This window comes from Leuciscus leuciscus (assembly GCF_965113295.1).
Source record: "Leuciscus leuciscus genome assembly, chromosome: 20".
In the NCBI taxonomy this organism is placed as follows: Eukaryota; Metazoa; Chordata; class Actinopteri; order Cypriniformes; family Leuciscidae; genus Leuciscus; species Leuciscus leuciscus.
The window spans coordinates 9,042,085-9,093,521 of NC_138744.1; the positions used below are offsets into that span (position 1 = coordinate 9,042,085).

Here is a 51,437-nt window from a genome sequence, read left to right on the forward strand (position 1 = left end):
GGATTTTTACCAGTAACAATGGCAATTTTTGATATCAGGAATAATTTTTCCACTAGTAAAAATATTCATTCTTGATATCAACAATGACGTCATCACTCGCAGAAATACAAATTCTTGATATCAAGCCCTGACCCAAGCATTTAATTTTAAAAAGTTGTGGAGACACATCCTAGATTCAAATCCTCATAACATTGTTCTCAGGTCGGCTCAGCATCTTTCCAGGTGGGTTTATTCTTATCCCAAAACAACTTGTTATTCAAGCTCCCACGGCCAAATCAGAGTCAAAATGTGTAGTGTTTTTACACTGACCTCTACAAAGGCAGGGCTGTAGCATTTTTTATGGGATCACTCGTCATCCCTGCCCTGTCCTCGTGCCCTTCCATTTGTGTCCCATCTTCTGTGCCAATCATCTTTCCATTAGTATTCATTTAGCTCTTTATAGCTTACTCCCTCTTGGCCTCAGGGAGGTCTCGCTCCCTATTTTTCTCCCATTGTTTTTTATCTGCCCACATCGACATGCTTGGCAACCAGCCACTCCACCACATCCCTCTCTCACTAACACACACACACTAAAAGCCTATCAATTAATGGTCTGCTGGCACAGGGACGCACAAACACGGACAGATACACTCCCACCATATAAAGGAATATAATTGGCATGTGTCATCCATTTACTTTATTTATTTATTTTGCTGTGACTTCATTTTGCTAACTCGTGTTCACCAGCTTGATTCACTTTAATTGTTATTTGCCAAATGGCACAGATTATAGTATACCTTTGATTACACAGACAACGAGATTGTTCTTCAAATGATAGGTTTTTTTGTGGTTGCACCATGGCCTGTTGCAAAGCACGGTTTGATAAATAGAAATAACATGCCAAATTGAACCCTCATTTGATTAAATGATTGTAAAACATATTTTTCGTCCCTAAAAGCGCTGCCGTATGACAAAGATGCTTTCAATCATTATTCTTTGATTCTCTAAAGAAGAGAATAGAAGGACAATTAAACAGATCAGATTGAGTATACTATTACTTCACTAAAGTTGTTGTCTTGCTGCTTAATAGGAGGGAGTTTGTACAAGAAATTACGAGCCACTTGATATTCACAAGTGACAACACTTCACATAAATAGATTGGTTTATGCAAAATTAGGAATACGTGTGGTATGGCTGTGTATACCATTTCTTTAAGATTAAACTACTCATACCATAATATAAGATATTAGCCACACCACTCACCCCTAATTTGCCAGGTAGAAGATAATTCCTTAGATAAGTCTTAATTGGCACGTAGTGGCAGTAATAATTCACTTTCAATTTGTTTGCAAAATATTGTCAATTGGAACATATACTGTATGGCTTATTTAGTTATGTTAGGGGTTATACACGCAAGAAATTTTCTTGGGTTTATCAAACACAATCTCATGGCAAATTTGTTTACGCTTTGGCGAATTGGTGGCTAATTCATTTAAATTTGTACAATTTTATTTGTATCTTTTCACATGATCTACTTACTCCCCACCGAAGCTTTGGTTTAGGGTTGGACCTTTATGCTTTTTTTTTTCTAAAAATAGTTTTCGTACATATCACATTGTACAAATTCATGCGAAATCAACACCTGGCGAAATAGTTATGTTTTCTCATGAGATTGGGTTGGTTTATCTTTTTCCAATTTTGATCCATGTAAACATGCTAGACAGACTTTTCAGAAGTCTTTTCAGATGCTTAGATTAGAAAATCACACATCCGCTCTTCACAGTCACTGTATGGAAACAAATTCCTTCAGGTCTATTGATTGTCAGAAGCAAAGGCAGCATTAGATAGAACCTGACCAAAACCTGAAAATACTCAAATCAGAATATCAGAATGATTTCAGAAGTATAATGTGACACTGAAGACAAGAGTAATGGCTAAATAAATGGGATTGCTAACATATCTATCTTCACAAAATATAGACCTTCTTGACCTGAACCCAAGCTGAAACTCAACAAGTTTCTCCCCTACACTTACATATACATTCAAGACATGTAGCATACATATTATAAGCAGAATCACCTAAAACCACTCTCCCTCTGCAAAAGCAAGCACACATCAGACATGCAATATGATGATGCACTCCAGATTCCTTATATGTGACTACATGTAAGAGTGATTACACATATGGCTTCTGCTGTGGGTTTGATGGAGACCCGTTTCATTGGGGAGAAACACAGTGTAAATCGAGTGTGCAGAGCAATTTAAAAAGTGCCTTCTCGTGCAGGCTGACACTGCAGTGAGGGGATAAAATATAAAGCAGACCCTGGAGCGCTTGGCAGCACTGCGATAGAAGTGTCAAACACGCTTATGAGAGAGTTTTTACTGCCTCTCTAGCCCCCGCAGTCAATGCAGACAGACACTAAAAAATCCACCAGCTTGTGTTCCTATTGTGCCTCTGTGGGACTCGGCTGTCAATTCATCAGAGTTATAAATATATATACGTTCACAAAAGTGCAACAAGAAGTGGCTTCTACTCAGTCTTCAGTGGGTTCGTCAGATGAAGGCGTAGCTGGTTGGAAATACATTAGATGGCTGAGTGCACAACATACGTCTTCCTAATATCACTTCATTAGGGTTGCATCAAACTCTTCAACTCCATGGTGATCTAAACTAACTTTAATATTCCCTGCTAACTGAGTGCTAACCAGCTGTTTCAAATAATAGAGAAGCAATAACACCCACACCTTTTTTAAGTTTGAGCCTAAAAATAACATATCCAAAGTAAAATTGTTGCAGTTCTTGATTAACTAGTTAAAATGAATAAAAGTAGTGTACTATGCAGAAACATCTCATGGATGATGTATCCTGGGATCATTGGGTGTTTCGGGTCTCGCAACATCATACACCCTCACCCATCTGGGTTTGATCAAACCCCGATTTGCGTCCCAGTAGCAGTCCACGGATCAGCCCTCTTAATCCAAAGCCACCTTGTGGCCTTCTCTGCCGCTTCGCTTGTGGATTGAATGGGTGTTGTGTTAGAAATCAGGAATGGTGAGAGGACATTGTGCTTGGTACGTTTTTCGTCTTCAAATCGAACTTGGGTCTCCAGCCAACAAAGTTTAAATACCATATGGCTAGCGCTTCCCATAATGTTTACGCATTAGGTCAGTATAGGCGGAGAGAAGACGGTCTTTTGTGAAAAAAAAAAAAAAACCGCAACTCATCAATGCGTCTTCAACTACCTCTGGAAGTGGACGAAAGCGGACAAGCCCAAAACATTTTAGACCCCATTTACACCTGTATTTAGCATCGTCCACTTGTGATCCAATTGACCAAAACACATCTTAGGTGTAAAGAGGAACTAGGAGCTTTATACAGCGTTTGACAGGTGATGCCATTAAAAACACTGTTAGTCTATCCCTCACAGCCTCGCTTTCATACCTGTCATGGTGCTGCTCTGAATAAGTTATATTAAATGCATTTTGAAGAGCTAATTCAGTAGCAATAAAGTACACTAGATCAAAGTAGTCTGCTGCATCATCCACAACAAGCACAGCATGCAATGTTTTTTATCATTACTTTATTTCAATTATTTCATTAATGATTTGGCTACTTAAACAATGCACACAAATAAACAACTCTGTTGGTGGGAACGGTTCTTTTTTTTAGGAGAATTCGCCCCAGAGTTTGTATTCCAGCAAGTCGTTTCAGTAGGGCTCAGCTGGTTAACTTCAGGTCACACCCGGCATGAAATGGAAGAAACTGATCTTTATACTCAGTGCAGCTCTGGATGGCTTATAGCACCCAGAGGCAGGGGGAACTAATACGGTGTGACCCTAAAGTCGTGTATACATACACCAGAGGAATTAAAGAAACTACCCAAGAGCAAGAACGGCCACGTTGCCAGGGAGATTAGCCAAGCAAGCTTTTATGCGCGCATCAATGTAAGCAGGAAGATGGCAAAATAAATAAATAAATGCTGCAAAATGGAACATTATTTGGTGTTAAATCTGTAGAAATGAAATGCTAATGCCTGCTCTCACTCTCTCTTTGCTGTCTCTTTTTTATGCATACCTTCCTCTAAAAGCTGGGCTTGTTTGCCATGCTGGGATCATTTAAAAGTATAATCAATTTGTAATGAAGTTGGGAAGCTTTGATATGACACTGTGAGTTGCAATGAGCGAACAGTGAAGAGAAAAGCCACATTTCTGTTTTACATGAAATGTGTACAAGTAACTGTCACTTTCTCTGCCCACATCAAGGCATGTGCTAAACCAATTCATTTCTGGTCAAATATGGTGAAAGTGAAGGGAAAGAGTGGAATAATATGCTATTTATGTCATAAACATGGAATATATACGGCAAAATATTGTTGAAAATAACATTCTGCAATATAAAAGACACTCAACTTTTTTATTGTTTGCTTACTCAAAAATATAAAAAGCACATTAGCTGGACCTTCTTGGAAAAAAATTTGGTTTTGAGCTAAAATGTATGATGTCCGATTTTATAGCTAATTTGAAAAATGTTATTTAAAATATTATCTTGACAAAGTTATGGACATCTCACTCTTTTAAACAGATTTCAAGAGTTGCACTTAAATGCCTATTACCTACACAGAAAACAGCTGCCAGGGAGGAGGGGGTTTCCAAAACAGCCACGAGTGAACTGAATTGCCTTAAAGGGAGTTTAAACATGAACAGAAACTGGACTTTCCACCTGCAGATATTCTTTGAAAAAAATCTCAAAGCACAGATCCTGTAGGTTATCGCATTCCATTTGCTTTTCTCTAGGGAAGAAGAAATGTGTTTTTTCTCTTTTCAGTTACCACATTATGTGTTTTAATTTCACAGCTGTCATGTTTTGAATTGAATCAGAGCTGTTAGGATTAAGATGAATGCATTTTGATAATTCATAATCCGGAACTGAGACCGGGCAACAGGGCAGAACACATCTGTCATGTAGACTTTAACCACTTCCTCTTAGATAGGGCGAGAAAATAAGCCTGAAAAACGTAACTCTCAAACCAAGGGCCCACATACTCTGAAAAGATTCTATAAGAACGCATCAAGCCTTACAAAATATACACAGCCTCCTCAAGAAATTCCAAACCCACATTCTGCAGCATCATTCAGGTAAATTAAAATGACGTCTTAATAGAGTGTACGATTTTTGCTGTTATTCTTTGTTTAAAAAGCTCTGCACAGGCTCCAAAAACTGTTAATGAGATGCAAGAAACACTCCGGAATTTAAAAGTGTCTGTTCCTGTTAATTTAAACAAGTTTATGTCTAGATATATAACAATCTCAACAGGAAAAGCAGGTACAAGACATTCTTTTCATGCCAACATGATAAAAATATGTGATAGAATAGAAAGGGGGAAAAGGATTGTTGACAATACTCTTACTCAGATCAGTATCCTATGTATCAGTTTATAGAAAATAACTTTGAGGGAACCTTGCCAGAATGTTAGCCAAAGTTCTGAGAATGTTCCCTGCTAGTTGGGAATGTGCATTAAGAAAGTAAATAAGGTGAATTGTGATTTAATGTTGACTCTAAGACTTCAGTCATTTTTTCCAGCTGTTTTGATGTTAAATTAATATATCATTCTCCCTGCAAACTTCATACAGAAATGATAAAACATCTCAGCCTTTTGTTTGCCATCTTGGTCATCACCATTGAAACATTAAACACTGAAGAGGAGCTAAAGGAGACTGGATTTGGAACTCCACCACCCCGACACGGACTTGCTCTAATTAAGTGGTATGTGAAAAATTGCATTGACAATAACATGGTGGCTCTCTGCAATCCTGTGGCTGGAGAGTTTGGCTTCCATTTGTTTCAAAACAGCGAGTCCCTGCTCCCTCCACTGAAGGACAAACGGACATATTACTTCACCATAGGAAACCTTCACTACCCACACTCTGAGGATCTTCCCTACGAAGTAAGGAAGTACTTTGATCCACATAATAAACTGAGCAACATGGACAGAGTCGTTGTGAAACTCAACATAAACAAGAACAAAATCGAAGAGATCTACATATCAGAGCACTATAATCCTCCTAGAACTTTTCAATTAGGAACCTCTCTCATCGATGACTTACGATGGCATCAGAACTCAACGCAGAAGGTTTTCCCAATAATCTCTCAAAACATTTTTAGCTGAGATGTTCTATTACAAAATCACTGTATATTACCCCACTAGCTTCCACTATTTCCCCACAGCAGATGCCTTTTGCACTTTCAGTTTACTAGAGATTTATTTAAACAACTTTCACTTCTTCTTCTTTTTTCTTCTATACTTCTATACGTATACCACTTCTCAATTTCTTTCTCTCCATCACGTGCCATAAAACAATTTAGTAACTTCCTCCATGAAGTTGAACGTGGACTTTGAACCTGGGGTTACTGTTTACTGTAATTATTAACATTTGACTACCTTTGGTCATATATTATATTATAAATATAGGCTTTAAAGGTGAACTGTGCATTCTGTGCAATTTTTCTTTGTTAATAAGTTGTCTACTATCCAAGCTTAATGTAGCCTGATCTCATAGTGTTCATTGGTGTTCTTAGCACTTAAATGTAAATTTGTGTATGTTTAAATTATGTAAACACTGAAAAATACAATACAAATGTAACCCATCTACAGGTAAATACACAACTCTAGGTTCGTATACAAGAGGTACAGACACAAATGCATGGTTCACTGTAACAGTTTCAATGTAACTTTAGTAGGAAAATATTGTAGCCGGCGTTCAAATAAAATGTAATAAAACCCCTTTTTGAAACGAATATTGGTTTGTGCGTTTATCAGTGTATGTGTATTGTATACGACCAGTTTGCCAGTCTTACAAAGGTATAGCAAGCATCAACTATTTTCCAATGTCTGTTAGATTCCTTGTTCCTCGTAATGTTTCAGAATTTAAAGATCAAGTTTGCGGAGACTCCAGAATATCCAGTTGGGTGGCTCGCCATCGACGGTTTCACACTCCTTACAGATTAACAAACAGAATTCCTGATGAAAAGACCCGACCAAGATACACAGGAACCCGATCAATAATAGATAATTATTAAAGGATAAACAATCGATGCAATTTCACACGATCTTCCAAGTATATATATAACTTTTCCTAGATCAGCAGAAAGATGTGCTCTCTCTCTCTCTCTCTCTCTCTCTCTCTCTCTCTCTCTCTCTCTCTCTCTACTTGGTCCGATCTGTTTTGTATATGGATCGGCACGGAGCCGATTCAACCAATGAACAATGCAGTATGGCGGGACAAAGACAATGCATTTCAATTGGCTTAGAAAGAGAGAAAGTGAGTAATGAAAGTTTTTTTTTTTCTTTTTCTTTTGTTAAACATTATCTTATACACTATATTTGGCAACTGGGTTACACAAACAAATTGACGGCATCTTAAACATAAAAGTATTTACATGCTAACAGCTTAAAAAAAAAAAAAAATCTTTATTAGCTACTCCTTTACATTATATTTATATAATATGTGTATTATATATGGTTTGAATTTGGGGCAGGACTATCTGTATGACCAACCATCAGGAAACATTAAAATTTCTTTATGCATTTATAATTTCTGCAATTTTAGTTGATGATGTAGTGGTGGAAAAATTATACATTTCACCTTTAATTCTGATGTAATTCAAATGATTAAAATCACTGAAGAAGGGCTAATGGGTTGTATTCATTCATTCTATTTATTAATGCAAATGCAAGACAATTTCCCTTCTACAAATCAAAAAAAAAAAAAAAAAGGGGGGAAGACCTCTGACAATAAAACATTATATGGCATTTTTGCACAATGTAAACATCTGCCTATGTCCAGTAACAGTGACATATTACTGCAATGCTTACTAATAGACAAATAAATGTGTTTATTGTGACGTAATGTGATGGATGTAAACTGTCTAAGCCTCGCAAGAATTGCAACACATTCACTAAAGAGCTGGATAAGCTTTAAAATGTGAGTGGACAGTTAAAATTATGGGACAGAAGTAAGAGTGGACATTACAGAGTGGACAATAGTTTGCAAATCAAAGATTTGGATATCTGGATGAAACGAATGTTGTAAGAACATGAACAAAGCAGCACTGCCACCAAAAACCAGGAGTGCTTATAGACATATAGCTACTGAATAGCCAGAAATCAGAATCTATTTTCTGAAATGTCATTAGTGTAAATGATATCTCATTACTGTCTAATGTGCTTCTGCAATTTAAAATACATGGCCATTGGACAACAAACCTACAATAGTCGTCTTTTTCATTAGTCAAGAGATCTAATTTAAACAACTGTCATAAACACACACAGCCCATTTCTTTGGCAAACTCTTTACAGACTCTGAACAAATGACATGCATAATTGCCTTAGTATTCCATCGTGTTAAGATTAGACATTACACTGTATCAATGGCGTTATTTGAATAAATATATTTAAACTGGAGAAGACGCAATTCAGTGTGTGCGTCTAAACGGTGCTGGTTTATGTCTGAAGTACATCTAGTCAATTAAATGTCCAGAAAACAATTGAACACATCGCTCGGCTATGATTCCGCTGTGATTAATGTTCAATTTACTGTTGCAGTACACAGAAAACGCTGTTATTGTCCGCCGTAATTTCTGAATTCCTCGAATTTCGAATGATCTGCGTGCTTCTTAAGGCCCTTTCGATATGCGGAAAGCAGCAAAACGCGGGCGGTTTCACTAGTGTCACAGAGGCGATGCACAAGCGGTGCTCGTGCACCCAAAATCCTGCAAAAATATTTAATCTTTTTGTGAGTGGCAGCTGTGAATTTAAATGTGAATTGAATGTGAATTGAATTGAATGTGAATTCAATTAAATTGAATGTGAATTCAATGTGAATTGAATTGAATTGAATTGAATTGAATGTGAATTGAATTGAATTGAATTGAATTGAATTGAATTGAATTGAATTGAATTGAATTGAATGTGAATTGAAATTGAAATTGAAATTGATTTGAATTGTATTGAATTGAATTGAATCAAAATGAATTGAAAGATGAATTGAAATATTGAATGTGAATTGAACTGAAATGGGAATTGAATGTAAATTGAATGTGAATTGAATTGAATGTGAATTGAATTGAATTGAAATGGGAATTGATTGTAAATTGATTGTGAATTGAATTGAATTGAATTGAATCGAATGTGAATTGAATATGAATTGAATTGAATAGAATCGAATGTGAATTGAATGTTAACTGAATGTGAATTGAATTCAAATGTGAATCGAAAGTGTAAGGCCCGCTATATTTGGTCCAATCTCCGGTTCGCCAATACACGGGGAAGGTTATCACATGTTCTGTCCTCACTCATGCAAAGTATTGGTTGGTTAAATTTGCAATACATTAATCATGTACTCACTAGTTAATTCATCTGACTCCATAAATGAAAGGTTTTAATAATCTGCCTCACTAAAAGTGAACGAATGTTTGACTATTCCTTTAACCATTAAATGAACAATGTCAAAATCAGTTATAATAATCATGTGTAACAATTTAATATTTCAGATATCGGAGATCAGTTCCACAATCAATTCAAATATCTAAAACATGGTTATACATTGGTTACATCAAATAGTCTTACCCAGCTTGACCTGAGAGAGAGAGAGAGAGAGAAAGAGAGAGGGAGAGAGAGAGAGAGAGAGAGAGCGAAATCACCTATCCAATTCCACGTCCAGCCAAGAAGAAGAGACAGAGAGGGCCAGAACACCTTCCTTTATCCTCTGACCAGGTGACAAGGGGGATGGGGTGAGACCACCCTCAAATGGCTTCTATCCCACAGAAGGGGGGTTGCCTTATCTGGCATTATCTCTAAACCAGTTTCCTATGAACTTCTATAAACCTTATTTCCTTTTATGTTATCTATCTGGATATGCAACACATTCTCACCACAAATCGTCACTTTTTCGTCACTTTCAACCATGCTTCAATATCCGATGCACAAAGCACCCTTTAGCGTCCATATGTGACGCTTCGGTTATGGGTAGGTTTAGGCGTCATGTAACTGACGCTTTCGAAAGTTCGTCAATATCCGACGCACAAAGCACCCTTTAGCGTCCATATGTGACGCTTCGGTTATGGGTAGGTTTAGGTATGTGGTAGGGTTATGCGTCTCATATGGACGCTAAAGGGTGCTTTGTGCGTCGGATATTGAAGCATGGTTGAAAGTGACGAAAAAGTGACGATTTGGGTATGAGAACGGGCTGGGATATGAGATATCTGTACCACTCACTTTGAGACATTTCAAATGACACCAAAAGCATAACAGTCAATGATAAACATTCACATTAAACCATGTTCTTGTGTGAGTTCTTTGTTGTTAGTTCATGGGCTTCTGTGAGTTCAAATGTTAATTAGCCAGCCGGGCCCTTTTGTCCCATAAATCAGGCCTTAACCAGTATTTTCAGTCTTACAAAAGTGAATTGAAATGTGAATTGAATGTGAATCAAATTGAATGTGAATTGAATGTGTTTATATCTTTATTTACTTATTAGAAACATTTGTTTCCAAGAATAAACATAACTGCTTTAAAATGCGCTTTTTTCGGTATGGGTGTGTGTAATTTACATTGTAGAACAAAACGTTAAAGTATCGTGAAGTTATGTTTCCCTGCACAGACTTTATTTTATTCATAAATTGAAAAACCCCATAGGAAAATCTCAAGGAAACCAGAGGTGAATTAGTCTTCCGGGATCTGATGTAATCCCTGCACCACTATAGGGAAGAAAAGACTATTGCATACTTGCATTTCATGCCAACTTTAAATGCCCACTATACTGCCTGTCAATGACTCAAGTAAAATGAATTGGAATTTAATGAGATGTGAAGATCATAGACTTAAATGTAATGTTTCACTCAGTCTGACCATGACAAAGAGATGAGAATTTTTGGCTTTTTCCACCAGTTCTCGTCTTTCTTTTTCTTTTTACCATTTTTCTGTTCGGCAATAGGGGGGAAGTCAGGAGTGCTTTGACAGAATTCTAAAGCAGCAGAAAGAACAGATGTCTTGGGATGATTAATGTGCCTCTCCTCCTCTCCACTGAAGAGCAGTGAGTCTGTGCCTCTCCAGAGTTACTGTGCAGAGTCCCTCCCTCCCATCCCCCAGAGTCAGGGCCACCCTCCAGCTCTGCGTCTCGCTGCCCATCTCACTCTTAACCGAGGGATCATGAGAAGGTGAACTGCAAACTGCAAAGAGCCAGTCAACTGAGATGAAAATCCAATGCCCGTGAACGTTGAGGGCAGGATAGCTCACTGGAGACAGGGTTTTAAGTGAGGGGCCTCTGAGAGGTGAAGTGATTCTGTGAAGATAATGAGCTATATTAAACAGTGCAGTTTTGTTTTCTCATAGTGGGTTATATTTTGACACCTTTGTAGTGGTCTTAAGACAGATGCACTTGGTGATCAATGGGCTTTGGTCGGTTAAGGAGGAGTTTGGAGGGCAGGTTTGTATGCTCAGGGGATTACACCTAAATCCCACAGATTGAGATGGGCAGGAAGATGAACAGAAGCCAAGTGTGACTGTTTCTAGTGGTCAGGGATGTTACAGCTAATAACGCATCCACAGAGCAATCCTGCCCCCTTCTGGAAGATGGTGGATGTGCAATTTTCCCTCACTGGCAGACTAAACTACAGTAAACCTGCATCCGATATGTATACTTCTCTAGAATATAGTAGGTAAAAACAGAATACGAAAACAATAGTAGGCTACGTCCAAATTCACAGTATTCATTAAACAGAAGAATGATCTTGCAGAGCATCGCGCTAGCAACACCAAGGTCATGGGTTCGATTCCTAGCAAGTACACATACTAATATTGCAACTTTTAAATGCAGTGTTAAATTTTTCATTTTCTAGGGCAGGGTTTTAGGGCAGGGAAAATATTTTGTTTATATTAAGTTTATTACATTGTTTTTCTATTCATAGTGCTGTACTGTTTTATACATTTTATTAATATTAATTATTTATTTATTTATTTGCTCTTGTATTTACTAATTTATATTTAATTTAAATTGTATTTATTTATTATAAAATATTTTGTTAACATTTGTATGCTGTTTTTCTCCATTTCTCTTCTTCCCTGGGGGTTCTCATGCAGTTTGAAAACCTTTTCTCTAGAGAACTGCCTATTAAATTTTGACCATTTGACTATGGTATTAGGCTGGTATTAAATATTAATGCTTAAATTTTGTATTTTACATCTAATATTTTATATAAATCCAATAGTAAGTGCTTTTAAACATGAATTCAGATATCTCTGGATAATAAAAGATTCTCCCAGTCCAGCCCTCATAATCTTCCATTTATTCTATAATATATACCGATGTATATATCTCCCAAAACACTTGGTTTTCATCAACAGATGTTATGACAGGTCTACAAAACTGAACAAAAGGGCCTGAAACTTAGTAAAACGTAGGTCATGAATCACAATTATAGATAATGAGTCTGTTCAGAAAGGAATTACAGTGAAGAAGCCCTGTGCGTATATGTGCGTGTGTGTGTGCGTGCGTGCGTGCGTGCGTGCGTGCGTGCGTGTGTGTGTGTGTGTGTGTGTGTGTGTGTGTGTGTGTGTGTGTGTGTGTGTGTGTGTGTGTGTGTGTGTGTGTGTGTGTGTGTGTGTGTACTTGTACAACTATCTTTGTGAGGACCAGTTTGAGTTTTAGACCATTGGAGTGAGTACAAAGAGAGTAAAGTGAGGACATTTTGGCTGGTCCTCACTTTCTGAGACCCCTTTAAAGGCCTGTTTGAGGGTCAAGACTTGGTTATAGGGATTAGGTTATAATTAGGTTATAGGTAGGTTTAGGGTAAGGGTTCGGGTTAGGCACTTAGTTGTGATGGGTAAGGTTAGGGTAAGCGGCTAGAGATTGCATTGTGTCAATGAAAGTCCTCATAAAGATAGATGTACAAGAATGTGTGTGTGTGTGTGTGTGTGTGTGTGTGTGTGTGTGTGTGTGTGTGTGTGTGTGTGTCACAGTGTGTCACAGTGTGTGTGTCACATGTGTGTGGCCTCAGTGTCATGTCAGGAGCGGACACACACATCTCAATAGCCAAAATCCCCACTTATACCATCATAAACAGCTTCATCTCTTCCTCTATGTGGCAGAAATGGGCCTGAGGCAACAAGCCCAGAAAGCTGATGATGAAGCGGGCTGCCAGGCTTGAGTGTCCCCCGCCAAAGTGTTTCAGGAGGCAGTAGTAATTGATCGGCCAGGAGAAGAGCACGAGTGAAGGAGATTATGTCTGGAGAGACTACCAGCCTTAGTGTCTAATGGGCCTCATCTCTTCTCACATGTGCAGGCTCATTTTTCTTCACCACTTCTCAATCTATCTGAGCCACATTTAAAGAGGAATCTACATTTATATCCCTCTTTTCTTTAAATTCAAGACTGGAGAGTGGACTAGAAATGTATTATGAATGATTGTTTTTCACAACAATTTAAAATATATAAATCAATTATATATTACATTCAAAATATTTATAAATTAAAATATATTAATTAATACTATTATATTCACACTATGACTGAACAACAAAATAGACAGTGTTTTGGTTGACTTTACTTTGAATCCACTTGGACAAAATCATTTTTGGTTGAAATAATCTCCATAAAAACATTTAAATATATCGGTACGACAAAGTACATGTACCTTGGAAGGACAGCACTACATATCGCTATAGCATCTGAAAAACTGGTTATCAATCTGTTGGATTTATTCAAAGTTACCTGACAAATTAAACTCAGAGCCATTGCAATCTCCAAAAAAGCTGAGCCTGATGAAATGCATTCCATGTGGCTTTTAAATATATAAGTTTGCTAAAGGACGGTCAATGTCAGTGTACTGTATGATGCTGAAATACAACTGAAGGTCAGTCCAATTATCTGTAATGGAGCCCCTCCCTTTCAAGATGCACACCCCACCAAAATATTAACAGGGCCTTACATGAATATGAATTACAGTGAGGGTGGGGTGGACAGGGTGATCCTGTCCGGATCCTATCAGTGAGTACACCAGCATCCCAATGTCAAGTCGACGGGAGAGGACACTGCCTTCATTAAGGTATAGGGTGGGTTTGGTGGACGATAGGGGCGCATTTACATGAGAAATGAGGGACAAGGGAAGCATTTACATCCTAATCACTCATTCACTTATCTCATTCAGACAGAGTCAGATAGAGCTCTGATGACACAGGGTCACGATTAGAATGCATTAAGCATTCATTTAGAGAAATCGGAGACAAAGATGAGCGTGAACCACACTCTATAGATGTTCTTGTTTCTGTATTCCCGGTAGTGATTTGCTGATTGTCCCATTCAGGCATCCATCAGGGGGCTAATGCAACCGAAATGACAAGGCAAATGATGTGGAATGGATGGAGCTTTAAAAAAATTATTTAAAAAAAAGGTTTTTATGATCTCACTCACTTAAGGTTCAGATATTCATACTGCACATGCTTAATTACATTTCAGATTCAGATGGTGGCAGTAGCAGCAGTTGCAACAGTATGGTGTTGGAGAGACTGTTATTATTTGTTATCTGCAAATGTTGTAACCTACAAAATAATGTGTATTCTATGCAAAAAATTAACAGACAAGAGTGAGTAATCTGTGGAGCAATACTGCCCCTCGAGGTCACTCACAGTCAGTGCTGTATACACAATATCAGAAGAAGGCTTAAATAAGTAAAAGTGCATTTCGCGAAAATGTTTTTGTTGTTTGAACAAATATCACAGGGGATACATGTATCACACACAAACAAATAGTATAAGAATCAAGGTAAAGCAAGGCAGTAAAGTACGCATTTCTCCAACATGGCAACCCAACTAGACGGAACTGAACCGCCCAATCAAATTTCCGGACCGATGTGACGTCACATGGCCAATAAGCTGTCAGTAATCCACCGGTTATCGTAGCGGGAAACTTTATGATAAACTGTATAATTTCAAAAACAATGTGAACATTAAAGGATTTACTGTATTCATTTTCTATCTCATTCTGTATTGGTGAGTATTTTGCGTCCTGTGTTTTCTTCAGTTTAACATGTCGTCCGTTTCTCTCTGTTACCATGCCAAACGAGTTAGCGAGCCGTTTGTTTATAATGCATTCTCTCCCAGAATCTTTCTCTTTAGGTTTTTAATGTTTAACTTTGTTTAACGTTAACTTATATTAAGGAGTTGTTCTTATAATAACACGTTTATATAAAACGTATAGGCCTAGTTCTGATGTGAATTTTGATATGTTTGTCACACAGTGAATCATGGCTCATAGACTGACTAAAGAGGAGCTGGACCAACAGTTCGAGCAATTCATGAAAGAGGTAACGTTACTTTTGATAATCTTTTGTTTACTTCTTACAATTGTTTGTTTAATTACGTTTGTGAATGTTTTGATATGCTAGTTGCTATATGACATGCTGTACTCCATCTACAATTATTTTAAACATGTTTATTTTATAATATGCAGTCCAGTGTTGCATGTAAACTTTATGTTGTTGTGTAAATGTACTTATGCTTTTTTTCAGTCTGTCTCTGATGACTCTGTTGATTTGGGCTCCAGCACCAAGCACTCTAGTGTCCTTGACAACTTGGGAAAAGCACCTGTCAGGCCAGTGAAGAAGTCTTCTGTTTCTGTGCCGTGGTGGCAGGACGATGATGACAGTGAAGAGGGAACAGGTGAGTGCTGGTGTTACCTGAATTAAAAAGAGAGATTGGCTGAAATCTCCAGCCTGGGTTAAAGCTTTAGCATAATCTTAGTTCTGGGTTTGAAAGCCACAGGTTTTATGGTTCACATCCTGGAAAGTTTTTGAGATCCACAGAAAGACACTTTATCCCAGATTTCCAGGGATGCATACTGTTTTTTTGGGGGGAATAAGTGTATTATAAATACTTTTGAGAAAAGATGTTGTCGATCTTAGGCCATGTTCAGACTGCCAGCCAAAAATTATCAAGATGGGTTTTTAAAAGTCTGAGTCTCTGGACAGCAAAAAAAAAAAATTGGATTACGGTGTTCAGATGTTATGTCCACAGATTTTGTCATTTTCCTGTATGACAGAGGAGTTCTGCACTGCGATTAGACAGGGTGCTTATTTTCAATTCAATTCCATTCACATTTATTTGTATTGCGCTTTTCACAATACACATCGTTTTAAAGCAGCTTTACAGAAAATGCATGAGTCCACATTACAATTTAGAGTGATCTGTTATCAGATGTAACTGTATTTCAGAAATTTACATATACAAATCACACAGTTAGCTAAAAATGTATTATTTTAGCACAATCATTGCAGCACTCCATTATTTACTGACATTATCTTAGATTTTTCCCCGTTTAAATAGACAAAATGTCAGCGGTCTGATAGGGTACGATCTAAACCACCTTAATGCCTGTCCCTGAATACCAGTGTAATTTTGTAGTCGATCTAAGAGTATTTTATGATCTGTAGTGTCAAATGCAGCACTAAGATCAAGTAAAACTAGTATTGAGATACAGCCTTGGTCAGAAGCTAGAAGTAAGTCCTTATTTAGCAAAAAAGAGCACAATTGAGCGGACGTGACTTTTTCTAGCATTTTAGATATAAATGGAAGATTTGAAATGGGTCTTTAATTTGCTAATTCATTTGGATCTAATTGTGATTTCTTTATGAGAGGCTTAATAACTGCCAGCTTGAACGAACATGACCTAGAGATAAAGACGAGTTATTTGAAAATTGAGATGATGATGCACCTGCATTTTTCCTGCATCCGTTTTGATAGCCTCATCACATGCGTGGGTACGCTTATTACATCATTACCAAATCAGCCAATGCATATAGGTTTGTTATGTCTGGACACACAAATCTTATTTGATCAGTTGCTATTAATAGTGCAGAAAGTCTGCCTGAAAAATCTGCTTTGAGAAAAAATCTGATTTGCTTGCAGTTTGAACATAGTCTAACTGTCTTTGGGGTTTTTAAACAACAATATTGTAGTTTAGGTGTTTGTCCACTTGAGGGCAGCAAGCACAAAGCAGTAGACAAAATAAATTATGCAAAGTCAGTTTAAGTTTTATGAGGAATCCCCTAAATTGCAACTATGAATTGCACTTGCTTTGTTTCTAAATTGCTTGAATTATCCACATCTGTAACTTGAGTGATTTGTTTTTTTTTTAGCAAATTGATCAGCAAATTGTTTTTATTTTTCTGAATAGAATAAATTGAACAGGATAGCTGATTAAAGTTGTTGTTGTTGTCTTATGTTGTTGGCTTGCACATTATAACACAAACAAAGCTAGACTGGTGTTTTTTGTTCAAGACATCATTCTGGATATGAACTGATGCATGTTTGATTTGATATGATTAAACCTGATTTATTCTTCACCTGATGATGTTTATCTAGACAGCCTAATTACCTTCTCTTCTGCGGTTAAGGAGTTGCCATTTTCTCAGTATGCTCTGCTCTTAAAGTCTACTTATTTTTTGATTTTTTTTCTGTTCTGTACAGCACTTTGGTCAGCCTTGGTTGTTTTTAAATGTGCTTTATAAATAAATATTGTATTGTATTGTATTGCAATGATGATCCAATCATAGACTCTTAAGCATTTACTCTTAAGATTTGATTTAAATCCAAACAGCGACTTTTCTTTGGCCGGGCAGTGTATATCTATAATGAATTTGTTTCTTTAATCAAAAAGAGCTTCATTGTGAGAACAATGGAAGATTTTTGTTTTATATTTATAAATTCTACATGTCTAGTTTTCTATTAAGTGTGTTGTTTACTACTGATAACAGAACATTGTGAGTATAAGTATTGTGTCTGATAAATAGACACAATAGTTCCAAGAATGTTTTTTGTACGCTGTACCTTGAACATCTGAAGTGCTGTTCACAGAGATGTGTCGTTTACTGTTATTACTGTTCAGCATTTCAATGGATGAAAAGTCGGCACCGTAGGCACCACTTATTATGTAATTTGTCCTTATGTAATTTGTCCAATTTCCCATTTTATCCATCAAGCTGTTGTGTTTCTGTTTTTCTTTGTATTTGACATAATCATCTTGTTGGTTCTCTCTCTCTCTCTCTCTCTCTCTCTCTCTCTCTCTCTCTCTCTCTCTCTCTCTCTCTCTCTCTCTCTCTCTCTCTCTCTCTCTCTCTTCTCTCTCTCTCTCTCTCTCTCTCTCTCTCTATTCTGCTTTTCTCTTTGTCCATCAATTTTGCAGAAGAAAACACTAAACATTGTTTTGCTAAAATTCAAAAGTCCCAAGCTGTGGACCCTCAGGTGGGATCCAGACAGAAAGAAAGCCCCCCTCTGGGTACATCTCACTCAGTATTCAATTAAGTGTGTAATTTCTGCAACAGAGAATTGGCAAAAAAAAAAAAAAAAAGTCAAACAGGTTTCCTGAAAGTACTGTAACATTGCAAAACTACACACTTCATTCCACAGTATTACTTGGTTATTCCCTTATATTTTTTAATGTGTGTTAGACTTATACAGTTTCTAGATCTATCTTGTTTTGTTTTTGTTTTCGTTTCCTTGATTGAAAAAATAATCTAGTTTAGCTGTCTAAACTTCAAGGATCATCTTTCCTAAAGCTGAGCACTGTATGACTTTTTAGCCTCTTTAGTCAACCTGTTTAACTTTTTCGTGTTTCTTCTTTGTCTGTCGTCCTTATACACTGTAGTCCCTATTAAGCCCACCCCTAAACCTCGTAGCATAGCTCTTGATAGGGTGAGCCAGCTGTCCAATCAGAGGGCATCCCACTACGCAAGCCATCAGAAGAGTCCTGAATTTGATGCAGTAGAGAAGATGCCATCACCTGAACATAGTTACTGTTTAGAGGAACAGAGGGTCTCAGAGGAAGACTCTTGCTGTGTTCCAAGTCCAGCACCTGATAACTCCTCCAGTACATCAGGACAGAAGAGTCCCATTCACACTGATTCTAATGAGTTTTCTGTGGAAAGCAATGCTAGTGATTCAGTCGAGAGTGAAGATGGTAAAGTTTCAACACGTGAAGAATTACCGTAGTAGATTGTGTTATTTAGATTTTTAACATGATGTTTTGTGTATATTTACTCCCTGTTATTGACCTTATATCTATCTAGTTTTTGAGAATGAACACTCTGCGGGATTTTAGTTGTGAGCAAATCTTTTTGCTTTTTTCCCTCCTAATTTTACCGTAATATATAATTAAATGCATAATTTAACACAACAGACCAGATCTGTTGTTTTGGCTATATGTAATTGCAGTTGCAGTGTTTTTAGCACCAGTTTTTGCTGTAAACAAATTTCCTGGAATAGTGCATGTTTGAAGAACGTGCTGTGCCAGTTAGTCATTTCTCTAATGTCTAGTTAATTGACTATGTGCAGCTCAGAATGATAATGTGCCACACAGTGGGCCAATACATCAAACAGTGGATGTAAGGCCTTTTCACTCCAAGAACGCTAACTATATATATTAGCGTCCACACCAATGGATGAAAATGTTTTGTTTACTACAAGCACGCACTGCTGTTGTGGCTTATTACATGCTCAGCCTCTTTGAAGTCGGGTGGATTTGTATTGGCTGCCAATGGTTTTTAATCCTTCGTTAGCTGGAAAATATAGTTCTGAGAGTGATTCCAACGATATAATTCCTCAGTGTCGTTAACGTTATAGTTGTAGTTTGGACTTCCCAATTCTAAAATAATTTTTAATGATTATTAAAACTTGATTAAGTTATAGTAATAATCATTATAGTTATTATTCTTGATGTAAATGGGCCTTTAGTGAAAATAAGTATTTTACAATTTTTAAGGAAATCTGGGGAACGTTCTTTTTTTTATGTGCTATTTTGAAGTTCTCCGACATGCATATTTGCTGAATTGCTTCTATCCAGTGGCTAGTGAAATGAAAAATCTTTTCTAGATAGTTTGCTTTATTTGTGTTATATATATTTATATTAAGTGTAAAAAACAGACAATAACTTTTAATGTACATGTATATTGTACTTTTTAAAAAAGGTCTGGTGTAGGAAAATGACTTATTTAATACTTACAACATATTTGCTTGGTATATAGGGATGTCGTCAACCGGAAAGTCCTTCCTGAAGTCAATGAGAAAGACTCCATCCATTAAGGAGGTGGATGAAGAGCAGTCGAATGATCTATTCTTGGGGGATGGAAGGAATAGAGACCTAGTAATCTTTAGCAGAGACAGTCTTGAGCCTGAAGGTCAGTCTAACCGATTTTCCTTCAATCCAGCCTACCTCTGAATCCATAACATCCACCACTGCTCTGTTTGTTTGACCAGCATCATCTGTTTTTGCTTCTTTACAAATTATGTGATGGTTTCTGGAACAGTACCAACTACAGGTGCTCTTCAGCTGGACCAGTTGGATGAGGATGACAATACCAGGTTTTTATCTAATCTGAAGAAAGAGTCCTCATCCTCCATTGACTATTCCAGACTGAATCAAGAACAGGAGCCATCCACCCCCACCAGCCCACAAAGGTGCCTGAAAAAAGCTTTATGTGACTCAAAAGCATAATACATTTCAAGAATGCAGTTTATGAAAGAGCATTTGGTTATTGTCCTTCTTTAAATTTAGTTTCACTGTGTGCCTTTCAGGAGAGAAGAAATGAATTTAACAAATGAAGAAGAACAGAGGAAAAATAAAGACGCTGCTGGTAAGAGAAGAGCAGAGCAGAGAGAATAAGAATTTGAAATGGATGTGTTTTGTTGTTATTTCTTCCTGAAGCAATAAAACACTTGTATATTACTTCTCTCTCAGCATCTCCTGCATATAGTGAAGATTTTGAGGAAGAGGCAAGTGAGAAAAGTGACGAGGGGCTTCAAGAGAAGGTGAATATAAATGTTCAATGCGCTTTAAGCTTATAATATGATGCCTGTTATAAACTGGGGAATTGAGTAGTGAGTTATGTAGAGATGCATGGAAACAAATGAAGGTCGCGCTTGCGCTTGTCCATTTAATGGCAGTAAAAAGCAACCAGCATCAAGATTTTAACAAAAAGTTTGCAAAAGTATCACAAAACGATCCCTTGCGACTCGTGTCGTATATATTCCAGGTGTTCTTGGGGTATACGATAGGGTTTGGTAAAAAAAACTAAAAACTAAATTGAATATATTGTTTCATGAAAATTCCTTGGCTTCTGTGTTATTTGTAGAAGTATTTATTATTATGATGACTATTAATAATAATATTACTATTATGTACAGTATTAGGGAGAGATTATTGGCTGAAAAACTAAGAAATCGAAGATTATAGCATTATTGCATCGCAGGTCCCTAAGTATCTGGAGTCAAAATTTCTCTAAATGTTGTCTTTGCTGTTTTTTGTTTGTTTTTTTGCACATCCTACACCTCAGTCGCAATATGTGTCAAAATAAATATAATTGGATTTTATTCCTTGATCCTCTTTGTTTCAGAAACCTGAAAGACATGGGATGCTGGCCAAAGGTAAACAGCATCTCAATTTACAGTGTAGATGTTGTAAATTGTTCAGATCAGGGGGTGAAATGCTCTTCTTATGTCCCAGTGTCACTACATGACTCTCTAAATTCTACGGATGGAGCATTGCCTCCTGCAGTTCCCAGTTTGGCAACTGGAAAAGAAAAATGTCCAGACACCAAACAAGCAGTGAGGACAGCACTGGAACCTGCAGGTTTGGGAACCAGTTTATTTTCTTAAAGCTTGTATTGTTTAAGTAAACTTCCAACAGGTGATGTGACACATTCTCTCCTCCATATCTTTGCAGTCCAATCATACGGTCAGAGTGGAGGGAGTGAGATAGAGGCGCTGCAGGAGGCGTACAGGCAGATCAACAGCTCAGCAGGGGAGTGTGAGGACGGACGAGCCGAGGCCGGCAGGACTCCCCTCTCTCTCTCTTCACTCCAACCTGTCTCCACGGTGGAGTCAGGTCAGACTCAGCACCTAACTCATTTTTGCCTGTCACTGTGTGCATGCCTGCGCTTTAAACCTTTTGATTTGCAGCTTTCCCCCTCAAATGCTTCCAGTTATGCTTTAAACCAAATACGTGAGGTTTTTACCAGCCGCTTTGTTTGCGTCATCGGTTTTGGTGAAGTCCTGCTAGCTGACTCTAAACAGCTCGATTTTGCTTGAGGGTGTCACACCAACTGTTTTTCCTGGAATCTTGTTGTCTTCTGTTGGAGGTCTGTCACCCTGACTGAATAAGAATGGAAGGGGGTGATGGACTTAAACAGCTGTCTCTGACATTTCTTTCTCATTCCTTGTCACATATATTGCAGTGCCTCGTCTTGGCAAATCAGTTGAATATTGGAAATTTATCAGATAATATTTAATTGTTGACTCTTGTTTCCCTCTATTTTAAGATTTATATGACTTTTATAAATAGCAATAAATTATGGCTGATCTACCCTCTTTACTTTAAAAGCAAATATCAGAGCTCTGTGCATTTGTGCATTAAATGAGCTCCTTTGCTGTAAGTACAACAACCTTTATTAATGTTACTTACTTCATAAACTATTTACTACAGTTTTTTAATGCTTTTATTCTGCAAGGATGCATTTAATTGATCAAAAGTGACAATAAAGACATTTAAAATATTACAGAAAAGCTATTTAAAATAAATGCTCTTTTTAACTTTCTTTACAAATATTTACAAAAATATTAAGCATTTTCAACATTGATACCGGTAATAATATGAAATATTTCTTGAGCACTAAATCACCAAATATTAGAATGATTCTGAAGGATCATGTGACTCTGAAGACTGGAGTAATGGCTGATAAAATTCAGTTTTGATCACAGGAATAAATTACATTTTAAAATGTAAAAACAGTTATTTTAAATTGTGATAATATTTCACTACATTGCAGTTTGTTTGTTTGTTTGTTTATTTTTCCCTCCACGCTGTCTTCTATTGGTCTGATTTTTTAATCAAATAATGCAGTCTTGCTGAGCTTCTCAGACTCTGACATTTAAAAAAAACGAACTTTTGAACTGAAGTATATACAGGGTCCCCGCGGATCCTTAAAAAGTCTTAATAGGTCTTAAATTAGATTTTTTTTTATTTAAGGCCATAAAAAGTCTTAAAAATATATATTTTTTAAAAATGTCTTATTTTTACTTATGAAAGGTCTTACATTTTAGATGACACTTTGACTTAGACTTATCTAAATGCTTTCGAAATTAAAACTATCTAATTAGCGTAGGCCTACTTATTATTTTTTTAATTCTCTTTGTGGATTTGCTTGTTCACGTGACAATTCGCGTCACTTACGGCAGCATATTAGCCTACATCTGTCTCCTGCACGCGAGAGGAGAGAAGAAAACGAGTAAATGTCAGTTCAGTTGTAAGTTCATTCTTTACATGTGCTTAGGAGTGTGCGATATTGTCTATACATACAGTCGGCATCTAGTCATAGTTGGGGGCGTGGCGAGGGTGGAGTCGGCGTGGGGGAAAACACTGCGAACATCGTGTGTATTTGAATGACAAAAATGTGGTATTGCGAGTCATTGACGCCTGCCGACCGGCAACGGTACATTGTAAAATTAACTGCAATAGGTTATGATAGCCCTTATTTAATTAAAAACTGGGTCAATGACCCAACCAAATGGCCGGAGGTGTCGTTTCCAGACATATTTTGTTATCTGGTTGAATCACCAAGACATCGCGGTAGCTGTAGCGGTAACCTTAGCCTATAACTCAATCAACTTATGTTGCATATAACTCCATAAAACCTTGTCACTTACCAATTGTACTTATGCTTCACTCCAAACTATTAATCCTTTTGTAAAACGGTGATCAGTAGTACGAAGTTGCAGAGGGACTGTGCTGACAGTTATCCCTAAAGTCCTCTAGTAACTCACAGACTGCAGTCTACTCCATAGTTTCACGGCTCGCGTCATGAGCCTTCAGCTGATAACGCTAATGTGAATGAGACATCCCTTATGAAAAACAACTATAGGAATCTTGTAGTATTTTGGGACAAAATATTATAGTAATCCTATAGGAATACTATAGTATTTTGGGACATACTATAGAAGTACTATAGAGGTATTACAGAACATCACATAAGTATTATACACTACTATAGAAATCTTATAGGATTACTAGTTCTTTTTCGTAAGGGATGTAGACAAAACTAGCCACCACTGCCTAATACGAGTTTAACACCCACTACTATATCACACAGGGATCTACTCACACAGTAATCTCAAAAAAGAAAGCTCAAAAGCCATTTTGTCCTCTTTTCCGGTTCTGTGTGTTTATTAGGAAGGATGTAGAACATCAATTCATAATTTGTTTGTTTATTGGCGGTACAGAAAACGACACAACAACTCTTCGGCATGATTGCCCTGTGTATTTCAATGAGCGCCAAGGCAATGTTTTCCCCCACGGGCTAAATTCACATCACGTGACGGGGCGTTCCCGGGGGCGTTCCCAGACCAACCGTCTGTATCTATGAACTATCATGATATTGTAATCATTGTTTTAACTATGTATGAGGCACTGCGAGTGCGAGCTGACATCGCGTTTCTCTCATGCTTACTTTCATTGCGTGATGTGTCAGTGCAGTTATAGATGTGCCCAAATGAGTTTTTGTCTTATATTTATATCATATTATGTTGTCATATTAGAATATCACATGAGCAAGAGTGCCGTTTTCCTGTGCACAATTGCAAATGTGCTATTTATTTTATACAGCAGTTAAATTAACAATAAAGTTAACATTGTGAGTTACTTTTTGGACACAATATTGTCAATTTTCACTTTATATCGCCGACGAGAATTTCATAATGAAGCCGTGGTCCAACAGACAGCGATGATTTTTTGTTTTTGTTTCACTGAAATCCGCGTTTTGAACGAATCATTTTAACGATTCAATGAACAATCACTTGTTTTTCTGAATGAATCAGCCGTTTGAACAAATCGGTTGAATAAATGACTCCAACAACTCGCTTATTCTTGCCGCCACCTACTGGTGGTTTTAGTTTCATATTTAAAGTATCCTTTAATTAAAACGTTAAAATTATAAATCATTTCATATTTAAATATTGAATAGCTTTATTTATGCAATTGTAAATGAAGTGTAAATATAGTAGGCTAATGCCAGTTTTGATGCCGCTTCTGTGTCACCTCTGCACTGCAAGGATGGATTTTAATTTAATGATTTAATTTGACATTGATACTGTGTAATTCTAATATAATCTAATTTGAATGTTAGAATTTGACATAAAAGGTGATGCATACCTCTAAATACGTTTAGAAACAATGTCCATATATAGGTGAAAATGCCCCTGGAAATCAATTTAAGGTGGCAAATATTGCCCCTTAATAAAAAAAATTAATTTCGGTCACTACTGTGAACTGACCACTGCATAGAATATAAAAAATATGAATATCGTGGGTTTGCTGTCAACAACAGGCCTAAACCAGCCAGGGTACCAGTACAAAAACACAATCAGTAAAATATCATCTAATTATTATCAACAAAACTTTGAAAATGTCGAGACATATTTTTGTCAATATTGCACACCCCTAATGTACGGTATTAATTTTGATTTCTTCAGGTCTTAAAAAGGTCTTAAAAAGCCTTAAATTTGACTTTAAAAATTGTGCAGATACCCTGATATATGATTGAACTGATTCATCATACTATACACTATAATGCTGTGATGTCTGATATCACTTTTTTTCAGCATACAAAACTGTTTATTTGAGTTTTCCATGTGTTTTTAATTTCCTCTTTTGACACAGTAGGATGGATTTATATTATCATCCAATTACTGATTATGGGACAGAATCAGTTCATCCCCACAGTGACTCTTGCTCATTTTGTTAGTTATTTAAGTTTAAGTGAATCACAAACAAAACTTGGTTTCAAATTCGCCATGGATGACAATCAAAATCTGTGATAATTGGCTTTACATTGCTGAGGAAGTTTGTATCTGATCACACCAAATCTCTATAATAAAAAATAAAAAAATTAAGACTGTAAAACGGCTAGTGTGACTCCGGCCCTAGTGTTTGTTTTTTTGTCACCAGGGTCTCATTTATGTACCGTAGATTTACCCACTGCTGAGGAACTGATGCAGCCAATTGGACCAGACTCTGTTTTCACGCGTGGCTTCTCTCTCCAGCCTATAAGGTGAGTTCACTATTTGCCTTCACACACCATGAGTCATATATTCTCAGTACAGCAGCTTTAGTAGAAGTATTTGTCTTACAGTGAGGCTGTGCCTCGAGGCAGCAAAAATCATAGTCCATTAAGGATATCTTCAGATGACAACCCTTTCAGTTCCACTAATGAGGGCTGTGGAGAGGGTAATAAAGCTAGTTTTAAAGGAGAGGAACATCCAGCCTCCCTTCAGTACACTCAGAAGAGCATCGCTGAGGAGATCAAACGGCTGATGCAGGAACAGGACAGCTCCTCTGTGGAACCTCCTCCTGTTAAACCCAAGAAACGGCAGGTCAGAGACTCTGCTATTATGAGTCATTTGCCTCATGAATTTCCTCCGTAAATTAGATCCTGCAATTTCTGGGGTTTAGAGAAATGATAATTCAAAGATAGAGACGCGTACTCTGTGAAGTAAATGAGGTATAATAATTTTTGTGGGTAACTACGTGCCGCCTTCATTCACATGGTGATGATAGTCACATTTATGAAGATAATGATGGAATATTAACTTCTCTCTCTCTCTCAGGTTCCTGCCAGAACCAATGCATTTGCATCTGCAACCTTTAGAAAAACTCCTGTTCCATCAACAAGGGCCAAAAAACCTGAGTGCAGGCTGTTACCCAGAGGACCTGCAACCAGCAGAACCGGCCAAGCTGCTAAACCTCCATCTCCATTAACACAGAGAAAAGCTCAGAACCAGACCCCCAAAAAAACTCCCAACCTCAGTCAAACACAAACATTCAAAGGTACCTGTACCTGGGTTAACCTCACCAAAACTGTGTGAAAGAAATTAACAAAATTATATTTTGCATGAAGAAAATTTAGCTGATTTTCATACATTTTTTTTTATCATTTATTGATACATTTTTATTATTTTCATGAAATTTTAACATTTTCATGACAGTTGACATAACTTAAATATGGTCTACTGTAATGCAAAAAACTCATGATCATTAAATTAATGCAATGAATATATATAGAAGTAGGCAATTTTAATTGCATTAAATGTAGATAAATTAGCCAATTTGATTACAATTAATCACAAATATCACCCTTTATGGTAACACTTTATAATAACGTTCAGTTGTAAGTCATTTATAAGTGGTTAGTTAATGATGAACTAATCATTTACAAAACATTCATAAATAATTAGCAAGTGATATACTAACATTTTATGTATGTTTTGTAGATTCAGTTATAAGTCATTTACAGTTGATTAGTTAATGATTAACTAATCATTTACAAAACATGACTATGCGTTTCATAAATGATGTTACTTTTTTTTGTATGTTTTGCTCACATCAGGTGCACAGTGGTTAAAGACAGTGTTTCAGAGAAGACAGCTGTCTATACCCTCACCAGTCAGCACTTACACTGCAGTACACACTACAGTGTTCAACACCTGTTATAGATGATGTGTAAATGCATGAATAAATCATTTACAACCCTTTCTGCATCCCCTAAAGTGTAAACTATTCATCACTTGTAAATGTATTACACATCATTCGTAGATTACCACTTCAAGAATCAATAAGGCATAAGATCTGCGAATGTTATCTACGAATGATGTGTAACACATTTACAAGTGATGAATAGTTTACACTTTAGATTAGGGGATGCAGAAAGTGTTGTAAATGATTTATTCATGCATTTACACATCATTGTGTTGAACACTGTTACTTACCTGTTACAAATGATCTGTACGTGTATACAAGGCATTTACTACACTTTCTGCACCCTCTAATTGCTACATACATACAAAAAAAAACATAATTTATTCAACATTTATGAAACGCATATTCATGTTTTGTAAATGATTAGTCAATCAATTAATCAATTGTAAATGACTTATAACTGAATCTACAAAACATACCTAAAATAATTAACATATCACTTATGAATCATTTATGAACGCATTGTGATGTTTCGTAAATAATTAGTTAATCATTTACTAATCACTTGTAGGTGACTTGTAACAGAATTTACAAAACATACATAAAATGTTAGTATATCACTTGCTAATTATTTATGAATGTTTTGTAAATGATTAGTTAATCATTAACTAACCACTTATAAATGTCTTACAACTGAACGTTATTATAAAGTGTTACCTAATTATCTTAAATAGTCTTAATTGTTATGCAAATAATGTCACAATGCAAAAAAAGTCTAATAATAGTGGTCCTAAAAATATGCAAAATCTTTTCTTTTTTTAAATCTGACTATTCTTTGTAAATTCACAGCCATATTTGCTTGCTTGATAATAATTGGTCATCTGTCTTTTTTAATTTTTTGCATCCCTTACAGGTTTAGACACGAGTTTAAGGCTAAGCAGTGAACTGGTGACATCCGTGCAGTCCTTTGCTACATTTCTACAGCATCAGGTTGAAGCCAGCAGGATCACACCAGAAGCAGTGACAGGAGTGAGTTAACTGGGACTGAATCAGAGCATTGGATCAAATCCTCCAGCTCATTAACCACCTGTTCTGTGTGTCTGTCAGCGTGAGGTGATGCAAGAGAATACGGATGATGGTACGCGCTTTCAGCAGGAGCGCTCATCACTGGAGCGTTTCCGTCTTCAGCTCGCCCAAAAAGAGAGAGAGCTCCATCTGAGGGAAACCCAGTTACAAGAGGAGCACAAGCAAGAGCTGGCAGCACTCAGACAGGAGAACTATATGTTACAGAGCAAGGTAAGCTCTTGTGTAGTTGTAAAGCTTAGATTATGTTTTTAGAATATTTTAGAATATAAGGAAATTCCGTTGTTTGGTGGATAGTTTTACCATGGCTCTACATTACCAGTGGGTAATTTTGTGTGTTCTGTCTGTTCTACCTCTTCATAATTATGACTGAGGACTTAAAGGGATAGTCCACCCAAAAATGATAATTCTGTCATCAATTACTCACCCTCGTGGTGTTTCAAACCTATAAGACTTGCGTTCATCTTCGGAACACAAATGAAGATATTTGTAGTAAAATCTGAGATAATTCTGTCCCTCATTGAAAGGCTGTAAAGCTTAAAAACGTTCATAAAGAGATCGTAAAATAAATCCATATGAATTGAGTGGTATAATCCAAGAAACACAGATCGCTTTATGTAATGAACAGATTTCATTTATGTTTTTATTCACATATAAACATTGCTAAGCGAATGTACATAGAGCACTCAAATTTGGTAAACAGAAGCTCAAGCATGCTCGCTTTGTGCACAAGAGCAAAGCTCATTGTTTTAAGCAAGCATGTTTGAGCTTGCGTTAACCATATTTGAGTTCTCTATGTATGTTAGCTAATCATTGTTTATATGTGAATTTATATGTTGAATTTATGTATTTACTCTTTAAAAACCTTTTGAACTGTCAGAGCTTTGGGTGAACAGACTTTACTCTAAGATTTCGAAGATGAACGAAGATGAACGAAAGTCTAATGGGTTTGGAACAACATAAGAGTAACTGATGACAGGATTTTAATTTCTGGGTGAACAATCCATTAAAAATGTACTCAAGTTCATCTATTTTCATGGCCTATTTAACCAGCCTTGAAGCACATAGCAGCTTCTTGTTAAAGATCAATAGAAAACCTTCTGATGTAAGCTCTTCTTAAGAATGAATGAAGTTTAAATTGTATGTTTTGTAATATGCTATATAACTGTTTGGTAAAAAGGGCAGTCTTGCAGGTGAATGTTTTGGTAATGCAATCATAACGTCTATGGCAGTATATTTCAGTGGCTGCTCTGCCAACAGTATGAACATAGATTTCACTTGTATGCTGTTTAAGTAGCTGTTCTATACTCTCTTGGTGATGATGAATTTGTGCTTTTAGCACAAGTACATTATGTAAGGTTTATTCTAGTTATTTGTTTCAATACCCTCAAAGATTTATAGAAAGAAAAAAAAAATTGGATCAGGCATTACCATGCTGTGATTCAGTTTGGAAGTGCTTTTTGTTGTTCTGGCAAATAATGAGTCTCATTTTAAAAAATTAACTTTTCAACAGAAAATGAACATAAAACAGGGCACATGGGGGCACGCAGCTTTTTATCCACTCTGACCCTTCTGGTGAAGTATAAATATTGATAATTGACAGCAGATTACAGTAAGAAGAATTAATTACATTTGAACAAATTACCATAGAAAATGACCAAGGCTGAATTTGTTTTCATGATTTATACACAATGGAAACATAAATGTATTCCAGGGACAATTAACCTGGAGTTAAAGGTGCAATGGAGATGACTCACAGATCACTCCTTACAGGGTACCCTGAGCCATTAAACCACACCATTAGACCTTTCAAAATTGTTAAATAAACACCTAATCTTAATTATTTGATCTAGTCATGATCATTATGCACTTAATTTCCAATTACATAATTATAATTCAAAATAAACTAACTTTGTACTGCGTATGTACAAACACCATTTTTATGGCTTTCTATTTAGATTTATGTATTTGGCAAATGCTTTTATGGAAAGCATCTTACATTTTCAGTAGATACATTTTCTTAGTTCATACATTTCCTATGATCAGATACATTTTCACACAACCTGGCTCTGCTAGTGCATCACTCTACTGTTTGAGTTAAGTGCCCTATCCAGTGCAGTAGTGCGTTATGTGAATGCCCCATAATTGACTCTTGGATTTTTCAAATACGGTCTGGGAGCACAACAAGCTCTGTGTTCAGCACTAAATGTTTTTGCCAGGTTACCAACTTGAAATTGTTTTTCCACATTTGGAATAAAGGGAACCGCTAACTGACATGAAGAAAAAATGCAATTAAATAAATAATCACAATTACCTGTCATAGTGAAATCATTGTGATAAACAGCCATATTAACCTGCAACTAAAGATGTTATTTGCTACACAAATACATTATGATTCAAGTAAATTTGTTTTGTTTTGTAACCATTCATGTGAACCTGTCTAAATGAACCGGCTTATTGATTTGGACTTACCAAAGCTGTTTGAGATTGACTGAGAGGAAGAGACCGTACATCTCTGCCCACTCTGTTGAAAGGCTTATGCAATTGTTACATAACATTTTTTTAAAAAAACAATGTAGCAAAGTCACAAAAAGAAAAGCTTTAAATGTAAAAGCTACACTATTATAAAAAAAAAACATAACTATTTACATACTCCTGAAAATGCATTTAAGTTAGTAGCATCAATATTTTTTTACTTTAATAAACTGAACAGCCTCGGCCTAAAGTCTGAGCAAACAATTCCCTGCAATTTCTCAAGCATAGGTTGTAAGCTGTTACATTTATTATTCCATAGCTACACCATGCCGAGAAGGAAAGTAACAGACGAAAGTGGAGTTTGGGCGAAGCTTCAGACCCTGTGACTGAAGTGAAACTAAAGCTCATAGAGAAAGAGATGAAGGAACAGGAGACTCTGATTCAGGGTTACCATCAGGTGAGTCTCTCTGTCTCTCCAACTTTGCTAATTTTTAGGCATATATTAGAATAAGCCATCCTGAAACATGGCTCGCATGAAAGTGCATTTATTATAATTTATTTATAATTTATTATCCCTTGTCCTAGATCTCTTTTTTATGGTGCGATCTTACAAATGTCAATGAATGATACAACACAAGACTCTGTAGCCTCTCATTTTTTAGATCATTATACACCATTTCAGCATAATGAGGTGCATAATTAAACACAGTTATTTGAAATGACACTAATACTACTCAGAATTTAGAAAAACATTGGTAATTACTTCTCACATTTCCTGTAATTACAGAAGAACTTGTGGCCTTTCCAGAAACCAAATCCAATTAATTCTTATCTGGAACTATATTCAATGTAATACATGCGCTGAATATATTTGCATTTTGGTCATTAGTATTCATATGCTACAAATAGGTTCAGAATATGTGAAACTTCTTTCTGATGGTTTTAACAGGAGAATGAAAAGCTATATCTGCAAATGAAAGCACTCCAAGCTCAAAGCAAACAAAACGAGGAGGCTTTGTTCATGGAAAACCAGAGACTTCTCACTGAGCTTGCCCTTACCAGGTCAGTGCTCTAAAAGTGCGCTAGTAGTGTTATAATACATATCACAGCGGGTTTTTACTATTCATGCTGTTCTTTGCAGCAGCTGATATAAAAGCAAAGAATTTATTCCCCAGGGACCGTTTGAACATGAACAGCTTTCAAAGAACCATCGGAGGGAGAAGCATTGCTAACCAAAACTTTAGTATTGCAGAGTTGACAAGTCAGGTACAAGCTGCACAGGTAAGAGAAATACATAATATCAACAGATCTGTTCCAAAACCAGCTGCCTACCTAGACTGCATTTTACGTGCGCTTCTGATGCAAAGTCTTTCTGTTTAGAAAAAGGAGGAAAGACTGCAAGATGAGATCCACAGGTTAAAACAGGAGAAACAAGCCCTGCATGTAGATCTGGAGATGATGAGGAAAGAACGAGACCTTGCCAGAGTTCAGGCTGTCTGTACTTCAGGTAAGAGCCTCAGATATGGAAGTGTTATGGCAGCAGTCTATTTTTGGCGATGTAATTGTCATATTGACAGAAGTAAGTTTCTGGCAGGTGATAAAGGTTTCGAGCTAAAGATGCTCCAGGAAAAGCATCGGGATGAGGTTGCAGAGATGAAGAAAAGACTGCAGTGGTATGCTGAGAACCAGGAGCTACTGGACAAAGATGCATCCAGACTCCGAGCCGCCACGGCTGAGACTCAAAGACTCACTGAGCAGGTGGAAAAGCTAAAGATGGAGGTCAGCAAGAGGGAGCAACAGAGAAAGACAAAGGAAAGGGCGGGTGAAGCTAAAAGAATCCAGGACCTGGAACGACAGGTCAGAAACGGCTTTCTCCCTCTCCAGATATTCTTGTTGCCTTATTCTGCAGGTACATTTCATTCAGGGCACTTTCTTCTTTGCACTCTATTTCCTAAGAGCTGGAATTATTCAACCGTGTCCGTGAGTAGCTGACCATCCGGGTAGTCGGTTTTCCAACCACCTTCTCCTTAAGACCTCTTCTTTATGTTAAACTCCTTTCTTTGACTGATGTGCATCTGCAACTAAATTAACAACTTTGTATTGAATTGGCTCAGTGGTTAGCGCACTTTTTCTATTCAGTTTCAGGGCTCCAGACTGCGACCAATTTATTTAGGTCGCGCTGGCGCGACCACAACGTTGCCGAGCAGCGAATCCAAACAAAATGAAAGCGGAACGAAAATGCGCTACTCCTTTATGCTTCACGGACTGTTTATTAGTTCGGACCAATAATAGACAGCGCAGCGCTCCGAACTTGCCAGTCGCGGGCCGATCTCGATCACGCGACACTGTTACTAGGAGATCCAGAATCTGGAGATCCAGTGAAGAAATCCATTGAATTCGCCTCAGAATTAATAACATCATAGCTGCGAGATCCAGTGAGAAACATTCCGATTCGGTGCAGAGTTCTCTGTTCTAAACCATAGATATCAGATCAAACAGCGCAGACGTGGAAACCAGGAGAAACACTCATGTTGAATCAGCAACATTCACCATGGATTTAATGTAGTAACTGTAACCATAATGTGACAGAAATAGTCAAACGCTTACAAGTACTACTCCTCTTTTTCCAGCACTTCAAAACTATCATATATAAATGTTATTTTTTATGTGATGACCAACACATTTTTTGTTCATCCTTCAAAAATTGTCTTATTTAAACTCTTATTTAAACACTTATTTAAAAAATAATAAAATAAATAGATTACCATTGTAAACAGTAGGATGCTTATTGGCTATTTTCACTCCCTAATATAAAACATTTTTTCACTCGGTTTGCTTTTTAATTAATATTAAGACATTATGAATGATAATAATTAAAGTTAACTTCATCTACACCCTAAATTAAGCTTAGTGCTTTATTGTCAGCCCCAGTGCTACCAGATATGTTTTTGTAGAACTCGGTGCTGCTGCCCTCAGATGTTAGTCTGGAGCCTGTGAACTTAAAATAAAACTGCACATTGTAATATCTGTACGTTAAGTCTATTTATTATTAAATAATTTGTCAGTATTACAGTTATTTTGGGGAAAATGTGAATAATTGCATTCCAAGCTGACTTAAGGTGTGCCCCTAAATGTTCTGCTTGCGCTCCTAACATTTTCAGTCAGGGGCTCCAGCGCTCCTAGTAAAAAAAGTTAGTCTGGAGCCCTGAGTTTGAGTCGTGTTGGTTTGAGTTTGGCTTGCAACATTTCACAAACCCCTTAATAGTTTCATGTCACTGCTTCTGTATCTACCTAAAAATATAGAATGAATAATGCCCAAAAAAGTCATGAATGAATTTCGATTTCCACCTCCTGAGTGTCATGTAATATTTATTAATGGCTGCATCAGTAATAGAACTTCTTAGATTCTGTTCCATCTTTCACTCATGTTGCCATTTCCACTCTCAGCTCAAACAGATGGAAGAGCTCTTGAAACGGAGGCATCCAAACTCCCTGCCAGCCCTGATCTTGGCCGCTGCGTCTGCCAGTGCAGAAGTTGACGGATTGGACATCCATCCCCAAACTGCCCCTCAGTCCTCACAGACAGCGGCTCTTTTGGAGAGACGTGTACATCGACTGGAGGCGGAGCTAGAGGGCCGCGATGAAGCAGCCAAACGCAGTCTCAGAGCAATGGAACAACAGTATCACAGAATCAAGGTACTCATATCAGATTTAGATACAGTACTGAAGGTCACACGGAATTTTGTGTCAAAGCATTAAACGTTAAATCTAGAGAATCTAAAATTGAGACCATATGCGTAACAACTTTGAACTATTGGAACTAGGTGGCCCTGAACTCAATGATACCCCTTTTCCACCCAAAAAAGAACTGGTTCGGAACTGGTGCTGGTTCAAAGTTGGTTCAACTTGCGAACCTTCTCAGAACCTGTTTGTTTTTCCACTGACTAGAGAGCCCAGCGAACGACGTCGTTACGTCACTGTGTACGTTGCCATACGTCTTAGCTTTCCTAGAAACGCTTGCGCCAACTTCAAGCATAACAATTACAATGGCGGACTACATCGTCTTTCTGCAAATGTTTCTCCTGGCTTTGCGATCCTATATTGGGGTCAGAAGAAGATGTTTAGAACACATTTGTGCTGCTCGTCTGGATTACTATAGACGGAGGTTACGTTCGAGAAGAAGTTCGACAATAACCCCGCCCCCAGCCCCCGACGTAAGCATGACGTGGTAAAAGAACGGTTCTAGTCCAGCAAAGAGTTGGTGTCGCTTTGGAACCAATTTTCCTGGCCGAGAACCGGTTATTTGGCTGTCAAAACACAAAGAACTGGTTCGCGAGTAGGCACCGGCTCCGAACCGGCACCAGCACTGCCTTGGTGGAAAAGGGGTATGACTGAAGTGCTGTGTGTCCTTAATTAATATGGGGAAAAGCAACTCAAATACTTTTCTTTTTTCCAAGTCTGTTATTTACCAGAGCCCACAGCTGGATTGATCGATTTCCAGAAAAACAAGTTTGTCAAGAAAATTAGGTTTCTATTTTAAGTCTTAAGTGCACAGGACCTATAATATGCTTTCAGAGTGGCATTATTTCTCTCATTTCTAAACCCTGCTGTGTGCCCTCATAACTAGAAGTTTGGAAATAGAAATAGAAACCGAAGCAAAGTAAGGCTTGGTGATATATTGAAAATTCACTATATATTTGCTTATATACATAACCGTTCAAAAGTTCAGGGTCAGTACGATTTTTTTTTATATATATATTTTGAAAGGATCCTCTTATTCTCATCAAGACTACATTTATTTGGAAAAAAATACAGTACTCCAGTCTTGAGTGTCAGAAATCACTCTTACTGTATATGCTGATTTTCTGCTCAAGAAACATTTCATATTATTATCAATGCTGAAAATGGTTGTGCTGCTTAATATTTTTTGTGGAAACTGTCATGCATTTTTTCAGGATTCAATTTTTTCAGGATTCCTTGATGAATATAATTTAAAAAACAACTTTTATTTGAAATAGAAATATTTTGTAACAATGTAAAAGTCTTTACTGTCACTTTTCATAACTTCAATACATCTTTGCTGAATAAAATTATACATTTCTTGAAAAAAAGTTGACCCTAAACTTTCGAACAGTAATGTAAAATAATCAATATTGTGAAATGTGAAAATCGCAATTGTTTTAATGCATATTTTATTAGTCCATTAAGTTTGCTAAAGACTGTCATTAAGACTCTATATTATTATTATTATATAATTAATAAAATATAACAAATAAATATAAAAATAATAAATGTAATTTTTTCATTAAATATAATTTACTTTTTTTTTTAAGCGATATAACCCATCCCTGATGCAATTAGACTTAAAGGACTGATATATTTTAAGTAGGGCTGGGGGAATTAACGCGTTAATCTTTGCGATTAATTTGAGATGTTTAACGCATAAAAAAAAAAATAACGCAATTGACAATAACAGCACCTTTTTTTTTTGCCTCGTTTTAATGACTTCCTGTTGTGGCTGCTATTGAAAAGGCCGAAAATATGCCGTCCCGCCCCTCCGTGTTTGGCAATCAGGTTTCATTCTCGCACAGCTTGTTTAGTAACTTCACGAGCGTGTCTCTTCCGCTCCGTGTGTGCACCGCACTCTCCGTTCCGTGTGTCTGTGTGTATGTCGGCACGCTGCGCTCTCTGCTCAATATTCCGCTCCGTGTGTGCGCTGTGTGTTCTGCTCTGTCGTTAACGGCCCAAACGCTCCAATCATGTACCGATCACACACTGGAAAAGCAAAGTTCACTCAAATAACGTGAAATTTCTCAGTAGTAGACTTCTGTTTGCTGAGCTGGTAGCCATGCTGCTGGGTAACAATGGTAAAATTACCTGCTCTGATCACATGCTCTGGTAATAATGGCTTTGTATGACTATACTTTATTTTGATAATTAGTCAAAAAATAAATCTGTTAAGTCTGAGTATGTTGCATAGAACTGAATTTTATGTTGCATAGAAATTGATGTTTAATATATTAATATAGGGCTATTTTCTGTCCAATTTGTGTGGACATTTTTCTTTTTTTCCCCTTTTTTTGTGTGTTATTTAATTTAATTAGTGATTCTACGTTTAAATATTGATGATTACAAGTTTGGGGGAAATGCGATTAATTACGATTAATCACAGCAAATTGTGCGATTAATTAGTTAAAAAAAATGTATCGATTCCCAGCCCTAATTTAAATGCTATTTTATGCCAGCTCAAAAATGTTTGCTTTTTTTTTTTTTTTGCATTATATTCTTCTCTTCTTTTTCAGCTCCAATATGAACAGCAGATCACAGATCTGGAGCAGCGTTTGGCTGAGAAGAACCAAAACAATCAGGCCATCTCATCAGAATTGTCTGAATCACAAACTCAGAAGTTAAAGGCAGAGCTGGAGGAAGTGAAGATGGCCCATCAGAAGCAAGAGAGCACCCTGCAGGCAGAGGTGGCCTCTCTGCAAGAACAGCTCCACCAGGCCCAAGCTTTGACGCAAACAGACAAGCCTGCCCGCAGCCCCTCACGCCACCAACTCAATGCAGAGGCGGCACAAGCAACCCGCATCGAGAGACTAACCCAGGAGCTGAGCTCCAAGAGCCGCACCATTCAGGAGCTGAGTCGCACTGTAGAGCGTCTGCAGAGGGAGAGGAAAACCATGCTGACGGGTCCTGGCTTCGATCGTGATGAGCCCAAGCGACAATTGGGTTCAGCCAAAGAGCCCAAAAAAAATGCAGCCGAGACTTTCCCCCCTACCCAAGATGAGAAAGACTACCATCCTGGAGCGTTCTCGGGATCACACATCTCAGAGGTGCAACTGGAGAATGATAGTTTGAGGATGAGATTGGAACAACTAGAGATACATAGAGATCAGGAGAAGGTTTCTTTGCAGGCTGCAGTCACACATGCACAGAATCAGCTCCTCAGGTAAAGTCTTTTGGAGTGGTTCATGTTTTTATAAACCATTTGAAGCACCATGACAGCAGTCATACTACATGAAGTGAAACCTTCTCCCAGTCCCATAATTCTCTACACAGGATTTGAGCCTGTTAAACTGAAGAAGGACCCGGCTGCAGCCTGCAGAAAGGGGTGGGGCTACACGTGTCGCTCTGCCCCATACTTATTCTGACTGGCTTGGTCGTCTTTCACAGGCATACATGATAGGAAATGTGTTCGGAGTTGTCTTCACTATAATGCACAGACAATACAACATTAGCCTACGAGGAGAAGATCTTGATTTCTTCACTTTAAAATAATGAGCATGTTTTCCTGAAATGAAGTGGAGGAAAAAGTCTGATATTATGCTTTGCAGTGTTGTGAAGAAAAAGAAAGTTTCATAAAATCTAAATTAACAAGGCAGACACATTAGCCTAGTACAGTGTCTTTTAGTTTACATACAGCTGTACCCAACATGGCTTATAAAAACCAATAACACATTCTGTAAATACATCTTTTTCATTTTCTTTCTCATATTATAGGTTCATTAAGTAATCACATTTCATTAGTCATTTCATTCCTGTACCTGAAGACCTGACCCTCCTGCTGTGGAGAATCAACGAATACATTTTTGTTTAAATGTTGTGGGGTTGTTCGTGCGTTAGTCTAAAGACCAGCTTAATTTAGCAAAACAATTTCAGAGACATTTCTATGTATTATAATGAAGGCTTTGTGAAACTGCACAGCTTTTCCAGTTCATATAGATTTGAACAACAAATACTTCATCCTACACCGACTACGAACACATTTCCTATCATGTATGTCTATGAAAGACAATTGAGCCAATCAAGAGTAGGTATGGGGCGGAGCGACACGTGCAACCCCGTCCTGTTCTGCAGGCTGCAGCCAGGTGTACTTGGTAAAACCCACAATCAAAAAAAAGAAATGAGAAATTATATTTTAAACCCTTTTATTCTAGCTAAATGCATTCTTTTTTTATCAACACTTGAACGTGGGCAAGTTTCATTTAAAAAAAAGAAAATCGCGTTTTTGTCAAAGAATACGTCCGGATCGGATTCCGAATGATGATAAAAACATGCAATAGATCGAATCAGTCAACACCTTCAAAGCCTCACAGTCATATGCCTTCATTCGACCTTTCTTTCGGTAAAGTTAGCCAGTTTTGATTTATATGCCGTTTAGTGTTCGCATTATTTTACATGTGTATAACATAGCCTGTAAAAAAAGATGGACAGCGCAACTCCGCTTCCTTCCACTAGAAAAATAAAGCCAAAATATCCCAGTAACGTTCATTGCCGATTACTTCTTTCAGAGCCCGAGTATGCGCAGTAATGATCTTGAGGTGAAGCCACGGCATCAAGGTCCTGCCCACACTCCCGCTACTGCAGACTTAATCACAAACACAGCTGTCAATCATGACGTTACTCGCCATTTGTATAGCATCAGAAAACGAACTAAAACCAAACTTGTTGGGAAAACGAACACTTGAACATAGGCCTGTGTGATGAACTGCTTTAAATGCTTTGGGGGAAAAATTTACATTTAATTTTTTTTAGTTTGGCTCATGTCTCATTTGATTACATGGAGAGGGGGGGGGGTTTAAGACCTATACTGCAGCCAGCCACCAGGGGGAGATTAAAATGCTTTGGCTTCTCTTTTCAGGACTTGTGCGTCCCACTTGGGGCTTACTTGTTTCCTCACTCCTCAATCCTCCAGCCTGTGACCCGGAAACCGATCGAACTTGGCCATCTTGAAAGACATCTCAACTCTCTAATTGCACCGTGAGGAATGAGGAGCGAGGAAGCTTCTTGAGGAGTCATGAGCGAGGATACCAAGGGTGCTTCTCATTTCTTATTTGAGCATACTCGTTTCCTTCCCTCGCGTCTTAGCTCCACCCCCACCCCCTTAAGATACAAGGGAAGGAAACGAGGATGCTCAAATAAGAAATGAGAAGCACCCTTGGTGCTTCTATCGCTTGTTTCTGCTGCTTCTCTGCCTGTGTTTTGATCTAGAGATTCTGTACTCTTTCAGAAAATGCGTAATAGTGCCCCCTACCGTAAAACAGTGAAAACATGGATTTGCTGGACAATTCTGTCAATGGCTGGGAAAGAGTTAACATGATGATTCAGTGTTATCGAGTATCGTGTAACAATATTAAAATATCACTTTTTCAGGATTCAGGAGCAGAATTCTGAGCAACTTGCCTCGGTCAAGGCTGAGCATCAAAGAGAGATTGAACGCCTTCTAGCATGCCATGCCCTTGATCATTCCTCCTCCAAAGTGGCTGAACTCAGCAATCAAGTGAACACACAGGAGGTTGGTTCTTGAATGAATGAATTTGACTATTTATGTTTTGCCCACTAAATGTTTCTTTGGCGCACTAGAAACACTGAGGTTATGGGTAAAGAAAATGAAATGCTTTGCTTGCATTGTAAGTCGCTTTGGATAGAACGTTATGTATTTTGAATTCTGAATTCATGTAACTTTTCTATTCAGATCATAGTGCAGCATTTACAGGGGCAAGTAAAGGAGCTCAAGGCAACCAAAGATGCTCTGGCTGTGTCTAAAATCAGAGAGGAAACCCTGCAGAATCAGGTAGTTACTCAGTCATTTAATTTCCTTTCTTCTTTAAACTGGATTTAGAATTTGATCTCCATATTTCCTGTTATGTGTATGTAACAAGCTGTCTAAGCTTCTGGAAGAGCTGAAACAGGCCAAAGAAGCCCACAGTCCTCAACTAAGACACTTCACTAGCCTGGAGCAGAAGATTCAGTCCATGGAGCTCCGCTACCATCAGCGTGAGAAACAGCTTCAGCAGGTAACACACCCACACACAATACATCATCTACCATTCAAATGTTTTTAGCTTTAAAGAAATTAATACTTTTATTCACCAATGACACAATAAATTGATCAAATGTGACGTTAAAGTTAAATGTTACAAAATATTTCTTTTTTACTTTATATTCATCAAAGAAACCTGAACAAAATGTAACATGGTTTCCACAAAAAGCAGCACAACTTTGCAGATTTAATTTCTGAAGGATCATGTGACACTGAAGACTGGAGTAAAGATGCTGAAAATTCAGCTTTGCCATCACATGAGTAAACAAATAAATTATATTAGAACAGATTTTACTGTAGTTTTGACCAAATAAGTGCAGCCTTGGTGAGACTTAAAAAAAAGACATAAAAAAAACTTTTGAAAGGTGATGTACTACTAACACATATACTTAATTGCACAGTTTGACACATATACGAAGAGTAAACGATCAGCGCACGTCTTGTTTTCTGTTGCTGTACAGTATATACTGTATTTGTTCATAATGGATATCTGCAGCAGTCTGCTGTAGGACAACCTCAGCACTAAACTTAGTTTAATAGAATAGTGTCATAGTGACATGAATTTGTCCTCTGAATTTAACTCATCCAAGTTAGAGCACACACATTAAGCCTTGTTTATACTTTCGTCTGGCTCCACAGCGCGAGTCTCTGCAGACTGCGCGTGCACCTCCCCAAACGGACGAGGCATCTATACTTGACGCGCTCGCCATTGTACTATTCTTTGAAACGATAGGGGGCGAATCGAGTAATTGTCCTCTAAACCATCAGGAATCAGCGGTGAGAAGAAGAAAGCTATACACACGTGACAATGTTTATTTTAGTACACCACCAATACCACACTACAAAAAGAATTGTGTAAAACCCAGTAAACCCTGAGATTATTACTCGTGACAATAAAACAAAATATATGGATATGAGAATGTGTATACAACATAACTAAATGAACGATTTCTTACATATTTTCTAATTTCACTAAACATTTCATTATGTTTCGTGAACATTTTTATGAAACATGGACACCGCCAAGCGAAATGGGGTCTTGCGCACCCAACGCGCACGACTGCCCACACCGCAATGACGTCGTTTTTGCCGCGCGCACCTTCGCGCTCGTGCGGACACGTCGAGTATAAACCTAGCTTAAGGAGTAGTGAGTAGTGAACACACATTACAAACCATGGACACACACACACACACACACACACAGTAGGCAGCCATTTAGCTGTGGCGCCCAGGGAGTGATTGGGGGTTAGGTGCCTTGCTCAAAGAATCGAACCCGCAACTTTCGGGTTACCAGTCTGACTCTCTACCCATTAGCCCCTATATTGTGATTGAGGACACTGATGTTAGGTGTGTTGCAGGTGATTGCAGACACACGGCGGGTGGTGGAACAGGAGCAGCAGGATGAGGTGGAGCGCTGGAGGAGACTCGCTCACGGCAGGGCTAAAGAGCTGGATGCCTTCAGACTGGAGCTGGACTCCATACTGGATGTGCTCCGAGAACTCCAGAGACAGGGTGTAGTCATCCCCATCCCCGAACACACCTCCACCACTACCCACACATACCTGCCTCTCCGATCCTGAGCTGCCTTTGCACCACTCAAAACTTGAATTATTGTCAAGGAACATGCTGGGTATGTAACATCAAATACAAGATATTTGGTGTTAGTAATTGTAGCACAAATCCAAATGTTACTTTGTATTAAAGTTAATTATTATGTGCACAAATATTTGTCCTGTTTTGCTGCTCCATTGTTTTTACAACATTGAGCAGAATCCAAAACCCCTGAACAAACAGCAGTAAAATGTTTGTTGATACACCACCCACATAAGAGTTATAAAAAGGCTCATCTCAAAAGCTTAACCTAAAAGTATGTTTGCACATTATAAAATACTGTAGACGTCATGATTTATTACTCGCCTTAGAACTGGCCTCAGAGGACACAGTCTGAATGCTAATGAACTACTAAAAGAACATAAATTGCATAAAGTGACTGGAGATGGAGCTGCTGCATTGTGATGATTATTAAGAGCTGATCAGCATGCAGAACTGTTTATAAACACCAAGGGTCCTGACAGAATATAATTTAATTGGGTACATAGGATACATTTGTGAAGAGGTCATGAAGTATTAAGAAATTTGAATGGGAAATGTACTTGATGAAAGCAAAATCATTGACATTTGCATAATCGCAAAAATGATAAGTCTAGTGATTGAGTCAAAATAAGTACTGATAACCTGCTAAGGTTCAGCTAGTGTCACATTTGATCTCTGTTCAAAGTTGTCCTTGGCTGTCTAAATTATGAGTTATTTGTATGCAAGTTTGAATGTGTAAATGTTTCTAAGTAGATTGTGAGAGTCGTTTCATTTATAATTATTCCTCAGGCAAAGTGTTCATCAGTGCTCGTTTTTATCTTAGCTAATGATAGATACTGTAATAATAATAATCATATTTTTTTAAAGGTTAAAACATTGTATGTTATCCCATAATTCTACACTGTAAACTACTACAGTATTTCCAGAATGTTTTTAGTGGTTGCCAGGACATTGCTGTATGGTTGCTATGGTTTTCTGAGTGAGAGATTTGAACATGTTTCATTCATGTGTGGCCTTAAGGTTAGGGATTTGTTTGCGTCAGCCAATATCACCACAGGAAACTACGCACTGAATTTTATTGGCATATAGGTGTTCAATAAAACAAGAGATACAGAACTTAAGTATTGAATTGCTCAGGCAGCTGTATTCAAACAATTACAGATGCAAGTATACTGCAGATATTCTGCAGAAAGCCACTGATTCAGCTAAAACTATTTTCTACTCGGGCATTTGCTAACACGACAAGCCCAGAGAACCAGGCAGTGCGATACCAGATTGCTGCAATTTTGTCATTAGGCTACACAAGTACAATGTTGCATCGACGTCTTCCTACTGCACATCAAGAGATTTTTTTAATAATGCTGATAATAGGAATGAAGTATGAACCAATTAGGCAATCTGCTGGAATGTCTTCCTACGTATTTTCTTTAAATATCACTTTGTAACCAGAGGCTTCCCAACATTCTTTTAACATGCTGTCGCCGCTGTCAAGAGCATATTCTCAAAATCCCATTCGTGCCATCCAATCTTTTTCATCTTTCACACTGCTGCCGTTTCTCACTGTAGACCCCAGATGTCAGAAAATAGCTCCACTTTTGAAGCGAAACACATCACTCTCCACTTTTAGAGATAATAGACTGAGTTGAGGACAGTGATGGAGCCATGATGAGTGAATAAAGGCATCTGACCATCTTTAAACCGATGGTTTAGTCAATTATGTGATGGGTACATCGCGGACGAGCCTCCTCCATTATGATCGGTGGATCGCCCAGTAGTAAATCTTCGTCTCCAAGAGCGGAGCTCAGTTCTGAGTTCACAAAGTTGGGAATGTTGAAATGTGCCAGGAGCGCTGCCTCTCGTTCCGCCCTGGTCTCCATTCCCATGCTTTGGACGACGAGGCCGACCGCTTCCACCTGCCCTCTGGAGTGGCCGCTGCCCGTACGTCCAGCGTCACTCGTGGCCCTTCCTCCATCTCGCTCTTCTTCATTAATATAACAGTGAAACAGAGACCGGGACTCCTCCAGCAATGGGCGGGAGAGACCCGTTCGGGTGTCTGCCTCACGTTGGCGTCCCAGACCCTCTGCGCAGCTGGTGAGACGCATCCTTTTCTCGTACGGTTCCGCAGCCCTGTGGGATTCAGAGAGGAATATTGAACTCGAAGCTTCATCAGCAAAGTTTAAAGAGCTTTATTTCCCTTTTCTAATATAGAGGTGAAATGAGCACCGGTGCTTCTGAAGAGTGGTAGTACCTTCATCTTATATTCTATCCTCCGTGTGTGCGGGAGCGCATTTTCCTCTTTTCAATGATATGGAGTGTAAGAGGTTTCTGCCGGGCTGTGTCAATGGATGACTCACATCTGTAGAGCAGTTTAATTAAAACTCTAAACGGACTCTCAGCCTGACCCCTGAGCTTCCTCACTGCTCCATTAGACCAGAGGATGGGGACTAATAGTGCTTTACTATTATAACTGAGTGTAATTACATGCAATAAACAATAAACACCCTTAAAATTATTTGGCCAATATATTTGAGTGTAAAAAGAGGGCTTTTAGTGGACATTAATTAGCTTTTATATGAATTCTGGGTAGCTACCAGAACACTGACATAGATAATTATTGTTTGTGTATGTGCATGCATAATATGAGTGCATTTGTTCACATTAATAAACATGAGAATGCACCACTAGAAGAATAGATCGGATTAAAACGGCATGAAATAAAATGGATGAATGTTTGAGTATAGGATAAAGACTTCATGCTAATTGGCTGAGGTTGCAGACCGTTTTTGGTTTAATTAAATTTTTCTGAAAAGATTGTTTGTTGGTCTAAAGGAGTACAACATCGGAGACACTGACCTAGAAGAGAGCTAATGAGAGTGAGGCTGCCGCAAACACACACATTCACACACACGTAGCTCTCTGAAGCAAAGGATAATGAGGCAGCTTGGTGGCCGGAGCGCAGGCAGTGGGAAACAGAAAAACTGTGCTGAAACGCTGATTCGGTCTAGGACATCGTGCTTGTGGTGCAGATGTGAGAGAGATGATTCCATTGGGAATTTATACTGCCTTTACTTTTGTTTTGTTCTGTTCTGTCCTGTCCTTGCCACAGATGATTCACAAAGCTAGTATTTCACAGTTTGCTGTCTAAAAATACTTACTCGGGGTGTGGGGCTCCTGTTTTGGTCAGAAGAGTCAGAACAAAAAACATAAAAATGACAAAAACTGCAAGACCCACCCAGAAGCCGATCACAATGGAATCTGGAGGAAGAAACAAAGCTGAGTGATGTGAAAATGCAACTGAAATGCAAAAATGTTTCATTCAAATGTATCTAGCCTACTTATATTACCCTAAATAATTTTTTTAAATGGACATTAATAAAAATGTTACTACAAATAATTTAATAATAAATTATAACAATATAATAATAAACATAAAATTATGTAATTATTATATATACAGATATATTCCTGTTTTCATCTTTTTTTAACAAACAAGGATACTAAATGGTGCACTTAGAGATGACAATGCTACTCATATATATACTGCATATAATTTTATATATAAAAAGGTATAGGTATGGTTGATTATATAAGATTTGCATTATTTTAATGTCTTACTGTATGCTGGGTAAACTTTTATTTTATTCAATACGCATTTAAAAAGGCATTTTATATCAAAGAATACATTTGATCCTTGTTTCATAGTTAACAAAAACAGGATCAAACACATCAAGCTATAGCCTAATGGACTTAATGCTGCAGAGAAACAGACTTACATCGATGTGCTTTGAGTCCTTCAAAAGACACGGGCTCTTCGTCGTCGTAGTATTCGTAGCTCCATTCATAATTGTGATTTGGCATACTAGTGCTGTTTAAAAACTGGAACCTCGGCATCTTAAATCACAGATCAAAACTGATAATAACAGCTCTTACGGGAAAGAAGCATCCCAGTTCCTCATAGCAGTCAGTGTACGGTCCACGCGATCGCCTCAAACATCAACTGCATCCAGAGAACAAAAACAGCTCTTTAATACCGATGCTGACGGTGATTTCATCCTTATCCCGCGAACATCTCACGTCTGCGTGCTCCAAGACAAAATTGGGGTAGGCTATAGGTGGGCGTTCTGTAAGTATCATCGCTACTCGTGAGGTCTCATGTGGTCTCGAGAGAATGTAGCCTACTGAATATATGATGAGATCAATCACGCATCTCTCATCCATGAGCTTATGTGCGTTGTGAATGGAGAGATTTCACGCGCCTCAGGGGGCATCCGAGAGCGATCTCTTTCTTTCTTTCTTTCTTTCTTGTACAATATATATTTATGTTACATCTATAATATAATTTTAGGATTTGTGACACTGTAGCCTACTCCAATTAATATTTTATTTCTACTCTTTATATATATAGGCACAAACATAAGGTCTTTTTTAACAATAAAAATCTATTTACATTTCTACCATTTTTGTCCAAGAAAGAAAAACAGTTCATTAAATACACTTTGATCATTTGGTAGGCTACAACATGCCCCATTGTGTTACAGTATATGGGATAAGCTGTCACAATTACAATCTATTTTGGGTCCTTCGGCAACATTTTAATTTTGAAAGAAATATGAAACAAATCATGCAACAGGAAAAAGCAAAAGATCTGTTTTGATTTTGATTTAACGAATTTGGTTTGGGCAACATTTTTCTTTCTTTCTTTCTTTCTTTCTTTCTTTCTTTCTTTCTTTCTTTCTTTCTTTCTTTTGCATACACAAAACACCTTTTAGTGGACCACTCAGGGACCACTATTTCCAAACGGAAGTGCGTCACGAAGCTCAGTGCAAGACTTGCACTTGCTAAAAAAAAAACCAAAAAAAACTTGCTTGCACTGAGCTTAGTGACGCACTTCCGTTTGGAAATAGTACATCTCACTTATTTCCGGTTATGTTTACTTTCAATGTAGGCCTACTGTGGTTAATGAGTTGAACAAACGCCACTTTAAAATGAGTGTCCACAATAAGATTTACAATTTTGGAAATTGTTATTGACAGGAGAAGGAATAATCGGATGTTTACTGTGTAGAATTTTCTAAACTCATCGGAACATGAAGTTTTAATCCAACCCAAGCCGATCTGAGAATGCTGCTGTTAAAAATACGCCATTATTTCACCACAGTGTGTGTTCGTCTAAACTAGTGACCGCGACGCTGAAGTGTGTGAGAACAGATGAATAGTGTTGCACACTTAAAACAGACTCCGTCTTCTCTTTTGCAACTTTATTTAGCCAGTTCTGTTGGAATTATAAATTTTTTACACGAAGCAACACAACATTGTATACCATCAGTGATATAGCCTACGTTCACTTCACTTAGCTCAGCCTACGACATCATCGTATGAACTTTCGCCTCTCAGTAACATAAATCAGAATAATATCCAGAGTATTTATCAAATTAAATTACAATGAAATTATAGTGATTTCCCTTACAGAATTCTAAACATATCCCTATTCTAGGAAATTATGAAATTATAAAATAATACTTCTAAACATAATACTTCTAGGTCGCAACAATAGCATCACTACGAACCACAATTTTTTTTTTTTATTAAATATTTTAATCATTTTGTGTCATTTTTCAATGTCAATCGTTTTACTATTTACATGTTTATGCCCAAAATGCTTAACTAATAGCCTATATGAATCAAATAAATTGACTGTCATTCTCTATGCTGTGTGCATTAGCCTACTGTAGCTTACGACCATTCATTCATTAAACTATTTTAAAGACTGGAATAAAGCACCAACACACAAGCAATCATTTAAAAATGTAAACTCAACGGGTATGAAATATCATACCACGTAAGATAACCATCTCATGTGAAACTAAACAAGATAGCCTACCACACATAATTAGACAAGATCCCACACTGAGCAGAAAACGGAAAAACAAAAACAAATCGCACGTCTAGCCCAGAAATAGACACACATTTGTCAGAGTAGAAGTATACTAAATGTCTGGTCTGAATAGAACATTTAAATATGAATATGAGTATGTGATTTTAAAAGATGCAATAGACAAAAAGCATAAATGGATCAATACAAGAATAATGTTTGAAAGTATTAATCATAGAAATAACCTTAAAGAATAATCATAATAATAATAATCATATCTTTTTTTTTCTTATACACTAATGTGAATGAGTGTGAATGAATAATTTTTACTTTTTAGTTGCATTTTTTTATTTTTTATTTTTATTATTATTATTAAGAGGTTTTCATAAGAGTTAACTGTAAACTGCATACATTAAACTTTGCTGAAATGAAATGTCCTTAACTGGAAGTGTTCTATTACCTCTGCCAAACTATAATTACTAAAACTGAAACTAAATTTATAAAAACTAAATAGAAATGTGTTCACAAAATAAAAACTAAACTAAAACTAACAAAACTATTAATGAAACTAACTAAAACTAAACTGATATCAAAATTAAAAAAATTAAAATGCAAAACTATTATAACCTTGGTATAACATCACTGCTTTGAATTTGATGTGAGCAGCTATTGGCAACCAGTGCAAATTGCTGAAGATTGGTGTGACGCTGTGCTCTCTTCGACTTGAAAACTTCGCTCGCTGCATTCTGGATCAGTTGCAGAGGCCTGCCAAGAGAGCATTACAATAGTCCAGACTGGTGTAAGACTGAAAATACTGGTTGAGGCCTGGTCTATGGGACAAAATGGCCCTGCTGGCTAATTAACATTCAACCTCCCCATACAGCCTTTCTTCCTCTCAGAAACAACTAGGAACTCACACAAGAACATGGTTTAATGTGAATATTTAACATTTACTGTTATGTTTTTGGTGTCATTTGAAATGTCTCAAAGTGAGTGGTACAGATATCTCAGATCCAGATAGATAAAATAAAAGGAAATAAGGTTTAGAGAAGTTTAGAGAAAACTGGTTTAGAGATAAGGCCAGATAAGGCAACCCCCCTTTTGTTGAATAGAAGCCATTTGAGGGTGGTCTCCCCCATCCCCCATGTCACCTTGTCAAAAGAGAATAAAGGAAGGTGTTCTCGCTCTCTCTGGCTCACTTTTTGGCTGGACGTGGATTGAATAGGTGGTCTTTCTCTCTCTCTCTCTCTCTCTCTCTCTCTCTCTCTCTCTCTCTCTATCTATCTATCTATCTCAGGTAGGCTACAAGCTGGGTAAGATTATTTGGTGTAACCAATGTATAACCATGTTCTACACTGTTAAAAAAATCTGTAGAAATTACAGTATTATTGGCAGCTACTTGCCAGTAACTTACTGTAGATTTAAATTGATGTTATTTACTGGCAACAGTTTGTTCAAAGTTAAATGAACATTAAACATTAACAAGTCTTTATCTTTACAGAATAAAACTAAAATAACAGCCTCATGCAAAGCATTCTGGGAACCAAAATCTGAAGGAAAATAACAGAAAAAGGTTGATAAGGTTTCTGGTTCCCAGAATGCTTTGCATTAGGTTGTTATTTTATAGTTTTATTCTGTAAAGACAAAGACTTGTTAATGTTTAATGTTCATTTAACTTTGAGCAAACTGTTGCCAGTAAATAACATTGATTTAAATCTACAGTAAGTTACTGGCAAACAGCTGCAAAACTACAGCAAATTTTTTACAGTGTAGATATTTAAATTGATTGTGGAATTGATCTCTGATATCTGAAATATTAAATTGTTACATGTGATTATTCTAACTGATTTTGACATTGTTCATGTAATGGTTAAAAGGAATAGTCATCCATTCGCTCACTTTTAGTGAGGCACAGATGTTATTAAAACCTTTCATTTATGGAGTCAGATGAAGTAACGAGTAAATACATATGATTAATGTATTACAAATTTAACCAACCAATACTTTGCCTGAGTGAGGACAGAACACGTGATAACCTTCCCCGTGTATTGGCGAACCGAGATTGGACCAATATACCGTGCCTTACACTGGATGGAACAAGAGCTTAGACAAGGAGTTGTGTAGCATGCTCTGATAGGAAGGGCCAGATCTTCGTAATGTTGTATAAGGCAAATCTGCAGGACCAGGCAAGTCTAGAAATGTCTGAAGTTTAACTGATCATCAATCACAACCTCAAGGTTCCTGGCTCTCGTGGATGGAGTTATGGTTGTCGGACCTAGCTGAATGGAGGAACTGTGATGAAGTGTTGGGGTGGCGCGAGACCACAATCAGTTTCATCCTTTGAAAGGTTGAGTTGAATGGTGGTTTTTCATCCAGTCAGAAAGGTGGAGAAGAGAAGTGGTTCAAGCACTGAGCCCTGAGGCACCCCAGTAGCTAGATGTTGTGACTTGAACACCTCGCCCCTCCAAGACACCCTGAATGACCTACCTGAGAGGCAAGACTTGAACCATTGTAGTGCAGTTCCTGAGATGCCCATTGTCATAAGGGTTGACAGGAGGATCTGAGGTTAACTGCGCCAAAAGCAGCTGTCAGATCCAGCAAGAAGAGTACTGTATTTCATGTAATTAAAGTAATGTATTTAACATCAACAACAACAATAATAATAATGTGAGATGTGTATATTTGTGATTTTTGTAAATTGTAATCATTATTAAACCAAGCTTAAATGTCTGACCTTTTATACAGACAGTAGTCAGACACTCTGCTTTAAATAGCATGCATTGCTAATTTTGCTACGTTTTTCTGTAACTGTTTCATTTAGTTTTAGTTTTTCATTTATGTTGAAATTTCTATTTTATTTCACTTTACAAAAATGTTTTTTGACCAATAGTTTTAGTCTTAGTTTCAGTTTTCATTTAAGGAAATAACCTTGACGTGTACTGAGCTAGACTAGCTGGCTGTCACAGCACTTGCATATTATTGCCCTATTGTTGGTTTGATTACTTCTATTTTTCTCATTTGTAAGTCGCTTTGAATAAAATCGT

The 51,437-nt window shown here is 37.4% G+C and overlaps 3 protein-coding genes across 4 annotated transcripts; 2 read left to right on the forward strand and 1 right to left on the reverse strand.

The window, feature by feature from the left end:
* The first annotated feature begins 4,955 nt into the window (after positions 1-4,955).
* LOC309484026 (uncharacterized protein) lies at positions 4,956-6,774 on the forward strand. Its single transcript, XM_082150162.1, has 2 exons — positions 4,956-5,114; positions 5,610-6,774. The coding sequence occupies exon 2, from the start codon at positions 5,612-5,614 to the stop codon at positions 6,143-6,145; it is 534 nt and encodes a 177-aa protein (XP_082006288.1). The 5' UTR covers positions 4,956-5,114; positions 5,610-5,611; the 3' UTR covers positions 6,146-6,774.
* Positions 6,775-14,882: 8,108 nt separating this feature from the next.
* On the forward strand, positions 14,883-43,479 carry cep162 (centrosomal protein 162). Of its 2 annotated transcripts, XM_082149314.1 has the most exons (26): positions 14,883-15,022; positions 15,271-15,336; positions 15,541-15,691; positions 20,050-20,202; positions 20,332-20,482; positions 20,600-20,658; positions 20,763-20,833; positions 21,418-21,448; positions 21,528-21,653; positions 21,747-21,908; positions 26,043-26,124; positions 26,206-26,446; positions 26,681-26,900; positions 28,462-28,577; positions 28,656-28,844; positions 31,426-31,563; positions 32,056-32,168; positions 32,282-32,387; positions 32,487-32,613; positions 32,701-32,963; positions 34,554-34,802; positions 37,409-38,055; positions 40,260-40,401; positions 40,582-40,680; positions 40,769-40,903; positions 42,288-43,479. In XM_082149314.1, exons 2-26 carry the CDS (start codon positions 15,277-15,279, stop codon positions 42,507-42,509), a joined length of 4,053 nt encoding a protein of 1,350 aa, XP_082005440.1. In that variant the 5' UTR covers positions 14,883-15,022; positions 15,271-15,276; the 3' UTR covers positions 42,510-43,479. The 2 variants fall into 2 exon arrangements, with proteins under 2 accessions (XP_082005440.1, XP_082005441.1); XM_082149315.1 differs by lacking the exons at positions 40,582-40,680; positions 40,769-40,903; positions 42,288-43,479 and having other exon boundaries at positions 39,748-40,350.
* A 105-nt stretch (positions 43,480-43,584) lies between these two features.
* On the reverse strand, positions 43,585-47,133 carry mrap2a (melanocortin 2 receptor accessory protein 2a). The gene is made up of 3 exons (XM_082149373.1): positions 46,296-47,133; positions 45,678-45,777; positions 43,585-44,649 (listed from the first exon to the last, which is right to left on the reverse strand). Exons 1-3 carry the CDS (start codon positions 46,411-46,413, stop codon positions 44,229-44,231), a joined length of 639 nt encoding a protein of 212 aa, XP_082005499.1. The 5' UTR covers positions 46,414-47,133; the 3' UTR covers positions 43,585-44,228.
* Between the last annotated feature and the right edge of the window lie 4,304 nt (positions 47,134-51,437).

What these genes read in the sequence shown, in the direction of transcription:
- LOC309484026 (XM_082150162.1), top strand. Translation starts at nt 5,612, where the DNA reads ATGATAAAACATCTCAGCCTTTTGTTTGCCATCTTGGTCATCACCATT.
- cep162 (XM_082149314.1), top strand. Translation starts at nt 15,277, where the DNA reads ATGGCTCATAGACTGACTAAAGAGGAGCTGGACCAACAGTTCGAGCAA. An exon ending in CACCAGAAGCAGTGACAGGA is followed by an intron (nt 28,578 to 28,655) that starts GTGAGTTAACTG and finishes TGTGTCTGTCAG; the next exon opens with CGTGAGGTGATGCAAGAGAA. An exon ending in AGGAAACCCTGCAGAATCAG is followed by an intron (nt 40,681 to 40,768) that starts GTAGTTACTCAG and finishes GTATGTAACAAG; the next exon opens with CTGTCTAAGCTTCTGGAAGA.
- mrap2a (XM_082149373.1), bottom strand. Translation starts at nt 46,413, where the DNA reads ATGCCGAGGTTCCAGTTTTTAAACAGCACTAGTATGCCAAATCACAAT. An exon ending in AGGACTCAAAGCACATCGAT is followed by an intron (nt 45,778 to 46,295) that starts GTAAGTCTGTTT and finishes TTCTTCCTCCAG; the next exon opens with ATTCCATTGTGATCGGCTTC. An exon ending in ACAGGAGCCCCACACCCCGA is followed by an intron (nt 44,650 to 45,677) that starts GTAAGTATTTTT and finishes TGAATCCCACAG; the next exon opens with GGCTGCGGAACCGTACGAGA.